The following is a 72,089-nucleotide window of genomic DNA, read 5'->3' as shown; positions in this document are numbered from 1 at the left end:
TGTCACAAAATGCAGTTCTCAGCTCAGAAAGCTTGTTTCTGACATTCTAACAGCTCAATTGGAGCATTTCAGTAATGAACAGAGTTCTTTGTCAAAACTGACATTCTCATCATCCACTGATTCATTCTCATCATCGACTGATTCACTTTGTCACAAAATGCATTTCTCAGCTCAGAAAGCTTGTTTCTGACATTCTAACAGCTCAATTGGAGCATTTCAGTAATGAACAGTGTTCTTTGTCAAAACTGACATTCTCATCATCCACTGATGAACTATGTCACAAAATGCAGTTCTCAGCTCAGAAAGCTTGTTTCTGACATTCTAACAGCTCAATTGGAGCATTTTAGTAATGATCAGTGTTCTTTGTCAAAACCGACATTCTCATCATCCACTGATGCTTTTTCTCACAAAATGCAGTTTTGAGCTCAGAAAGCTTGTTTCTGACATTCTAACAGCTCAATTAGAGCATTTTAGTAATGAACAGTGTTCTTTGTCAAAACTGACATTCTCATCATCCACTGATGAACTATGTCACAAAATGCAGTTCTCAGCTCAGAAAGCTTGTTTCTGACATTCTAACAGCTCAATTAGAGCATTTCAGTAATGAACAGTGTTCTTTGTAAAAAACCGACATTCTCATCATCCACTGATGCTTTTTGTCACAAAATGCAGTTTTGAGCTCAGAAAGCTTGTTTCTGACATTCTAACAGCTCAATTGGAGCATTTTAGTAATGATCAGTGTTCTTTGTCAAAACTGACATTCTCATCATGCACTGATGAACTATGTCACAAAATGCAGTTCTCAGCTCAGAAAGCTTGTTTCTGACATTCTAACAGATCAATTAGAGAATTTTAGTAATGAACAGTGTTCTTTGTCAAAACTGACATTCTCATCATCCACTGATGAACTTTGTCACAAAATGCAGTTCTCAGCTCAGAAAGCTTGTTTCTGACATTCTAACAGCTCAATTAGAGCATTTTAGTAATGAACAGTGTTCTTTGTCAAAACTGACATTCTCATCATCCACTGATGCACTTTGTCACAAAATGCATTTCTCAGCTCAGAAAGCTTGTTTCTGACATTCTAACAGCTCAATTGGAGCATTTCAGTAATGAACAGTGTTCTTTGTCAAAACTGACATTCTCATCATCCACTGATTCACTATGTCACAAAATGCAGTTCTCAGCTCAGAAAGCTTGTTTCTGACATTCTAACAGCTCAATTAGAGCATTTTAGTAATGATCAGTGTTCTTTGTCAAAACTGACATTCTCATCATCCACTGATGCACTTTGTCACAAAATGCAGTTTTATGCTCAGAATGCTTGTTTCTGACATTCTAACAGCTCAATTGGAGCATTTCAGTAATGAACAGAGTTCTTTGTCAAAACTGACATTCTCATCATCCACTGATTCACTTTGTCACAAAATGCATTTCTCAGCTCAGAAAGCTTGTTTCTGACATTCTAACAGCTCAATTGGAGCATTTCAGTAATGAACAGTGTTCTTTGTCAAAACTGACATTCTCATCATCCACTGATGAACTATGTCACAAAATGCAGTTCTCAGCTCAGAAAGCTTGTTTCTGACATTCTAACAGCTCAATTGGAGCATTTTAGTAATGATCAGTGTTCTTTGTCAAAACCGACATTCTCATCATCCACTGATGCTTTTTGTCACAAAATGCAGTTTTGAGCTCAGAAAGCTTGTTTCTGACATTCTAACAGCTCAATTAGAGCATTTTAGTAATGCACAGTGTTCTTTGTCAAAACTGACATTCTCATCATCCACTGATGAACTATGTCACAAAATGCAGTTCTCAGCTCAGAAAGCTTGTTTCTGACATTCTAACAGCTCAATTAGAGCATTTTAGTAATGATCAGTGTTCTTTGTCAAAACTGATATTCTCATCATCCACTGATGCTTTTTGTCACAAAATGCAGTTCTCAGCTCAGAAAGCTTGTTTCTGACATTCTAACAGCTCAATTGGAGCATTTCAGTAATGAACAGAGTTCTTTGTCAAAACTGACATTCTCATCATCCACTGATTCACTTTGTCACAAAATGCATTTCTCAGCTCAGAAAGCTTGTTTCTGACATTCTAACAGCTCAATTGGAGCATTTCAGTAATGAACAGTGTTCTTTGTCAAAACTGACATTCTCATCATCCACTGATGAACTATGTCACAAAATGCAGTTCTCAGCTCAGAAAGCTTGTTTCTGACATTCTAACAGCTCAATTGGAGCATTTTAGTAATGATCAGTGTTCTTTGTCAAAACCGACATTCTCATCATCCACTGATGCTTTTTGTCACAAAATGCAGTTCTCAGCTCAGAAAGCTTGTTTCTGACATTCTAACAGCTCAATTAGAGCATTTTAGTAATGAACAGTGTTCTTTGTCAAAACTGACATTCTCATCACCCACTGATGAACTATGTCACAAAATGCAGTTCTCAGCTCAGAACGCTTGTTTCTGACATTCTAACAGCTCAATTGGAGCATTTTAGTAATGAACAGTGTTCTTTGTCAAAACTGACATTCTCATCATCCACTGATTCACTTTGTCACAAAATGCATTTCTCAGCTCAGAAAGCTTGTTTCTGACATTCTAACAGCTCAATTGGAGCATTTCAGTAATGAACAGTGTTCTTTGTCAAAACTGACATTCTCATCATCCACTGATGAACTATGTCACAAAATGCAGTTCTCAGCTCAGAAAGCTTGTTTCTGACATTCTAACAGCTCAATTAGAGCATTTTAGTAATGATCAGTGTTCTTTGTCAAAACTGACATTCTCATCATCCACTGATGCTTTTTGTCACAAAATGCAGTTTTCAGCTCAGAAAGCGTGTTTCTGACATTCTAACAGCTCAATTAGAGCATTTTAGTAATGAACAGTGTTCTTTGTCAAAACTGACATTCTTATCATCCACTGATTCACTTTGTCACAAAATGCCGTTTTCAGCTCAGAAAGCTTGTTTCTGACATTCTAACAGCTCAATTAGAGCATTTTAGTAATGAACAGTGTTCTTTGTCAAAACTGACATTCTCATCACCCACTGATGAACTATGTCACAAAATGCAGTTCTCAGCTCAGAACGCTTGTTTCTGACATTCTAACAGCTCAATTGGATCATTTTAGTAATGATCAGTGTTCTTTGTCAAAACTGACATTCTCATCATCCACTGATGAACTATGTCACAAAATGCATTTCTCAGCTCAGAAAGCTTGTTTCTGACATTCTAACAGCTCAATTGGAGCATTTTAGTAATGATCAGTGTTCTTTGTCAAAACCGACATTCTCATCATCCACTGATGCTTTTTGTCACAAAATGCAGTTTTCAGCTCAGAAAGCTTGTTTCTGACATTCTAACAGCTCAATTAGAGCATTTTAGTAATGATCAGTGTTCTTTGTCAAAACTGACATTCTCATCATCCACTGATTCACTTTGTCACAAAATGGAGTTTTCAGCTCAGAAAGCTTGTTTCTGACATTCTAACAGCTCAATTAGAGCATTTTAGTAATGAACAGTGTTCTTTGTCAAAACTGACATTCTCATCATCCACTGATGCACTTTGTCAAAAAAATGCAGTTTTCAGCTCAGAAAGCTTGTTTCTGACATTCTAACAGCTCAATTGGAGCATTTTAGTAATGATCAGTGTTCTTTGTCAAAACTGACATTCTCATCACCCACTGATGAACTATGTCACAAAATGCAGTTCTCAGCTCAGAACACTTGTTTCTGACATTCTAACAGCTCAATTGGAGCATTTTAGTGATGATCAGTGTTCTTTGTCAAAACTGACATGCTCATCATCCACTGATTCACATTGTCACAAAATGCATTTCTCAGCTCAGAAAGCTTGTTTCTGACATTCTAACAGCTCAATTGGAGCATTTCAGTAATGAACAGTGTTCTTTGTCAAAACTGACATTCTCATCATCCACTGATGAACTATATCACAAAATGCAGTTCTCAGCTCAGAAAGCTTGTTTCTGACATTCTAACAGCTCAATTGGAGCATTTTAGTAATGATCAGTGTTCTTTGTCAAAACTGACATTTTCATCATCCACTGATTCACTTTGTCACAAAATGCAGTTTTCAGCTCAGAAAGCTTGTTTCTGACATTCTAACAGCTCAATTAGAGCATTTTAGTAATGAACAGTGTTCTTTGTCAAAACTGACATTCTCATCACCCACTGATGAACTTTGTCACAAAATGCAGTTTTATGCTCAGAAAGCTTGTTTCTGACATTCTAACAGCTCAATTAGAGCATTTTAGTAATGAACAGTGTTCTTTGTCAAAACTGACATTCTCATCATCCACTGATTCACTTTGTCACAAAATGCATTTCTCAGCTCAGAAAGCTTGTTTCTGACATTCTAACAGCTCAATTGGAGCATTTCAGTAATGATCAGTGTTCTTTGTCAAAACTGACATTCTCATCATCCACTGATGAACTATGTCACAAAATGCAGTTCTCAGCTCAGAAAGCTTGTTTCTAATATTCTAACAGCTCTATTGGAGCATTTTAGTAATGATCAGTGTTCTTTGTCAAAACTGACATTCTCATCATCCACTGATGCTTTTTGTCACAAAATGCAGTTTTCAGCTCAGAAAGTTTGTTTCTGACATTCTAACAGCTCAATTAGAGAATTTTAGTAATGAACAGTGTTCTTTGTCAAAACTGACATTCTCATCATCCACTGATGCACTTTGTCACAAAATGCATTTCTCAGCTCAGAAAGCTTGTTTCTGACATTCTAACAGCTCAATTGGAGCATTTCAGTAATGGTCAGTGTTCTTTGTCAAAACTGACATTCTCATCATCCACTGATGAACTTTGTCACAAAATGCAGTTTTATGCTCAGAAAGCTTGTTTCTGACATTCTAACAGCTCAATTAGAGCATTTTAGTAATGATCAGTGTTTTTTGTCAAAAGTAACATTCTCATCATCCACTGATTCACTTTGTCACAAAATGCATTTCTCAGCTCAGAAAGCTTGTTTCTGACATTCTAACAGCTCAATTGGAGCATTTCAGTAATGAACAGTGTTCTTTGTCAAAACTGACATTCTCATAATCTACTGATGAACTATGTCACAAAATGCAGTTCTCAGCTCAGAAAGCTTGTTTCTGACATTCTAACAGCTCAATTGGAGCATTTCAGTAATGAACAGAGTTCTTTGTCAAAACTGACATTCTCATCATCCACTGATTCATTCTCATCATCGACTGATTCACTTTGTCACAAAATGCATTTCTCAGCTCAGAAAGCTTGTTTCTGACATTCTAACAGCTCAATTGGAGCATTTCAGTAATGAACAGTGTTCTTTGTCAAAACTGACATTCTCATCATCCACTGATGAACTATGTCACAAAATGCAGTTCTCAGCTCAGAAAGCTTGTTTCTGACATTCTAACAGCTCAATTGGAGCATTTTAGTAATGATCAGTGTTCTTTGTCAAAACCGACATTCTCATCATCCACTGATGCTTTTTGTCACAAAATGCAGTTTTGAGCTCAGAAAGCTTGTTTCTGACATTCTAACAGCTCAATTAGAGCATTTTAGTAATGAACAGTGTTCTTTGTCAAAACTGACATTCTCATCATCCACTGATGAACTATGTCACAAAATGCAGTTCTCAGCTCAGAAAGCTTGTTTCTGACATTCTAACAGCTCAATTAGAGCATTTCAGTAATGAACAGTGTTCTTTGTAAAAAACCGACATTCTCATCATCCACTGATGCTTTTTGTCACAAAATGCAGTTTTGAGCTCAGAAAGCTTGTTTCTGACATTCTAACAGCTCAATTGGAGCATTTTAGTAATGATCAGTGTTCTTTGTCAAAACTGACATTCTCATCATGCACTGATGAACTATGTCACAAAATGCAGTTCTCAGCTCAGAAAGCTTGTTTCTGACATTCTAACAGATCAATTAGAGAATTTTAGTAATGAACAGTGTTCTTTGTCAAAACTGACATTCTCATCATCCACTGATGAACTTTGTCACAAAATGCAGTTCTCAGCTCAGAAAGCTTGTTTCTGACATTCTAACAGCTCAATTAGAGCATTTTAGTAATGAACAGTGTTCTTTGTCAAAACTGACATTCTCATCATCCACTGATGCACTTTGTCACAAAATGCATTTCTCAGCTCAGAAAGCTTGTTTCTGACATTCTAACAGCTCAATTGGAGCATTTCAGTAATGAACAGTGTTCTTTGTCAAAACTGACATTCTCATCATCCACTGATGAACTATGTCACAAAATGCAGTTCTCAGCTCAGAAAGCTTGTTTCTGACATTCTAACAGCTCAATTGGAGCATTTTAGTAATGATCAGTGTTCTTTGTCAAAACCGACATTCTCATCATCCACTGATGCTTTTTGTCACAAAATGCAGTTTTGAGCTCAGAAAGCTTGTTTCTGACATTCTAACAGCTCAATTAGAGCATTTTAGTAATGCACAGTGTTCTTTGTCAAAACTGACATTCTCATCATCCACTGATGAACTATGTCACAAAATGCAGTTCTCAGCTCAGAAAGCTTGTTTCTGACATTCTAACAGCTCAATTAGAGCATTTTAGTAATGATCAGTGTTCTTTGTCAAAACTGATATTCTCATCATCCACTGATGCTTTTTGTCACAAAATGCAGTTCTCAGCTCAGAAAGCTTGTTTCTGACATTCTAACAGCTCAATTGGAGCATTTCAGTAATGAACAGAGTTCTTTGTCAAAACTGACATTCTCATCATCCACTGATTCACTTTGTCACAAAATGCATTTCTCAGCTCAGAAAGCTTGTTTCTGACATTCTAACAGCTCAATTGGAGCATTTCAGTAATGAACAGTGTTCTTTGTCAAAACTGACATTCTCATCATCCACTGATGAACTATGTCACAAAATGCAGTTCTCAGCTCAGAAAGCTTGTTTCTGACATTCTAACAGCTCAATTGGAGCATTTTAGTAATGATCAGTGTTCTTTGTCAAAACCGACATTCTCATCATCCACTGATGCTTTTTGTCACAAAATGCAGTTTTGAGCTCAGAAAGCTTGTTTCTGACATTCTAACAGCTCAATTAGAGCATTTTAGTAATGCACAGTGTTCTTTGTCAAAACTGACATTCTCATCATCCACTGATGAACTATGTCACAAAATGCAGTTCTCAGCTCAGAAAGCTTGTTTCTGACATTCTAACAGCTCAATTTGAGCATTTTAGTAATGATCAGTGTTCTTTGTCAAAACTGACATTCTCATCATCCACTGATGCTTTTTGTCACAAAATGCAGTTTTCAGCTCAGAAAGCTTGTTTCTGACATTCTAACAGCTCAATTGGAGCATTTCAGTAATGAACAGTGTTCTTTGTCAAAACTGACATTCTCATCATCCACTGATGAACTATGTCACAAAATGCAGTTCTCAGCTCAGAAAGCTTGTTTCTGACATTCTAACAGCTCAATTAGAGCATTTTAGTAATGAACAGTGTTCTTTGTCAAAACTGACATTCTCATCACCCACTGATGAACTATGTCACAAAATGCAGTTCTCAGCTCAGAACGCTTGTTGCTGACATTCTAACAGCTCAATTGGAGCATTTTAGTAATGATCAGTGTTCTTTGTCAAAACTGACATTCTCATCATCCACTGATTGACTTTGTCACAAAATGCCGTTTTATGCTCAGAAAGCTTGTTTCTGACATTCTAACAGCTCAATTGGAGCATTTCAGTAATGAACAGTGTTCTTTGTCAAAACTGACATTCTCATCATCCACTGATGAACTATGTCACAAAATGCAGTTCTCAGCTCAGAAAGCTTGTTTCTGACATTCTAACAGCTCAATTAGAGCATTTTAGTAATGAACAGTGTTCTTTGTCAAAACTGACATTCTCATCACCCACTGATGAACTATGTCACAAAATGCAGTTCTCAGCTCAGAACGCTTGTTTCTGACATTCTAACAGCTCAATTGGAGCATTTTAGTAATGATCAGTGTTCTTTGTCAAAACTGACATTCTCATCATCCACTGATTCACTTTGTCACAAAATGCATTTCTCAGCTCAGAAAGCTTGTTTCTGACATTTAACAGCTCAATTGGAGCATTTCAGTAATGAACAGTGTTCTTTGTCAAAAAAGACATTCTCATCATCCACTGATGAACTATGTCACAAAATGCATTTCTCAGCTCAGAAAGCTTGTTTCTGACATTCTAACAGCTCAATTGGAGCATTTTAGTAATGATCAGTGTTCTTTGTCAAAACCGACATTCTCATCATCCACTGATGCTTTTTGTCACAAAATGCAGTTCTCAGCTCAGAAAGCTTGTTTCTGACATTCTAAAAGCTCAATTAGAGCATTTTAGTAATGATCAGTTTTCTTTGTCAAAAGTGACATTCTCATCATCCACTGATTCACTTTGTCACAAAATGCAGTTCTCAGCTCAGAAAGCTTGTTTCTGACATTCTAACAGCTCAATTGGAGCATTTCAGTAATGAACAGTGTTCTTTGTCAAAAGTGACATTCTCATCATCCACTGATGCACTTTGTCACAAAATGCAGTTTTATGCTCAGAAAGCTTGTTTCTGACATTCTAACAGCTCAATTAGAGCATTTTAGTAATGATCAGTGTTCTTTGTCAAAAGTGACATTCTCATCATCCACTGATTCACTTTGTCACAAAATGCAGTTCTCAGCTCAGAAAGCTTGTTTCTGACATTCTAACAGCTCAATTAGAGCATTTTAGTAATGATCAGTGTTCTTTGTCAAAAGTGACATTCTCATCATCCACTGATTCACTTTGTTACAAAATGCAGTTCTCAGCTCAGAAAGCTTGTTTCTGACATTCTAACAGCTCAATTGGAGCATTTTAGTAATGAACAGTGTTCTTTGTCAAAACTGACATTCTCATCATCCACTGATGCACTTTGTCACAAAATGCATTTCTCAGCTCAGAAAGCTTGTTTCTGACATTCTAACAGCTCAATTGGAGCATTTCAGTAATGAACAGTGTTCTTTGTCAAAACTGACATTCTCATCATCCACTGATTCACTATGTCACAAAAAGTATTTCTCAGCTCAGAAAGCTTGTTTCTGACATTCTAACAGCTCAATTGGAGCATTTTAGTAATGATCAGTGTTCTTTGTCAAAACCGACATTCTCATCATCCACTGATGCTTTTTGTCACAAAATGCAGTTCTCAGCTCAGAAAGCTCGTTTCTGACATTCTAAAAGCTCAATTAGAGCATTTTAGTAATGATCAGTGTTCTTTAACAAAAGTGACATTCTCATCATCCACTGATTCACTTTGTCACAAAATGCAGTTCTCAGCTCAGAAAGCTTGTTTCTGACATTCTAACAGCTCAATTGGAGCATTTCAGTAATGAACAGTGTTCTTTGTCAAAAGTGACATTCTCATCATCCACTGATGCACTTTGTCACAAAATGCAGTTTTATGCTCAGAAAGCTTGTTTCTGACATTCTAACAGCTCAATTAGAGCATTTTAGTAATGATCAGTGTTCTTTGTCAAAAGTGACATTCTCATCATCCACTGATTCACTTTGTCACAAAATGCAGTTCTCAGCTCAGAAAGCTTGTTTCTGACATTCTAACAGCTCAATTAGAGCATTTTAGTAATGATCAGTGTTCTTTGTCAAAAGTGACATTCTCATCATCCACTGATTCACTTTGTCACAAAATGCAGTTCTCAGCTCAGAAAGCTTGTTTCTGACATTCTAACAGCTCAATTAGAGCATTTTAGTAATGATCAGTGTTCTTTGTCAAAACTGACATTCTCATCATCCACTGATTCACTTTGTCACAAAATGCAGTTTTCAGCTCAGAAAGCTTGTTTCTGACATTCTAACAGCTCAATTAGAGCATTTTAGTAATGAACAGTGTTCTTTGTCAAAACTGACATTCTCATCATTCACTGATGAACTATGTCACAAAATGCAGTTCTCAGCTCAGAAAGCTTGTTTCTGACATTCTAACAGCTCAATTAGAGCATTTTAGTAATGATCAGTGTTCTTTGTCAAAACTGACATTCTCATCATCCACTGATTCACTTTGTCACAAAATGCAGTTTTCAGCTCAGAAAGCTTGTTTCTGACATTCTAACAGCTCAATTAGAGCATTTTAGTAATGAACAGTGTTCTTTGTCAAAACTGACATTCTCATCACCCACTGATGAACTTTGTCACAAAATGCAGTTTTATGCTCAGAAAGCTTGTTTCTGACATTCTAACAGCTCAATTAGAGCATTTTAGTAATGAACAGTGTTCTTTGTCAAAACTGACATTCTCATCATTCACTGATGAACTATGTCACAAAATGCAGTTCTCAGCTCAGAAAGCTTGTTTCTGACATTCTAACAGCTCAATTAGAGCATTTTAGTAATGATCAGTGTTCTTTGTCAAAACTGACATTCTCATCATCCACTGATTCACTTTGTCACAAAATGCAGTTTTCAGCTCAGAAAGCTTGTTTCTGACATTCTAACAGCTCAATTAGAGCATTTTAGTAATGAACAGTGTTCTTTGTCAAAACTGACATTCTCATCACCCACTGATGAACTTTGTCACAAAATGCAGTTTTATGCTCAGAAAGCTTGTTTCTGACATTCTAACAGCTCAATTAGAGCATTTTAGTAATGAACAGTGTTCTTTGTCAAAACTGACATTCTCATCATCCACTGATGCACTTTGTCACAAAATGCAGTTTTATGCTCAGAAAGCTTGTTTCTGACATTCTAACAGCTCAATTAGAGCATTTTAGTAATGATCAGTGTTCTTTGTCAAAAGTGACATTCTCATCATCCACTGATTCACTTTGTCACAAAATGCATTTCTCAGCTCAGAAAGCTTGTTTCTGACATTCTAACAGCTCAATTGGAGCATTTCAGTAATGATCAGTGTTCTTTGTCAAAACTGACATTCTCATCATCCACTGATGAACTATGTCACAAAATGCAGTTCTCAGCTCAGAAAGCTTGTTTCTAACATTCTAACAGCTCTATTGGAGCATTTTAGTAATGATCAGTGTTCTTTGTCAAAACTGACATTCTCATCATCCACTGATGCTTTTTGTCACAAAATGCAGTTTTCAGCTCAGAAAGTTTGTTTCTGACATTCTAACAGCTCAATTAGAGAATTTTAGTAATGAACAGTGTTCTTTGTCAAAACTGACATTCTCATCATCCACTGATGCACTTTGTCACAAAATGCATTTCTCAGCTCAGAAAGCTTGTTTCTGACATTCTAACAGCTCAATTGGAGCATTTCAGTAATGGTCAGTGTTCTTTGTCAAAACTGACATTCTCATCATCCACTGATGAACTTTGTCACAAAATGCAGTTTTATGCTCAGAAAGCTTGTTTCTGACATTCTAACAGCTCAATTAGAGCATTTTAGTAATGATCAGTGTTTTTTGTCAAAAGTGACATTCTCATCATCCACTGATTCACTTTGTCACAAAATGCATTTCTCAGCTCAGAAAGCTTGTTTCTGACATTCTAACAGCTCAATTGGAGCATTTCAGTAATGAACAGTGTTCTTTGTCAAAACTGACATTCTCATAATCTACTGATGAACTATGTCACAAAATGCAGTTCTCAGCTCAGAAAGCTTGTTTCTGACATTCTAACAGCTCAATTGGAGCATTTCAGTAATGAACAGAGTTCTTTGTCAAAACTGACATTCTCATCATCCACTGATTCACTTTGTCACAAAATGCATTTCTCAGCTCAGAAAGCTTGTTTCTGACATTTTAACAGCTCAATTGGAGCATTTCAGTAATGAACAGTGTTCTTTGTCAAAACTGACATTCTCATCATCCACTGATGAACTATGTCACAAAATGCAGTTCTCAGCTCAGAAAGCTTGTTTCTGACATTCTAACAGCTCAATTGGAGCATTTTAGTAATGATCAGTGTTCTTTGTCAAAACCGACATTCTCATCATCCACTGATGCTTTTTGTCACAAAATGCAGTTTTGAGCTCAGAAAGCTTGTTTCTGACATTCTAACAGCTCAATTAGAGCATTTTAGTAATGAACAGTGTTCTTTGTCAAAACTGACATTCTCATCATCCACTGATGAACTATGTCACAAAATGCAGTTCTCAGCTCAGAAAGCTTGTTTCTGACATTCTAACAGCTCAATTAGAGCATTTCAGTAATGAACAGTGTTCTTTGTCAAAACCGACATTCTCATCATCCACTGATGCTTTTTGTCACAAAATGCAGTTTTGAGCTCAGAAAGCTTGTTTCTGACATTCTAACAGCTCAATTAGAGCATTTTAGTAATGATCAGTGTTCTTTGTCAAAACTGACATTCTCATCATCCACTGATTCACTTTGTCACAAAATGCAGTTTTCAGCTCAGAAAGCTTGTTTCTGACATTCTAACAGCTCAATTAGAGCATTTTAGTAATGAACAGTGTTCTTTGTCAAAACTGACATTCTCATCACCCACTGATGAACTATGTCACAAAATGCAGTTCTCAGCTCAGAACGCTTGTTTCTGACATTTTAACAGCTCAATTGGAGCATTTTAGTAATGAACAGTGTTCTTTGTCAAAACTGACATTCTCATCATCCACTGATTCACTTTGTCACAAAATGCATTTCTCAGCTCAGAAAGCTTGTTTCTGACATTCTAACAGCTCAATTGGAGCATTTCAGTAATGAACAGTGTTCTTTGTCAAAACTGACATTCTCATCATCCACTGATGAACTATGTCACAAAATGCAGTTCTCAGCTCAGAAAGCTTGTTTCTGACATTCTAACAGCTCAATTAGAGCATTTTAGTAATGATCAGTGTTCTTTGTCAAAACTGACATTCTCATCATCCACTGATGCTTTTTGTCACAAATTGCAGTTTTCAGCTCAGAAAGCGTGTTTCTGACATTCTAACAGCTCAATTAGAACATTTTAGTAATGAACAGTGTTCTTTGTCAAAACTGACATTCTCATCACCCACTGATTCACTTTGTCACAAAATGCCGTTTTCAGCTCAGAAAGCTTGTTTCTGACATTCTAACAGCTCAATTAGAGCATTTTAGTAATGAACAGTGTTCTTTGTCAAAACTGACATTCTCATCATCCACTGATGAACTATGTCACAAAATGCAGTTCTCAGCTCAGAACGCTTGTTTCTGACATTCTAACAGCTCAATTGGAGCATTTTAGTAATGATCAGTGTTCTTTGTCAAAACTGACATTCTCATCATCCACTGATTCACTTTGTCACAAAATGCAGTTCTCAGCTCAGAAAGCTTGTTTCTGACATTCTAACAGCTCAATTGGAGCATATTAGTAATGATCAGTGTTCTTTGTCAAAACCGACATTCTCATCATCCACTGATGCTTTTTGTCACAAAATGCAGTTTTCAGCTCAGAAAGCTTGTTTCTGACATTCTAACAGCTCAATTAGAGCATTTTAGTAATGATCAGTGTTCTTTGTCAAAACTGACATTCTCATCATCCACTGATTCACTTTGTCACAAAAAGGAGTTTTCAGCTCAGAAAGCTTGTTTCTGACATTCTAACAGCTCAATTAGAGCATTTTAGTAATGATCAGTGTTCTTTGTCAAAACTGACATTCTCATCATCCACTGATGAACTATGTCACAAAATGCATTTCTCATTTCAGAAAGCTTGTTTCTGACATTCTAACAGCTCAATTGGAGCATATTAGTAATGATCAGTGTTCTTTGTCAAAACCGACATTCTCATCATCCACTGATGCTTTTTGTCACAAAATGCAGTTTTCAGCTCAGAAAGCTTGTTTCTGACATTCTAACAGCTCAATTAGAGCATTTTAGTAATGATCAGTGTTCTTTGTCAAAACTGACATTCTCATCATCCACTGATTCACTTTGTCACAAAATGGAGTTTTCAGCTCAGAAAGCTTGTTTCTGACATTCTAACAGCTCAATTGGAGCATTTCAGTAATGAACAGTGTTCTTTGTCAAAACTGACATTCTCATCATCCACTGATGAACTATGTCACAAAATGCAGTTCTCAGCTCAGAAAGCTTGTTTCTGACATTCTAACAGCTCAATTAGAGCATTTTAGTAATGAACAGTGTTCTTTGTCAAAACTGACATTCTCATCACCCACTGATGAACTATGTCACAAAATGCAGTTCTCAGCTCAGAACGCTTGTTTCTGACATTCTAACAGCTCAATTGGAGCATTTTAGTAATGATCAGTGTTCTTTGTCAAAACTGACATTCTCATCATCCACTGATTCACTTTGTCACAAAATGCATTTCTCAGCTCAGAAAGCTTGTTTCTGACATTTAACAGCTCAATTGGAGCATTTCAGTAATGAACAGTGTTCTTTGTCAAAAAAGACATTCTCATCATCCACTGATGAACTATGTCACAAAATGCATTTCTCAGCTCAGAAAGCTTGTTTCTGACATTCTAACAGCTCAATTGGAGCATTTTAGTAATGATCAGTGTTCTTTGTCAAAACCGACATTCTCATCATCCACTGATGCTTTTTGTCACAAAATGCAGTTCTCAGCTCAGAAAGCTTGTTTCTGACATTCTAAAAGCTCAATTAGAGCATTTTAGTAATGATCAGTTTTCTTTGTCAAAAGTGACATTCTCATCATCCACTGATTCACTTTGTCACAAAATGCAGTTCTCAGCTCAGAAAGCTTGTTTCTGACATTCTAACAGCTCAATTGGAGCATTTCAGTAATGAACAGTGTTCTTTGTCAAAAGTGACATTCTCATCATCCACTGATGCACTTTGTCACAAAATGCAGTTTTATGCTCAGAAAGCTTGTTTCTGACATTCTAACAGCTCAATTAGAGCATTTTAGTAATGATCAGTGTTCTTTGTCAAAAGTGACATTCTCATCATCCACTGATTCACTTTGTCACAAAATGCAGTTCTCAGCTCAGAAAGCTTGTTTCTGACATTCTAACAGCTCAATTAGAGCATTTTAGTAATGATCAGTGTTCTTTGTCAAAAGTGACATTCTCATCATCCACTGATTCACTTTGTCACAAAATGCAGTTCTCAGCTCAGAAAGCTTGTTTCTGACATTCTAACAGCTCAATTGGAGCATTTTAGTAATGAACAGTGTTCTTTGTCAAAACTGACATTCTCATCATCCACTGATGCACTTTGTCACAAAATGCATTTCTCAGCTCAGAAAGCTTGTTTCTGACATTCTAACAGCTCAATTGGAGCATTTCAGTAATGAACAGTGTTCTTTGTCAAAACTGACATTCTCATCATCCACTGATTCACTATGTCACAAAAAGTATTTCTCAGCTCAGAAAGCTTGTTTCTGACATTCTAACAGCTCAATTGGAGCATTTTAGTAATGATCAGTGTTCTTTGTCAAAACCGACATTCTCATCATCCACTGATGCTTTTTGTCACAAAATGCAGTTCTCAGCTCAGAAAGCTTGTTTCTGACATTCTAAAAGCTCAATTAGAGCATTTTAGTAATGATCAGTGTTCTTTGTCAAAAGTGACATTCTCATCATCCACTGATTCACTTTGTCACAAAATGCAGTTCTCAGCTCAGAAAGCTTGTTTCTGACATTCTAACAGCTCAATTAGAGCATTTTAGTAATGATCAGTGTTCTTTGTCAAAACTGACATTCTCATCATCCACTGATTCACTTTGTCACAAAATGCAGTTTTCAGCTCAGAAAGCTTGTTTCTGACATTCTAACAGCTCAATTAGAGCATTTTAGTAATGAACAGTGTTCTTTGTCAAAACTGACATTCTCATCACCCACTGATGAACTTTGTCACAAAATGCAGTTTTATGCTCAGAAAGCTTGTTTCTGACATTCTAACAGCTCAATTAGAGCATTTTAGTAATGAACAGTGTTCTTTGTCAAAACTGACATTCTCATCATTCACTGATGAACTATGTCACAAAATGCAGTTCTCAGCTCAGAAAGCTTGTTTCTGACATTCTAACAGCTCAATTAGAGCATTTTAGTAATGATCAGTGTTCTTTGTCAAAACTGACATTCTCATCATCCACTGATTCACTTTGTCACAAAATGCAGTTTTCAGCTCAGAAAGCTTGTTTCTGACATTCTAACAGCTCAATTAGAGCATTTTAGTAATGAACAGTGTTCTTTGTCAAAACTGACATTCTCATAACCCACTGATGAACTTTGTCACAAAATGCAGTTTTATGCTCAGAAAGCTTGTTTCTGACATTCTAACAGCTCAATTAGAGCATTTTAGTAATGAACAGTGTTCTTTGTCAAAACTGACATTCTCATCATCCACTGATGCACTTTGTCACAAAATGCAGTTTTATGCTCAGAAAGCTTGTTTCTGACATTCTAACAGCTCAATTAGAGCATTTTAGTAATGATCAGTGTTCTTTGTCAAAAGTGACATTCTCATCATCCACTGATTCACTTTGTCACAAAATGCATTTCTCAGCTCAGAAAGCTTGTTTCTGACATTCTAACAGCTCAATTGGAGCATTTCAGTAATGATCAGTGTTCTTTGTCAAAACTGACATTCTCATCATCCACTGATGAACTATGTCACAAAATGCAGTTCTCAGCTCAGAAAGCTTGTTTCTAACATTCTAACAGCTCTATTGGAGCATTTTAGTAATGATCAGTGTTCTTTGTCAAAACTGACATTCTCATCATCCACTGATGCTTTTTGTCACAAAATGCAGTTTTCAGCTCAGAAAGTTTGTTTCTGACATTCTAACAGCTCAATTAGAGAATTTTAGTAATGAACAGTGTTCTTTGTCAAAACTGACATTCTCATCATCCACTGATGCACTTTGTCACAAAATGCATTTCTCAGCTCAGAAAGCTTGTTTCTGACATTCTAACAGCTCAATTGGAGCATTTCAGTAATGGTCAGTGTTCTTTGTCAAAACTGACATTCTCATCATCCACTGATGAACTTTGTCACAAAATGCAGTTTTATGCTCAGAAAGCTTGTTTCTGACATTCTAACAGCTCAATTAGAGCATTTTAGTAATGATCAGTGTTTTTTGTCAAAAGTGACATTCTCATCATCCACTGATTCACTTTGTCACAAAATGCATTTCTCAGCTCAGAAAGCTTGTTTCTGACATTCTAACAGCTCAATTGGAGCATTTCAGTAATGAACAGTGTTCTTTGTCAAAACTGACATTCTCATAATCTACTGATGAACTATGTCACAAAATGCAGTTCTCAGCTCAGAAAGCTTGTTTCTGACATTCTAACAGCTCAATTGGAGCATTTCAGTAATGAACAGAGTTCTTTGTCAAAACTGACATTCTCATCATCCACTGATTCACTTTGTCACAAAATGCATTTCTCAGCTCAGAAAGCTTGTTTCTGACATTTTAACAGCTCAATTGGAGCATTTCAGTAATGAACAGTGTTCTTTGTCAAAACTGACATTCTCATCATCCACTGATGAACTATGTCACAAAATGCAGTTCTCAGCTCAGAAAGCTTGTTTCTGACATTCTAACAGCTCAATTGGAGCATTTTAGTAATGATCAGTGTTCTTTGTCAAAACCGACATTCTCATCATCCACTGATGCTTTTTGTCACAAAATGCAGTTTTGAGCTCAGAAAGCTTGTTTCTGACATTCTAACAGCTCAATTAGAGCATTTTAGTAATGAACAGTGTTCTTTGTCAAAACTGACATTCTCATCATCCACTGATGAACTATGTCACAAAATGCAGTTCTCAGCTCAGAAAGCTTGTTTCTGACATTCTAACAGCTCAATTAGAGCATTTCAGTAATGAACAGTGTTCTTTGTCAAAACCGACATTCTCATCATCCACTGATGCTTTTTGTCACAAAATGCAGTTTTGAGCTCAGAAAGCTTGTTTCTGACATTCTAACAGCTCAATTAGAGCATTTTAGTAATGATCAGTGTTCTTTGTCAAAAGTGACATTCTCATCATCCACTGATTCACTTTGTCACAAAATGCAGTTCTCAGCTCAGAAAGCTTGTTTCTGACATTCTAACAGCTCAATTAGAGCATTTTAGTAATGATCAGTGTTCTTTGTCAAAACTGACATTCTCATCATCCACTGATTCACTTTGTCACAAAATGCAGTTTTCAGCTCAGAAAGCTTGTTTCTGACATTCTAACAGCTCAATTAGAGCATTTTAGTAATGAACAGTGTTCTTTGTCAAAACTGACATTCTCATCATTCACTGATGAACTATGTCACAAAATGCAGTTCTCAGCTCAGAAAGCTTGTTTCTGACATTCTAACAGCTCAATTAGAGCATTTTAGTAATGATCAGTGTTCTTTGTCAAAACTGACATTCTCATCATCCACTGATTCACTTTGTCACAAAATGCAGTTTTCAGCTCAGAAAGCTTGTTTCTGACATTCTAACAGCTCAATTAGAGCATTTTAGTAATGAACAGTGTTCTTTGTCAAAACTGACATTCTCATCACCCACTGATGAACTTTGTCACAAAATGCAGTTTTATGCTCAGAAAGCTTGTTTCTGACATTCTAACAGCTCAATTAGAGCATTTTAGTAATGAACAGTGTTCTTTGTCAAAACTGACATTCTCATCATTCACTGATGAACTATGTCACAAAATGCAGTTCTCAGCTCAGAAAGCTTGTTTCTGACATTCTAACAGCTCAATTAGAGCATTTTAGTAATGATCAGTGTTCTTTGTCAAAACTGACATTCTCATCATCCACTGATTCACTTTGTCACAAAATGCAGTTTTCAGCTCAGAAAGCTTGTTTCTGACATTCTAACAGCTCAATTAGAGCATTTTAGTAATGAACAGTGTTCTTTGTCAAAACTGACATTCTCATCACCCACTGATGAACTTTGTCACAAAATGCAGTTTTATGCTCAGAAAGCTTGTTTCTGACATTCTAACAGCTCAATTAGAGCATTTTAGTAATGAACAGTGTTCTTTGTCAAAACTGACATTCTCATCATCCACTGATGCACTTTGTCACAAAATGCAGTTTTATGCTCAGAAAGCTTGTTTCTGACATTCTAACAGCTCAATTAGAGCATTTTAGTAATGATCAGTGTTCTTTGTCAAAAGTGACATTCTCATCATCCACTGATTCACTTTGTCACAAAATGCATTTCTCAGCTCAGAAAGCTTGTTTCTGACATTCTAACAGCTCAATTGGAGCATTTCAGTAATGATCAGTGTTCTTTGTCAAAACTGACATTCTCATCATCCACTGATGAACTATGTCACAAAATGCAGTTCTCAGCTCAGAAAGCTTGTTTCTAACATTCTAACAGCTCTATTGGAGCATTTTAGTAATGATCAGTGTTCTTTGTCAAAACTGACATTCTCATCATCCACTGATGCTTTTTGTCACAAAATGCAGTTTTCAGCTCAGAAAGTTTGTTTCTGACATTCTAACAGCTCAATTAGAGAATTTTAGTAATGAACAGTGTTCTTTGTCAAAACTGACATTCTCATCATCCACTGATGCACTTTGTCACAAAATGCATTTCTCAGCTCAGAAAGCTTGTTTCTGACATTCTAACAGCTCAATTGGAGCATTTCAGTAATGGTCAGTGTTCTTTGTCAAAACTGACATTCTCATCATCCACTGATGAACTTTGTCACCAAATGCAGTTTTATGCTCAGAAAGCTTGTTTCTGACATTCTAACAGCTCAATTAGAGCATTTTAGTAATGATCAGTGTTTTTTGTCAAAAGTGACATTCTCATCATCCACTGATTCACTTTGACAGAAAATGCATTTCTCAGCTCAGAAAGCTTGTTTCTGACATTCTAACAGCTCAATTGGAGCATTTCAGTAATGAACAGTGTTCTTTGTCAAAACTGACATTCTCATAATCTACTGATGAACTATGTCACAAAATGCAGTTCTCAGCTCAGAAAGCTTGTTTCTGACATTCTAACAGCTCAATTGGAGCATTTCAGTAATGAACAGAGTTCTTTGTCAAAACTGACATTCTCATCATCCACTGATTCACTTTGTCACAAAATGCATTTCTCAGCTCAGAAAGCTTGTTTCTGACATTTTAACAGCTCAATTGGAGCATTTCAGTAATGAACAGTGTTCTTTGTCAAAACTGACATTCTCATCATCCACTGATGAACTATGTCACAAAATGCAGTTCTCAGCTCAGAAAGCTTGTTTCTGACATTCTAACAGCTCAATTGGAGCATTTTAGTAATGATCAGTGTTCTTTGTCAAAACCGACATTCTCATCATCCACTGATGCTTTTTGTCACAAAATGCAGTTTTGAGCTCAGAAAGCTTGTTTCTGACATTCTAACAGCTCAATTAGAGCATTTTAGTAATGAACAGTGTTCTTTGTCAAAACTGACATTCTCATCATCCACTGATGAACTATGTCACAAAATGCAGTTCTCAGCTCAGAAAGCTTGTTTCTGACATTCTAACAGCTCAATTAGAGCATTTCAGTAATGAACAGTGTTCTTTGTCAAAACCGACATTCTCATCATCCACTGATGCTTTTTGTCACAAAATGCAGTTTTGAGCTCAGAAAGCTTGTTTCTGACATTCTAACAGCTCAATTAGAGCATTTTAGTAATGATCAGTGTTCTTTGTCAAAACTGACATTCTCATCATCCACTGATTCACTTTGTCACAAAATGCAGTTTTCAGCTCAGAAAGCTTGTTTCTGACATTCTAACAGCTCAATTAGAGCATTTTAGTAATGAACAGTGTTCTTTGTCAAAACTGACATTCTCATCACCCACTGATGAACTATGTCACAAAATGCAGTTCTCAGCTCAGAACGCTTGTTTCTGACATTTTAACAGCTCAATTGGAGCATTTTAGTAATGAACAGTGTTCTTTGTCAAAACTGACATTCTCATCATCCACTGATTCACTTTGTCACAAAATGCATTTCTCAGCTCAGAAAGCTTGTTTCTGACATTCTAACAGCTCAATTGGAGCATTTCAGTAATGAACAGTGTTCTTTGTCAAAACTGACATTCTCATCATCCACTGATGAACTATGTCACAAAATGCAGTTCTCAGCTCAGAAAGCTTGTTTCTGACATTCTAACAGCTCAATTAGAGCATTTTAGTAATGATCAGTGTTCTTTGTCAAAACTGACATTCTCATCATCCACTGATGCTTTTTGTCACAAAATGCAGTTTTCAGCTCAGAAAGCGTGTTTCTGACATTCTAACAGCTCAATTAGAACATTTTAGTAATGAACAGTGTTCTTTGTCAAAACTGACATTCTCATCACCCACTGATTCACTTTGTCACAAAATGCCGTTTTCAGCTCAGAAAGCTTGTTTCTGACATTCTAACAGCTCAATTAGAGCATTTTAGTAATGAACAGTGTTCTTTGTCAAAACTGACATTCTCATCATCCACTGATGAACTATGTCACAAAATGCAGTTCTCAGCTCAGAACGCTTGTTTCTGACATTCTAACAGCTCAATTGGAGCATTTTAGTAATGATCAGTGTTCTTTGTCAAAACTGACATTCTCATCATCCACTGATTCACTTTGTCACAAAATGCATTTCTCAGCTCAGAAAGCTTGTTTCTGACATTTAACAGCTCAATTGGAGCATTTCAGTAATGAACAGTGTTCTTTGTCAAAAAAGACATTCTCATCATCCACTGATGAACTATGTCACAAAATGCATTTCTCAGCTCAGAAAGCTTGTTTCTGACATTCTAACAGCTCAATTGGAGCATTTTAGTAATGATCAGTGTTCTTTGTCAAAAGTGACATTCTCATCATCCACTGATTCACTTTGTCACAAAATGCAGTTCTCAGCTCAGAAAGCTTGTTTCTGACATTCTAACAGCTCAATTGGAGCATTTCAGTAATGAACAGTGTTCTTTGTCAAAACTGACATTCTCATCATCCACTGATGCACTTTGTCACAAAATGCAGTTTTATGCTCAGAAAGCTTGTTTCTGACATTCTAACAGCTCAATTAGAGCATTTTAGTAATGATCAGTGTTCTTTGTCAAAAGTGACATTCTCATCATCCACTGATTCACTTTGTCACAAAATGCAGTTCTCAGCTCAGAAAGCTTGTTTCTGACATTCTAACAGCTCAATTGGAGCATATTAGTAATGATCAGTGTTCTTTGTCAAAACCGACATTCTCATCATCCACTGATGCTTTTTGTCACAAAATGCAGTTTTCAGCTCAGAAAGCTTGTTTCTGACATTCTAACAGCTCAATTAGAGCATTTTAGTAATGATCAGTGTTCTTTGTCAAAACTGACATTCTCATCATCCACTGATTCACTTTGTCACAAAAAGGAGTTTTCAGCTCAGAAAGCTTGTTTCTGACATTCTAACAGCTCAATTAGAGCATTTTAGTAATGATCAGTGTTCTTTGTCAAAACTGACATTCTCATCATCCACTGATGAACTATGTCACAAAATGCATTTCTCATTTCAGAAAGCTTGTTTCTGACATTCTAACAGCTCAATTGGAGCATATTAGTAATGATCAGTGTTCTTTGTCAAAACCGACATTCTCATCATCCACTGATGCTTTTTGTCACAAAATGCAGTTTTCAGCTCAGAAAGCTTGTTTCTGACATTCTAACAGCTCAATTAGAGCATTTTAGTAATGATCAGTGTTCTTTGTCAAAACTGACATTCTCATCATCCACTGATTCACTTTGTCACAAAATGGAGTTTTCAGCTCAGAAAGCTTGTTTCTGACATTCTAACAGCTCAATTGGAGCATTTCAGTAATGAACAGTGTTCTTTGTCAAAACTGACATTCTCATCATCCACTGATGAACTATGTCACAAAATGCAGTTCTCAGCTCAGAAAGCTTGTTTCTGACATTCTAACAGCTCAATTAGAGCATTTTAGTAATGAACAGTGTTCTTTGTCAAAACTGACATTCTCATCACCCACTGATGAACTATGTCACAAAATGCAGTTCTCAGCTCAGAACGCTTGTTTCTGACATTCTAACAGCTCAATTGGAGCATTTTAGTAATGATCAGTGTTCTTTGTCAAAACTGACATTCTCATCATCCACTGATTCACTTTGTCACAAAATGCATTTCTCAGCTCAGAAAGCTTGTTTCTGACATTTAACAGCTCAATTGGAGCATTTCAGTAATGAACAGTGTTCTTTGTCAAAAAAGACATTCTCATCATCCACTGATGAACTATGTCACAAAATGCATTTCTCAGCTCAGAAAGCTTGTTTCTGACATTCTAACAGCTCAATTGGAGCATTTTAGTAATGATCAGTGTTCTTTGTCAAAACCGACATTCTCATCATCCACTGATGCTTTTTGTCACAAAATGCAGTTCTCAGCTCAGAAAGCTTGTTTCTGACATTCTAAAAGCTCAATTAGAGCATTTTAGTAATGATCAGTTTTCTTTGTCAAAAGTGACATTCTCATCATCCACTGATTCACTTTGTCACAAAATGCAGTTCTCAGCTCAGAAAGCTTGTTTCTGACATTCTAACAGCTCAATTGGAGCATTTCAGTAATGAACAGTGTTCTTTGTCAAAACTGACATTCTCATCATCCACTGATGAACTATGTCACAAAATGCAGTTCTCAGCTCAGAAAGCTTGTTTCTGACATTCTAACAGCTCAATTAGAGCATTTTAGTAATGAACAGTGTTCTTTGTCAAAACTGACATTCTCATCACCCACTGATGAACTATGTCACAAAATGCAGTTCTCAGCTCAGAACGCTTGTTTCTGACATTCTAACAGCTCAATTGGAGCATTTTAGTAATGATCAGTGTTCTTTGTCAAAACTGACATTCTCATCATCCACTGATTCACTTTGTCACAAAATGCATTTCTCAGCTCAGAAAGCTTCTTTCTGACATTTAACAGCTCAATTGGAGCATTTCAGTAATGAACAGTGTTCTTTGTCAAAAAAGACATTCTCATCATCCACTGATGAACTATGTCACAAAATGCATTTCTCAGCTCAGAAAGCTTGTTTCTGACATTCTAACAGCTCAATTGGAGCATTTTAGTAATGATCAGTGTTCTTTGTCAAAACCGACATTCTCATCATCCACTGATGCTTTTTGTCACAAAATGCAGTTCTCAGCTCAGAAAGCTTGTTTCTGACATTCTAAAAGCTCAATTAGAGCATTTTAGTAATGATCAGTTTTCTTTGTCAAAAGTGACATTCTCATCATCCACTGATTCACTTTGTCACAAAATGCAGTTCTCAGCTCAGAAAGCTTGTTTCTGACATTCTAACAGCTCAATTGGAGCATTTCAGTAATGAACAGTGTTCTTTGTCAAAAGTGACATTCTCATCATCCACTGATGCACTTTGTCACAAAATGCAGTTTTATGCTCAGAAAGCTTGTTTCTGACATTCTAACAGCTCAATTAGAGCATTTTAGTAATGATCAGTGTTCTTTGTCAAAAGTGACATTCTCATCATCCACTGATTCACTTTGTCACAAAATGCAGTTCTCAGCTCAGAAAGCTTGTTTCTGACATTCTAACAGCTCAATTAGAGCATTTTAGTAATGATCAGTGTTCTTTGTCAAAAGTGACATTCTCATCATCCACTGATTCACTTTGTCACAAAATGCAGTTCTCAGCTCAGAAAGCTTGTTTCTGACATTCTAACAGCTCAATTGGAGCATTTTAGTAATGATCAGTGTTCTTTGTCAAAACCGACATTCTCATCATCCACTGATGCTTTTTGTCACAAAATGCAGTTCTCAGCTCAGAAAGCTTGTTTCTGACATTCTAAAAGCTCAATTAGAGCATTTTAGTAATGATCAGTGTTCTTTGTCAAAAGTGACATTCTCATCATCCACTGATTCACTTTGTCACAAAATGCAGTTCTCAGCTCAGAAAGCTTGTTTCTGACATTCTAACAGCTCAATTAGAGCATTTTAGTAATGATCAGTGTTCTTTGTCAAAACTGACATTCTCATCATCCACTGATTCACTTTGTCACAAAATGCAGTTTTCAGCTCAGAAAGCTTGTTTCTGACATTCTAACAGCTCAATTAGAGCATTTTAGTAATGAACAGTGTTCTTTGTCAAAACTGACATTCTCATCATTCACTGATGAACTATGTCACAAAATGCAGTTCTCAGCTCAGAAAGCTTGTTTCTGACATTCTAACAGCTCAATTAGAGCATTTTAGTAATGATCAGTGTTCTTTGTCAAAACTGACATTCTCATCATCCACTGATTCACTTTGTCACAAAATGCAGTTTTCAGCTCAGAAAGCTTGTTTCTGACATTCTAACAGCTCAATTAGAGCATTTTAGTAATGAACAGTGTTCTTTGTCAAAACTGACATTCTCATCACCCACTGATGAACTTTGTCACAAAATGCAGTTTTATGCTCAGAAAGCTTGTTTCTGACATTCTAACAGCTCAATTAGAGCATTTTAGTAATGAACAGTGTTCTTTGTCAAAACTGACATTCTCATCATTCACTGATGAACTATGTCACAAAATGCAGTTCTCAGCTCAGAAAGCTTGTTTCTGACATTCTAACAGCTCAATTAGAGCATTTTAGTAATGATCAGTGTTCTTTGTCAAAACTGACATTCTCATCATCCACTGATTCACTTTGTCACAAAATGCAGTTTTCAGCTCAGAAAGCTTGTTTCTGACATTCTAACAGCTCAATTAGAGCATTTTAGTAATGAACAGTGTTCTTTGTCAAAACTGACATTCTCATCACCCACTGATGAACTTTGTCACAAAATGCAGTTTTATGCTCAGAAAGCTTGTTTCTGACATTCTAACAGCTCAATTAGAGCATTTTAGTAATGAACAGTGTTCTTTGTCAAAACTGACATTCTCATCATCCACTGATGCACTTTGTCACAAAATGCAGTTTTATGCTCAGAAAGCTTGTTTCTGACATTCTAACAGCTCAATTAGAGCATTTTAGTAATGATCAGTGTTCTTTGTCAAAAGTGACATTCTCATCATCCACTGATTCACTTTGTCACAAAATGCATTTCTCAGCTCAGAAAGCTTGTTTCTGACATTCTAACAGCTCAATTGGAGCATTTCAGTAATGATCAGTGTTCTTTGTCAAAACTGACATTCTCATCATCCACTGATGAACTATGTCACAAAATGCAGTTCTCAGCTCAGAAAGCTTGTTTCTAACATTCTAACAGCTCTATTGGAGCATTTTAGTAATGATCAGTGTTCTTTGTCAAAACTGACATTCTCATCATCCACTGATGCTTTTTGTCACAAAATGCAGTTTTCAGCTCAGAAAGTTTGTTTCTGACATTCTAACAGCTCAATTAGAGAATTTTAGTAATGAACAGTGTTCTTTGTCAAAACTGACATTCTCATCATCCACTGATGCACTTTGTCACAAAATGCATTTCTCAGCTCAGAAAGCTTGTTTCTGACATTCTAACAGCTCAATTGGAGCATTTCAGTAATGGTCAGTGTTCTTTGTCAAAACTGACATTCTCATCATCCACTGATGAACTTTGTCACAAAATGCAGTTTTATGCTCAGAAAGCTTGTTTCTGACATTCTAACAGCTCAATTAGAGCATTTTAGTAATGATCAGTGTTTTTTGTCAAAAGTGACATTCTCATCATCCACTGATTCACTTTGTCACAAAATGCATTTCTCAGCTCAGAAAGCTTGTTTCTGACATTCTAACAGCTCAATTGGAGCATTTCAGTAATGAACAGTGTTCTTTGTCAAAACTGACATTCTCATAATCTACTGATGAACTATGTCACAAAATGCAGTTCTCAGCTCAGAAAGCTTGTTTCTGACATTCTAACAGCTCAATTGGAGCATTTCAGTAATGAACAGAGTTCTTTGTCAAAACTGACATTCTCATCATCCACTGATTCACTTTGTCACAAAATGCATTTCTCAGCTCAGAAAGCTTGTTTCTGACATTTTAACAGCTCAATTGGAGCATTTCAGTAATGAACAGTGTTCTTTGTCAAAACTGACATTCTCATCATCCACTGATGAACTATGTCACAAAATGCAGTTCTCAGCTCAGAAAGCTTGTTTCTGACATTCTAACAGCTCAATTGGAGCATTTTAGTAATGATCAGTGTTCTTTGTCAAAACCGACATTCTCATCATCCACTGATGCTTTTTGTCACAAAATGCAGTTTTGAGCTCAGAAAGCTTGTTTCTGACATTCTAACAGCTCAATTAGAGCATTTTAGTAATGAACAGTGTTCTTTGTCAAAACTGACATTCTCATCATCCACTGATGAACTATGTCACAAAATGCAGTTCTCAGCTCAGAAAGCTTGTTTCTGACATTCTAACAGCTCAATTAGAGCATTTCAGTAATGAACAGTGTTCTTTGTCAAAACCGACATTCTCATCATCCACTGATGCTTTTTGTCACAAAATGCAGTTTTGAGCTCAGAAAGCTTGTTTCTGACATTCTAACAGCTCAATTAGAGCATTTTAGTAATGATCAGTGTTCTTTGTCAAAAGTGACATTCTCATCATCCACTGATTCACTTTGTCACAAAATGCAGTTCTCAGCTCAGAAAGCTTGTTTCTGACATTCTAACAGCTCAATTAGAGCATTTTAGTAATGATCAGTGTTCTTTGTCAAAACTGACATTCTCATCATCCACTGATTCACTTTGTCACAAAATGCAGTTTTCAGCTCAGAAAGCTTGTTTCTGACATTCTAACAGCTCAATTAGAGCATTTTAGTAATGAACAGTGTTCTTTGTCAAAACTGACATTCTCATCATTCACTGATGAACTATGTCACAAAATGCAGTTCTCAGCTCAGAAAGCTTGTTTCTGACATTCTAACAGCTCAATTAGAGCATTTTAGTAATGATCAGTGTTCTTTGTCAAAACTGACATTCTCATCATCCACTGATTCACTTTGTCACAAAATGCAGTTTTCAGCTCAGAAAGCTTGTTTCTGACATTCTAACAGCTCAATTAGAGCATTTTAGTAATGAACAGTGTTCTTTGTCGAAACTGACATTCTCATCACCCACTGATGAACTTTGTCACAAAATGCAGTTTTATGCTCAGAAAGCTTGTTTCTGACATTCTAACAGCTCAATTAGAGCATTTTAGTAATGAACAGTGTTCTTTGTCAAAACTGACATTCTCATCATTCACTGATGAACTATGTCACAAAATGCAGTTCTCAGCTCAGAAAGCTTGTTTCTGACATTCTAACAGCTCAATTAGAGCATTTTAGTAATGATCAGTGTTCTTTGTCAAAACTGACATTCTCATCATCCACTGATTCACTTTGTCACAAAATGCAGTTTTCAGCTCAGAAAGCTTGTTTCTGACATTCTAACAGCTCAATTAGAGCATTTTAGTAATGAACAGTGTTCTTTGTCAAAACTGACATTCTCATCACCCACTGATGAACTTTGTCACAAAATGCAGTTTTATGCTCAGAAAGCTTGTTTCTGACATTCTAACAGCTCAATTAGAGCATTTTAGTAATGAACAGTGTTCTTTGTCAAAACTGACATTCTCATCATCCACTGATGCACTTTGTCACAAAATGCAGTTTTATGCTCAGAAAGCTTGTTTCTGACATTCTAACAGCTCAATTAGAGCATTTTAGTAATGATCAGTGTTCTTTGTCAAAAGTGACATTCTCATCATCCACTGATTCACTTTGTCACAAAATGCATTTCTCAGCTCAGAAAGCTTGTTTCTGACATTCTAACAGCTCAATTGGAGCATTTCAGTAATGATCAGTGTTCTTTGTCAAAACTGACATTCTCATCATCCACTGATGAACTATGTCACAAAATGCAGTTCTCAGCTCAGAAAGCTTGTTTCTAACATTCTAACAGCTCTATTGGAGCATTTTAGTAATGATCAGTGTTCTTTGTCAAAACTGACATTCTCATCATCCACTGATGCTTTTTGTCACAAAATGCAGTTTTCAGCTCAGAAAGTTTGTTTCTGACATTCTAACAGCTCAATTAGAGAATTTTAGTAATGAACAGTGTTCTTTGTCAAAACTGACATTCTCATCATCCACTGATGCACTTTGTCACAAAATGCATTTCTCAGCTCAGAAAGCTTGTTTCTGACATTCTAACAGCTCAATTGGAGCATTTCAGTAATGGTCAGTGTTCTTTGTCAAAACTGACATTCTCATCATCCACTGATGAACTTTGTCACAAAATGCAGTTTTATGCTCAGAAAGCTTGTTTCTGACATTCTAACAGCTCAATTAGAGCATTTTAGTAATGATCAGTGTTTTTTGTCAAAAGTGACATTCTCATCATCCACTGATTCACTTTGTCACAAAATGCATTTCTCAGCTCAGAAAGCTTGTTTCTGACATTCTAACAGCTCAATTGGAGCATTTCAGTAATGAACAGTGTTCTTTGTCAAAACTGACATTCTCATAATCTACTGATGAACTATGTCACAAAATGCAGTTCTCAGCTCAGAAAGCTTGTTTCTGACATTCTAACAGCTCAATTGGAGCATTTCAGTAATGAACAGAGTTCTTTGTCAAAACTGACATTCTCATCATCCACTGATTCACTTTGTCACAAAATGCATTTCTCAGCTCAGAAAGCTTGTTTCTGACATTTTAACAGCTCAATTGGAGCATTTCAGTAATGAACAGTGTTCTTTGTCAAAACTGACATTCTCATCATCCACTGATGAACTATGTCACAAAATGCAGTTCTCAGCTCAGAAAGCTTGTTTCTGACATTCTAACAGCTCAATTGGAGCATTTTAGTAATGATCAGTGTTCTTTGTCAAAACCGACATTCTCATCATCCACTGATGCTTTTTGTCACAAAATGCAGTTTTGAGCTCAGAAAGCTTGTTTCTGACATTCTAACAGCTCAATTAGAGCATTTTAGTAATGAACAGTGTTCTTTGTCAAAACTGACATTCTCATCATCCACTGATGAACTATGTCACAAAATGCAGTTCTCAGCTCAGAAAGCTTGTTTCTGACATTCTAACAGCTCAATTAGAGCATTTCAGTAATGAACAGTGTTCTTTGTCAAAACCGACATTCTCATCATCCACTGATGCTTTTTGTCACAAAATGCAGTTTTGAGCTCAGAAAGCTTGTTTCTGACATTCTAACAGCTCAATTAGAGCATTTTAGTAATGATCAGTGTTCTTTGTCAAAACTGACATTCTCATCATCCACTGATTCACTTTGTCACAAAATGCAGTTTTCAGCTCAGAAAGCTTGTTTCTGACATTCTAACAGCTCAATTAGAGCATTTTAGTAATGAACAGTGTTCTTTGTCAAAACTGACATTCTCATCACCCACTGATGAACTATGTCACAAAATGCAGTTCTCAGCTCAGAACGCTTGTTTCTGACATTCTAACAGCTCAATTGGAGCATTTTAGTAATGATCAGTGTTCTTTGTCAAAAGTGACATTCTCATCATCCACTGATTCACTTTGTCACAAAATGCAGTTCTCAGCTCAGAAAGCTTGTTTCTGACATTCTAACAGCTCAAATGGAGCATTTCAGTAATGAACAGTGTTCTTTGTCAAAACTGACATTCTCATCATCCACTGATGCACTTTGTCACAAAATGCAGTTTTATGCTCAGAAAGCTTGTTTCTGACATTCTAACAGCTCAATTAGAGCATTTTAGTAATGATCAGTGTTCTTTGTCAAAAGTGACATTCTCATCATCCACTGATTCACTTTGTCACAAAATGCAGTTCTCAGCTCAGAAAGCTTGTTTCTGACATTCTAACAGCTCAATTGGAGCATATTAGTAATGATCAGTGTTCTTTGTCAAAACCGACATTCTCATCATCCACTGATGCTTTTTGTCACAAAATGCAGTTTTCAGCTCAGAAAGCTTGTTTCTGACATTCTAACAGCTCAATTAGAGCATTTTAGTAATGATCAGTGTTCTTTGTCAAAACTGACATTCTCATCATCCACTGATTCACTTTGTCACAAAAAGGAGTTTTCAGCTCAGAAAGCTTGTTTCTGACATTCTAACAGCTCAATTAGAGCATTTTAGTAATGATCAGTGTTCTTTGTCAAAACTGACATTCTCATCATCCACTGATGAACTATGTCACAAAATGCATTTCTCATTTCAGAAAGCTTGTTTCTGACATTCTAACAGCTCAATTGGAGCATATTAGTAATGATCAGTGTTCTTTGTCAAAACCGACATTCTCATCATCCACTGATGCTTTTTGTCACAAAATGCAGTTTTCAGCTCAGAAAGCTTGTTTCTGACATTCTAACAGCTCAATTAGAGCATTTTAGTAATGATCAGTGTTCTTTGTCAAAACTGACATTCTCATCATCCACTGATTCACTTTGTCACAAAATGGAGTTTTCAGCTCAGAAAGCTTGTTTCTGACATTCTAACAGCTCAATTGGAGCATTTCAGTAATGAACAGTGTTCTTTGTCAAAACTGACATTCTCATCATCCACTGATGAACTATGTCACAAAATGCAGTTCTCAGCTCAGAAAGCTTGTTTCTGACATTCTAACAGCTCAATTAGAGCATTTTAGTAATGAACAGTGTTCTTTGTCAAAACTGACATTCTCATCACCCACTGATGAACTATGTCACAAAATGCAGTTCTCAGCTCAGAACGCTTGTTTCTGACATTCTAACAGCTCAATTGGAGCATTTTAGTAATGATCAGTGTTCTTTGTCAAAACTGACATTCTCATCATCCACTGATTCACTTTGTCACAAAATGCATTTCTCAGCTCAGAAAGCTTGTTTCTGACATTTAACAGCTCAATTGGAGCATTTCAGTAATGAACAGTGTTCTTTGTCAAAAAAGACATTCTCATCATCCACTGATGAACTATGTCACAAAATGCATTTCTCAGCTCAGAAAGCTTGTTTCTGACATTCTAACAGCTCAATTGGAGCATTTTAGTAATGATCAGTGTTCTTTGTCAAAACCGACATTCTCATCATCCACTGATGCTTTTTGTCACAAAATGCAGTTCTCAGCTCAGAAAGCTTGTTTCTGACATTCTAAAAGCTCAATTAGAGCATTTTAGTAATGATCAGTTTTCTTTGTCAAAAGTGACATTCTCATCATCCACTGATTCACTTTGTCACAAAATGCAGTTCTCAGCTCAGAAAGCTTGTTTCTGACATTCTAACAGCTCAATTGGAGCATTTCAGTAATGAACAGTGTTCTTTGTCAAAAGTGACATTCTCATCATCCACTGATGCACTTTGTCACAAAATGCAGTTTTATGCTCAGAAAGCTTGTTTCTGACATTCTAACAGCTCAATTAGAGCATTTTAGTAATGATCAGTGTTCTTTGTCAAAAGTGACATTCTCATCATCCACTGATTCACTTTGTCACAAAATGCAGTTCTCAGCTCAGAAAGCTTGTTTCTGACATTCTAACAGCTCAATTAGAGCATTTTAGTAATGATCAGTGTTCTTTGTCAAAAGTGACATTCTCATCATCCACTGATTCACTTTGTCACAAAATGCAGTTCTCAGCTCAGAAAGCTTGTTTCTGACATTCTAACAGCTCAATTGGAGCATTTTAGTAATGAACAGTGTTCTTTGTCAAAACTGACATTCTCATCATCCACTGATGCACTTTGTCACAAAATGCATTTCTCAGCTCAGAAAGCTTGTTTCTGACATTCTAACAGCTCAATTGGAGCATTTCAGTAATGAACAGTGTTCTTTGTCAAAACTGACATTCTCATCATCCACTGATTCACTATGTCACAAAAAGTATTTCTCAGCTCAGAAAGCTTGTTTCTGACATTCTAACAGCTCAATTGGAGCATTTTAGTAATGATCAGTGTTCTTTGTCAAAACCGACATTCTCATCATCCACTGATGCTTTTTGTCACAAAATGCAGTTCTCAGCTCAGAAAGCTTGTTTCTGACATTCTAAAAGCTCAATTAGAGCATTTTAGTAATGATCAGTGTTCTTTGTCAAAAGTGACATTCTCATCATCCACTGATTCACTTTGTCACAAAATGCAGTTCTCAGCTCAGAAAGCTTGTTTCTGACATTCTAACAGCTCAATTAGAGCATTTTAGTAATGATCAGTGTTCTTTGTCAAAACTGACATTCTCATCATCCACTGATTCACTTTGTCACAAAATGCAGTTTTCAGCTCAGAAAGCTTGTTTCTGACATTCTAACAGCTCAATTAGAGCATTTTAGTAATGAACAGTGTTCTTTGTCAAAACTGACATTCTCATCACCCACTGATGAACTTTGTCACAAAATGCAGTTTTATGCTCAGAAAGCTTGTTTCTGACATTCTAACAGCTCAATTAGAGCATTTTAGTAATGAACAGTGTTCTTTGTCAAAACTGACATTCTCATCATTCACTGATGAACTATGTCACAAAATGCAGTTCTCAGCTCAGAAAGCTTGTTTCTGACATTCTAACAGCTCAATTAGAGCATTTTAGTAATGATCAGTGTTCTTTGTCAAAACTGACATTCTCATCATCCACTGATTCACTTTGTCACAAAATGCAGTTTTCAGCTCAGAAAGCTTGTTTCTGACATTCTAACAGCTCAATTAGAGCATTTTAGTAATGAACAGTGTTCTTTGTCAAAACTGACATTCTCATCACCCACTGATGAACTTTGTCACAAAATGCAGTTTTATGCTCAGAAAGCTTGTTTCTGACATTCTAACAGCTCAATTAGAGCATTTTAGTAATGAACAGTGTTCTTTGTCAAAACTGACATTCTCATCATCCACTGATGCACTTTGTCACAAAATGCAGTTTTATGCTCAGAAAGCTTGTTTCTGACATTCTAACAGCTCAATTAGAGCATTTTAGTAATGATCAGTGTTCTTTGTCAAAAGTGACATTCTCATCATCCACTGATTCACTTTGTCACAAAATGCATTTCTCAGCTCAGAAAGCTTGTTTCTGACATTCTAACAGCTCAATTGGAGCATTTCAGTAATGATCAGTGTTCTTTGTCAAAACTGACATTCTCATCATCCACTGATGAACTATGTCACAAAATGCAGTTCTCAGCTCAGAAAGCTTGTTTCTAACATTCTAACAGCTCTATTGGAGCATTTTAGTAATGATCAGTGTTCTTTGTCAAAACTGACATTCTCATCATCCACTGATGCTTTTTGTCACAAAATGCAGTTTTCAGCTCAGAAAGTTTGTTTCTGACATTCTAACAGCTCAATTAGAGAATTTTAGTAATGAACAGTGTTCTTTGTCAAAACTGACATTCTCATCATCCACTGATGCACTTTGTCACAAAATGCATTTCTCAGCTCAGAAAGCTTGTTTCTGACATTCTAACAGCTCAATTGGAGCATTTCAGTAATGGTCAGTGTTCTTTGTCAAAACTGACATTCTCATCATCCACTGATGAACTTTGTCACAAAATGCAGTTTTATGCTCAGAAAGCTTGTTTCTGACATTCTAACAGCTCAATTAGAGCATTTTAGTAATGATCAGTGTTTTTTGTCAAAAGTGACATTCTCATCATCCACTGATTCACTTTGTCACAAAATGCATTTCTCAGCTCAGAAAGCTTGTTTCTGACATTCTAACAGCTCAATTGGAGCATTTCAGTAATGAACAGTGTTCTTTGTCAAAACTGACATTCTCATAATCTACTGATGAACTATGTCACAAAATGCAGTTCTCAGCTCAGAAAGCTTGTTTCTGACATTCTAACAGCTCAATTGGAGCATTTCAGTAATGAACAGAGTTCTTTGTCAAAACTGACATTCTCATCATCCACTGATTCACTTTGTCACAAAATGCATTTCTCAGCTCAGAAAGCTTGTTTCTGACATTTTAACAGCTCAATTGGAGCATTTCAGTAATGAACAGTGTTCTTTGTCAAAACTGACATTCTCATCATCCACTGATGAACTATGTCACAAAATGCAGTTCTCAGCTCAGAAAGCTTGTTTCTGACATTCTAACAGCTCAATTGGAGCATTTTAGTAATGATCAGTGTTCTTTGTCAAAACCGACATTCTCATCATCCACTGATGCTTTTTGTCACAAAATGCAGTTTTGAGCTCAGAAAGCTTGTTTCTGACATTCTAACAGCTCAATTAGAGCATTTTAGTAATGAACAGTGTTCTTTGTCAAAACTGACATTCTCATCATCCACTGATGAACTATGTCACAAAATGCAGTTCTCAGCTCAGAAAGCTTGTTTCTGACATTCTAACAGCTCAATTAGAGCATTTCAGTAATGAACAGTGTTCTTTGTCAAAACCGACATTCTCATCATCCACTGATGCTTTTTGTCACAAAATGCAGTTTTGAGCTCAGAAAGCTTGTTTCTGACATTCTAACAGCTCAATTAGAGCATTTTAGTAATGATCAGTGTTCTTTGTCAAAAGTGACATTCTCATCATCCACTGATTCACTTTGTCACAAAATGCAGTTCTCAGCTCAGAAAGCTTGTTTCTGACATTCTAACAGCTCAATTAGAGCATTTTAGTAATGATCAGTGTTCTTTGTCAAAACTGACATTCTCATCATCCACTGATTCACTTTGTCACAAAATGCAGTTTTCAGCTCAGAAAGCTTGTTTCTGACATTCTAACAGCTCAATTAGAGCATTTTAGTAATGAACAGTGTTCTTTGTCAAAACTGACATTCTCATCATTCACTGATGAACTATGTCACAAAATGCAGTTCTCAGCTCAGAAAGCTTGTTTCTGACATTCTAACAGCTCAATTAGAGCATTTTAGTAATGATCAGTGTTCTTTGTCAAAACTGACATTCTCATCATCCACTGATTCACTTTGTCACAAAATGCAGTTTTCAGCTCAGAAAGCTTGTTTCTGACATTCTAACAGCTCAATTAGAGCATTTTAGTAATGAACAGTGTTCTTTGTCGAAACTGACATTCTCATCACCCACTGATGAACTTTGTCACAAAATGCAGTTTTATGCTCAGAAAGCTTGTTTCTGACATTCTAACAGCTCAATTAGAGCATTTTAGTAATGAACAGTGTTCTTTGTCAAAACTGACATTCTCATCATTCACTGATGAACTATGTCACAAAATGCAGTTCTCAGCTCAGAAAGCTTGTTTCTGACATTCTAACAGCTCAATTAGAGCATTTTAGTAATGATCAGTGTTCTTTGTCAAAACTGACATTCTCATCATCCACTGATTCACTTTGTCACAAAATGCAGTTTTCAGCTCAGAAAGCTTGTTTCTGACATTCTAACAGCTCAATTAGAGCATTTTAGTAATGAACAGTGTTCTTTGTCAAAACTGACATTCTCATCACCCACTGATGAACTTTGTCACAAAATGCAGTTTTATGCTCAGAAAGCTTGTTTCTGACATTCTAACAGCTCAATTAGAGCATTTTAGTAATGAACAGTGTTCTTTGTCAAAACTGACATTCTCATCATCCACTGATGCACTTTGTCACAAAATGCAGTTTTATGCTCAGAAAGCTTGTTTCTGACATTCTAACAGCTCAATTAGAGCATTTTAGTAATGATCAGTGTTCTTTGTCAAAAGTGACATTCTCATCATCCACTGATTCACTTTGTCACAAAATGCATTTCTCAGCTCAGAAAGCTTGTTTCTGACATTCTAACAGCTCAATTGGAGCATTTCAGTAATGATCAGTGTTCTTTGTCAAAACTGACATTCTCATCATCCACTGATGAACTATGTCACAAAATGCAGTTCTCAGCTCAGAAAGCTTGTTTCTAACATTCTAACAGCTCTATTGGAGCATTTTAGTAATGATCAGTGTTCTTTGTCAAAACTGACATTCTCATCATCCACTGATGCTTTTTGTCACAAAATGCAGTTTTCAGCTCAGAAAGTTTGTTTCTGACATTCTAACAGCTCAATTAGAGAATTTTAGTAATGAACAGTGTTCTTTGTCAAAACTGACATTCTCATCATCCACTGATGCACTTTGTCACAAAATGCATTTCTCAGCTCAGAAAGCTTGTTTCTGACATTCTAACAGCTCAATTGGAGCATTTCAGTAATGGTCAGTGTTCTTTGTCAAAACTGACATTCTCATCACCCACTGATGAACTTTGTCACAAAATGCAGTTTTATGCTCAGAAAGCTTGTTTCTGACATTCTAACAGCTCAATTAGAGCATTTTAGTAATGAACAGTGTTCTTTGTCAAAACTGACATTCTCATCATCCACTGATGAACTATGTCACAAAATGCAGTTCTCAGCTCAGAAAGCTTGTTTCTGACATTCTAACAGCTCAATTAGAGCATTTCAGTAATGAACAGTGTTCTTTGTCAAAACCGACATTCTCATCATCCACTGATGCTTTTTGTCACAAAATGCAGTTTTGAGCTCAGAAAGCTTGTTTCTGACATTCTAACAGCTCAATTAGAGCATTTTAGTAATGATCAGTGTTCTTTGTCAAAAGTGACATTCTCATCATCCACTGATTCACTTTGTCACAAAATGCAGTTCTCAGCTCAGAAAGCTTGTTTCTGACATTCTAACAGCTCAATTAGAGCATTTTAGTAATGATCAGTGTTCTTTGTCAAAACTGACATTCTCATCATCCACTGATTCACTTTGTCACAAAATGCAGTTTTCAGCTCAGAAAGCTTGTTTCTGACATTCTAACAGCTCAATTAGAGCATTTTAGTAATGAACAGTGTTCTTTGTCAAAACTGACATTCTCATCATTCACTGATGAACTATGTCACAAAATGCAGTTCTCAGCTCAGAAAGCTTGTTTCTGACATTCTAACAGCTCAATTAGAGCATTTTAGTAATGATCAGTGTTCTTTGTCAAAACTGACATTCTCATCATCCACTGATTCACTTTGTCACAAAATGCAGTTTTCAGCTCAGAAAGCTTGTTTCTGACATTCTAACAGCTCAATTAGAGCATTTTAGTAATGAACAGTGTTCTTTGTCGAAACTGACATTCTCATCACCCACTGATGAACTTTGTCACAAAATGCAGTTTTATGCTCAGAAAGCTTGTTTCTGACATTCTAACAGCTCAATTAGAGCATTTTAGTAATGAACAGTGTTCTTTGTCAAAACTGACATTCTCATCATTCACTGATGAACTATGTCACAAAATGCAGTTCTCAGCTCAGAAAGCTTGTTTCTGACATTCTAACAGCTCAATTAGAGCATTTTAGTAATGATCAGTGTTCTTTGTCAAAACTGACATTCTCATCATCCACTGATTCACTTTGTCACAAAATGCAGTTTTCAGCTCAGAAAGCTTGTTTCTGACATTCTAACAGCTCAATTAGAGCATTTTAGTAATGAACAGTGTTCTTTGTCAAAACTGACATTCTCATCACCCACTGATGAACTTTGTCACAAAATGCAGTTTTATGCTCAGAAAGCTTGTTTCTGACATTCTAACAGCTCAATTAGAGCATTTTAGTAATGAACAGTGTTCTTTGTCAAAACTGACATTCTCATCATCCACTGATGCACTTTGTCACAAAATGCAGTTTTATGCTCAGAAAGCTTGTTTCTGACATTCTAACAGCTCAATTAGAGCATTTTAGTAATGATCAGTGTTCTTTGTCAAAAGTGACATTCTCATCATCCACTGATTCACTTTGTCACAAAATGCATTTCTCAGCTCAGAAAGCTTGTTTCTGACATTCTAACAGCTCAATTGGAGCATTTCAGTAATGATCAGTGTTCTTTGTCAAAACTGACATTCTCATCATCCACTGATGAACTATGTCACAAAATGCAGTTCTCAGCTCAGAAAGCTTGTTTCTAACATTCTAACAGCTCTATTGGAGCATTTTAGTAATGATCAGTGTTCTTTGTCAAAACTGACATTCTCATCATCCACTGATGCTTTTTGTCACAAAATGCAGTTTTCAGCTCAGAAAGTTTGTTTCTGACATTCTAACAGCTCAATTAGAGAATTTTAGTAATGAACAGTGTTCTTTGTCAAAACTGACATTCTCATCATCCACTGATGCACTTTGTCACAAAATGCATTTCTCAGCTCAGAAAGCTTGTTTCTGACATTCTAACAGCTCAATTGGAGCATTTCAGTAATGGTCAGTGTTCTTTGTCAAAACTGACATTCTCATCATCCACTGATGAACTTTGTCACAAAATGCAGTTTTATGCTCAGAAAGCTTGTTTCTGACATTCTAACAGCTCAATTAGAGCATTTTAGTAATGATCAGTGTTTTTTGTCAAAAGTGACATTCTCATCATCCACTGATTCACTTTGTCACAAAATGCATTTCTCAGCTCAGAAAGCTTGTTTCTGACATTCTAACAGCTCAATTGGAGCATTTCAGTAATGAACAGTGTTCTTTGTCAAAACTGACATTCTCATAATCTACTGATGAACTATGTCACAAAATGCAGTTCTCAGCTCAGAAAGCTTGTTTCTGACATTCTAACAGCTCAATTGGAGCATTTCAGTAATGAACAGAGTTCTTTGTCAAAACTGACATTCTCATCATCCACTGATTCACTTTGTCACAAAATGCATTTCTCAGCTCAGAAAGCTTGTTTCTGACATTTTAACAGCTCAATTGGAGCATTTCAGTAATGAACAGTGTTCTTTGTCAAAACTGACATTCTCATCATCCACTGATGAACTATGTCACAAAATGCAGTTCTCAGCTCAGAAAGCTTGTTTCTGACATTCTAACAGCTCAATTGGAGCATTTTAGTAATGATCAGTGTTCTTTGTCAAAACCGACATTCTCATCATCCACTGATGCTTTTTGTCACAAAATGCAGTTTTGAGCTCAGAAAGCTTGTTTCTGACATTCTAACAGCTCAATTAGAGCATTTTAGTAATGAACAGTGTTCTTTGTCAAAACTGACATTCTCATCATCCACTGATGAACTATGTCACAAAATGCAGTTCTCAGCTCAGAAAGCTTGTTTCTGACATTCTAACAGCTCAATTAGAGCATTTCAGTAATGAACAGTGTTCTTTGTCAAAACCGACATTCTCATCATCCACTGATGCTTTTTGTCACAAAATGCAGTTTTGAGCTCAGAAAGCTTGTTTCTGACATTCTAACAGCTCAATTAGAGCATTTTAGTAATGATCAGTGTTCTTTGTCAAAACTGACATTCTCATCATCCACTGATTCACTTTGTCACAAAATGCAGTTTTCAGCTCAGAAAGCTTGTTTCTGACATTCTAACAGCTCAATTAGAGCATTTTAGTAATGAACAGTGTTCTTTGTCAAAACTGACATTCTCATCACCCACTGATGAACTATGTCACAAAATGCAGTTCTCAGCTCAGAACGCTTGTTTCTGACATTTTAACAGCTCAATTGGAGCATTTTAGTAATGAACAGTGTTCTTTGTCAAAACTGACATTCTCATCATCCACTGATTCACTTTGTCACAAAATGCATTTCTCAGCTCAGAAAGCTTGTTTCTGACATTCTAACAGCTCAATTGGAGCATTTCAGTAATGAACAGTGTTCTTTGTCAAAACTGACATTCTCATCATCCACTGATGAACTATGTCACAAAATGCAGTTCTCAGCTCAGAAAGCTTGTTTCTGACATTCTAACAGCTCAATTAGAGCATTTTAGTAATGATCAGTGTTCTTTGTCAAAACTGACATTCTCATCATCCACTGATGCTTTTTGTCACAAAATGCAGTTTTCAGCTCAGAAAGCGTGTTTCTGACATTCTAACAGCTCAATTAGAACATTTTAGTAATGAACAGTGTTCTTTGTCAAAACTGACATTCTCATCACCCACTGATTCACTTTGTCACAAAATGCCGTTTTCAGCTCAGAAAGCTTGTTTCTGACATTCTAACAGCTCAATTAGAGCATTTTAGTAATGAACAGTGTTCTTTGTCAAAACTGACATTCTCATCATCCACTGATGAACTATGTCACAAAATGCAGTTCTCAGCTCAGAACGCTTGTTTCTGACATTCTAACAGCTCAATTGGAGCATTTTAGTAATGATCAGTGTTCTTTGTCAAAACTGACATTCTCATCATCCACTGATTCACTTTGTCACAAAATGCATTTCTCAGCTCAGAAAGCTTGTTTCTGACATTTAACAGCTCAATTGGAGCATTTCAGTAATGAACAGTGTTCTTTGTCAAAAAAGACATTCTCATCATCCACTGATGAACTATGTCACAAAATGCATTTCTCAGCTCAGAAAGCTTGTTTCTGACATTCTAACAGCTCAATTGGAGCATTTTAGTAATGATCAGTGTTCTTTGTCAAAAGTGACATTCTCATCATCCACTGATTCACTTTGTCACAAAATGCAGTTCTCAGCTCAGAAAGCTTGTTTCTGACATTCTAACAGCTCAATTGGAGCATTTCAGTAATGATCAGTGTTCTTTGTCAAAAGTGACATTCTCATCATCCACTGATTCACTTTGTCACAAAATGCAGTTCTCAGCTCAGAAAGCTTGTTTCTGACATTCTAACAGCTCAATTGGAGCATATTAGTAATGATCAGTGTTCTTTGTCAAAACCGACATTCTCATCATCCACTGATGCTTTTTGTCACAAAATGCAGTTTTCAGCTCAGAAAGCTTGTTTCTGACATTCTAACAGCTCAATTAGAGCATTTTAGTAATGATCAGTGTTCTTTGTCAAAACTGACATTCTCATCATCCACTGATTCACTTTGTCACAAAAAGGAGTTTTCAGCTCAGAAAGCTTGTTTCTGACATTCTAACAGCTCAATTAGAGCATTTTAGTAATGATCAGTGTTCTTTGTCAAAACTGACATTCTCATCATCCACTGATGAACTATGTCACAAAATGCATTTCTCATTTCAGAAAGCTTGTTTCTGACATTCTAACAGCTCAATTGGAGCATATTAGTAATGATCAGTGTTCTTTGTCAAAACCGACATTCTCATCATCCACTGATGCTTTTTGTCACAAAATGCAGTTTTCAGCTCAGAAAGCTTGTTTCTGACATTCTAACAGCTCAATTAGAGCATTTTAGTAATGATCAGTGTTCTTTGTCAAAACTGACATTCTCATCATCCACTGATTCACTTTGTCACAAAATGGAGTTTTCAGCTCAGAAAGCTTGTTTCTGACATTCTAACAGCTCAATTGGAGCATTTCAGTAATGAACAGTGTTCTTTGTCAAAACTGACATTCTCATCATCCACTGATGAACTATGTCACAAAATGCAGTTCTCAGCTCAGAAAGCTTGTTTCTGACATTCTAACAGCTCAATTAGAGCATTTTAGTAATGAACAGTGTTCTTTGTCAAAACTGACATTCTCATCACCCACTGATGAACTATGTCACAAAATGCAGTTCTCAGCTCAGAACGCTTGTTTCTGACATTCTAACAGCTCAATTGGAGCATTTTAGTAATGATCAGTGTTCTTTGTCAAAACTGACATTCTCATCATCCACTGATTCACTTTGTCACAAAATGCATTTCTCAGCTCAGAAAGCTTGTTTCTGACATTTAACAGCTCAATTGGAGCATTTCAGTAATGAACAGTGTTCTTTGTCAAAAAAGACATTCTCATCATCCACTGATGAACTATGTCACAAAATGCATTTCTCAGCTCAGAAAGCTTGTTTCTGACATTCTAACAGCTCAATTGGAGCATTTTAGTAATGATCAGTGTTCTTTGTCAAAACCGACATTCTCATCATCCACTGATGCTTTTTGTCACAAAATGCAGTTCTCAGCTCAGAAAGCTTGTTTCTGACATTCTAAAAGCTCAATTAGAGCATTTTAGTAATGATCAGTTTTCTTTGTCAAAAGTGACATTCTCATCATCCACTGATTCACTTTGTCACAAAATGCAGTTCTCAGCTCAGAAAGCTTGTTTCTGACATTCTAACAGCTCAATTGGAGCATTTCAGTAATGAACAGTGTTCTTTGTCAAAAGTGACATTCTCATCATCCACTGATGCACTTTGTCACAAAATGCAGTTTTATGCTCAGAAAGCTTGTTTCTGACATTCTAACAGCTCAATTAGAGCATTTTAGTAATGATCAGTGTTCTTTGTCAAAAGTGACATTCTCATCATCCACTGATTCACTTTGTCACAAAATGCAGTTCTCAGCTCAGAAAGCTTGTTTCTGACATTCTAACAGCTCAATTAGAGCATTTTAGTAATGATCAGTGTTCTTTGTCAAAAGTGACATTCTCATCATCCACTGATTCACTTTGTCACAAAATGCAGTTCTCAGCTCAGAAAGCTTGTTTCTGACATTCTAACAGCTCAATTGGAGCATTTTAGTAATGAACAGTGTTCTTTGTCAAAACTGACATTCTCATCATCCACTGATGCACTTTGTCACAAAATGCATTTCTCAGCTCAGAAAGCTTGTTTCTGACATTCTAACAGCTCAATTGGAGCATTTCAGTAATGAACAGTGTTCTTTGTCAAAACTGACATTCTCATCATCCACTGATTCACTATGTCACAAAAAGTATTTCTCAGCTCAGAAAGCTTGTTTCTGACATTCTAACAGCTCAATTGGAGCATTTTAGTAATGATCAGTGTTCTTTGTCAAAACCGACATTCTCATCATCCACTGATGCTTTTTGTCACAAAATGCAGTTCTCAGCTCAGAAAGCTTGTTTCTGACATTCTAAAAGCTCAATTAGAGCATTTTAGTAATGATCAGTGTTCTTTGTCAAAAGTGACATTCTCATCATCCACTGATTCACTTTGTCACAAAATGCAGTTCTCAGCTCAGAAAGCTTGTTTCTGACATTCTAACAGCTCAATTAGAGCATTTTAGTAATGATCAGTGTTCTTTGTCAAAACTGACATTCTCATCATCCACTGATTCACTTTGTCACAAAATGCAGTTTTCAGCTCAGAAAGCTTGTTTCTGACATTCTAACAGCTCAATTAGAGCATTTTAGTAATGAACAGTGTTCTTTGTCAAAACTGACATTCTCATCATTCACTGATGAACTATGTCACAAAATGCAGTTCTCAGCTCAGAAAGCTTGTTTCTGACATTCTAACAGCTCAATTAGAGCATTTTAGTAATGATCAGTGTTCTTTGTCAAAACTGACATTCTCATCATCCACTGATTCACTTTGTCACAAAATGCAGTTTTCAGCTCAGAAAGCTTGTTTCTGACATTCTAACAGCTCAATTAGAGCATTTTAGTAATGAACAGTGTTCTTTGTCAAAACTGACATTCTCATCACCCACTGATGAACTTTGTCACAAAATGCAGTTTTATGCTCAGAAAGCTTGTTTCTGACATTCTAACAGCTCAATTAGAGCATTTTAGTAATGAACAGTGTTCTTTGTCAAAACTGACATTCTCATCATTCACTGATGAACTATGTCACAAAATGCAGTTCTCAGCTCAGAAAGCTTGTTTCTGACATTCTAACAGCTCAATTAGAGCATTTTAGTAATGATCAGTGTTCTTTGTCAAAACTGACATTCTCATCATCCACTGATTCACTTTGTCACAAAATGCAGTTTTCAGCTCAGAAAGCTTGTTTCTGACATTCTAACAGCTCAATTAGAGCATTTTAGTAATGAACAGTGTTCTTTGTCAAAACTGACATTCTCATCACCCACTGATGAACTTTGTCACAAAATGCAGTTTTATGCTCAGAAAGCTTGTTTCTGACATTCTAACAGCTCAATTAGAGCATTTTAGTAATGAACAGTGTTCTTTGTCAAAACTGACATTCTCATCATCCACTGATGCACTTTGTCACAAAATGCAGTTTTATGCTCAGAAAGCTTGTTTCTGACATTCTAACAGCTCAATTAGAGCATTTTAGTAATGATCAGTGTTCTTTGTCAAAAGTGACATTCTCATCATCCACTGATTCACTTTGTCACAAAATGCATTTCTCAGCTCAGAAAGCTTGTTTCTGACATTCTAACAGCTCAATTGGAGCATTTCAGTAATGATCAGTGTTCTTTGTCAAAACTGACATTCTCATCATCCACTGATGAACTATGTCACAAAATGCAGTTCTCAGCTCAGAAAGCTTGTTTCTAACATTCTAACAGCTCTATTGGAGCATTTTAGTAATGATCAGTGTTCTTTGTCAAAACTGACATTCTCATCATCCACTGATGCTTTTTGTCACAAAATGCAGTTTTCAGCTCAGAAAGTTTGTTTCTGACATTCTAACAGCTCAATTAGAGAATTTTAGTAATGAACAGTGTTCTTTGTCAAAACTGACATTCTCATCATCCACTGATGCACTTTGTCACAAAATGCATTTCTCAGCTCAGAAAGCTTGTTTCTGACATTCTAACAGCTCAATTGGAGCATTTCAGTAATGGTCAGTGTTCTTTGTCAAAACTGACATTCTCATCATCCACTGATGAACTTTGTCACAAAATGCAGTTTTATGCTCAGAAAGCTTGTTTCTGACATTCTAACAGCTCAATTAGAGCATTTTAGTAATGATCAGTGTTTTTTGTCAAAAGTGACATTCTCATCATCCACTGATTCACTTTGTCACAAAATGCATTTCTCAGCTCAGAAAGCTTGTTTCTGACATTCTAACAGCTCAATTGGAGCATTTCAGTAATGGTCAGTGTTCTTTGTCAAAACTGACATTCTCATCATCCACTGATGAACTTTGTCACAAAATGCAGTTTTATGCTCAGAAAGCTTGTTTCTGACATTCTAACAGCTCAATTAGAGCATTTTAGTAATGATCAGTGTTCTTTGTCAAAACTGACATTCTCATCATCCACTGATGAACTATGTCACAAAATGCATTTCTCATTTCAGAAAGCTTGTTTCTGACATTCTAACAGCTCAATTGGAGCATATTAGTAATGATCAGTGTTCTTTGTCAAAACCGACATTCTCATCATCCACTGATGCTTTTTGTCACAAAATGCAGTTTTCAGCTCAGAAAGCTTGTTTCTGACATTCTAACAGCTCAATTAGAGCATTTTAGTAATGATCAGTGTTCTTTGTCAAAACTGACATTCTCATCATCCACTGATTCACTTTGTCACAAAATGGAGTTTTCAGCTCAGAAAGCTTGTTTCTGACATTCTAACAGCTCAATTGGAGCATTTCAGTAATGAACAGTGTTCTTTGTCAAAACTGACATTCTCATCATCCACTGATGAACTATGTCACAAAATGCAGTTCTCAGCTCAGAAAGCTTGTTTCTGACATTCTAACAGCTCAATTAGAGCATTTTAGTAATGAACAGTGTTCTTTGTCAAAACTGACATTCTCATCACCCACTGATGAACTATGTCACAAAATGCAGTTCTCAGCTCAGAACGCTTGTTTCTGACATTCTAACAGCTCAATTGGAGCATTTTAGTAATGATCAGTGTTCTTTGTCAAAACTGACATTCTCATCATCCACTGATTCACTTTGTCACAAAATGCATTTCTCAGCTCAGAAAGCTTGTTTCTGACATTTAACAGCTCAATTGGAGCATTTCAGTAATGAACAGTGTTCTTTGTCAAAAAAGACATTCTCATCATCCACTGATGAACTATGTCACAAAATGCATTTCTCAGCTCAGAAAGCTTGTTTCTGACATTCTAACAGCTCAATTGGAGCATTTTAGTAATGATCAGTGTTCTTTGTCAAAACCGACATTCTCATCATCCACTGATGCTTTTTGTCACAAAATGCAGTTCTCAGCTCAGAAAGCTTGTTTCTGACATTCTAAAAGCTCAATTAGAGCATTTTAGTAATGATCAGTTTTCTTTGTCAAAAGTGACATTCTCATCATCCACTGATTCACTTTGTCACAAAATGCAGTTCTCAGCTCAGAAAGCTTGTTTCTGACATTCTAACAGCTCAATTGGAGCATTTCAGTAATGAACAGTGTTCTTTGTCAAAAGTGTCATTCTCATCATCCACTGATGCACTTTGTCACAAAATGCAGTTTTATGCTCAGAAAGCTTGTTTCTGACATTCTAACAGCTCAATTAGAGCATTTTAGTAATGATCAGTGTTCTTTGTCAAAAGTGACATTCTCATCATCCACTGATTCACTTTGTCACAAAATGCAGTTCTCAGCTCAGAAAGCTTGTTTCTGACATTCTAACAGCTCAATTAGAGCATTTTAGTAATGATCAGTGTTCTTTGTCAAAAGTGACATTCTCATCATCCACTGATTCACTTTGTCACAAAATGCAGTTCTCAGCTCAGAAAGCTTGTTTCTGACATTCTAACAGCTCAATTGGAGCATTTTAGTAATGAACAGTGTTCTTTGTCAAAACTGACATTCTCATCATCCACTGATGCACTTTGTCACAAAATGCATTTCTCAGCTCAGAAAGCTTGTTTCTGACATTCTAACAGCTCAATTGGAGCATTTTAGTAATGATCAGTGTTCTTTGTCAAAAGTGACATTCTCATCATCCACTGATTCACTTTGTCACAAAATGCAGTTCTCAGCTCAGAAAGCTTGTTTCTGACATTCTAACAGCTCAATTGGAGCATTTTAGTAATGAACAGTGTTCTTTGTCAAAACCGACATTCTCATCATCCACTGATGCTTTTTGTCACAAAATGCAGTTCTCAGCTCAGAAAGCTTGTTTCTGACATTCTAAAAGCTCAATTAGAGCATTTTAGTAATGATCAGTGTTCTTTGTCAAAAGTGACATTCTCATCATCCACTGATTCACTTTGTCACAAAATGCAGTTCTCAGCTCAGAAAGCTTGTTTCTGACATTCTAACAGCTCAATTAGAGCATTTTAGTAATGAACAGTGTTCTTTGTCAAAACTGACATTCTCATCATCCACTGATGAACTATGTCACAAAATGCAGTTTTCAGCTCAGAAAGCTTGTTTCTGACATTCTAACAGCTCAATTAGAGCATTTTAGTAATGAACAGTGTTCTTTGTCAAAACCGACATTCTCATCATCCACTGATGCTTTTTGTCACAAAATGCAGTTCTCAGCTCAGAAAGCTTGTTTCTGACATTCTAACAGCTCAATTAGAGCATTTTAGTAATGATCAGTGTTCTTTGTCAAGACTGACATTCTCATCATCCACTGATTCACTTTGTCACAAAATGCAGTTTTCAGCTCAGAAAGCTTGTTTCTGACATTCTAACAGCTCAATTAGAGCATTTTAGTAATGAACAGTGTTCTTTGTCAAAACTGACATTCTCATCACCCACTGATGAACTTTGTCACAAAATGCAGTTTTATGCTCAGAAAGCTTGTTTCTGACATTCTAACAGCTCAATTAGAGCATTTTAGTAATGAACAGTGTTCTTTGTCAAAACTGACATTCTCATCATTCACTGATGAACTATGTCACAAAATGCAGTTCTCAGCTCAGAAAGCTTGTTTCTGACATTCTAACAGCTCAATTAGAGCATTTTAGTAATGATCAGTGTTCTTTGTCAAAACTGACATTCTCATCATCCACTGATTCACTTTGTCACAAAATGCAGTTTTCAGCTCAGAAAGCTTGTTTCTGACATTCTAACAGCTCAATTAGAGCATTTTAGTAATGAACAGTGTTCTTTGTCAAAACTGACATTCTCATCACCCACTGATGAATTTTGTCACAAAATGCAGTTTTATGCTCAGAAAGCTTGTTTCTGACATTCTAACAGCTCAATTAGAGCATTTTAGTAATGAACAGTGTTCTTTGTCAAAACTGACATTCTCATCATCCACTGATGCACTTTGTCACAAAATGCAGTTTTATGCTCAGAAAGCTTGTTTCTGACATTCTAACAGCTCAATTAGAGCATTTTAGTAATGATCAGTGTTCTTTGTCAAAAGTGACATTCTCATCATCCACTGATTCACTTTGTCACAAAATGCATTTCTCAGCTCAGAAAGCTTGTTTCTGACATTCTAACAGCTCAATTGGAGCATTTCAGTAATGATCAGTGTTCTTTGTCAAAACTGACATTCTCATCATCCACTGATGAACTATGTCACAAAATGCAGTTCTCAGCTCAGAAAGCTTGTTTCTAACATTCTAACAGCTCTATTGGAGCATTTTAGTAATGATCAGTGTTCTTTGTCAAAACTGACATTCTCATCATCCACTGATGCTTTTTGTCACAAAATGCAGTTTTCAGCTCAGAAAGTTTGTTTCTGACATTCTAACAGCTCAATTAGAGAATTTTAGTAATGAACAGTGTTCTTTGTCAAAACTGACATTCTCATCATCCACTGATGCACTTTGTCACAAAATGCATTTCTCAGCTCAGAAAGCTTGTTTCTGACATTCTAACAGCTCAATTGGAGCATTTCAGTAATGGTCAGTGTTCTTTGTCAAAACTGACATTCTCATCATCCACTGATGAACTTTGTCACAAAATGCAGTTTTATGCTCAGAAAGCTTGTTTCTGACATTCTAACAGCTCAATTAGAGCATTTTAGTAATGATCAGTGTTTTTTGTCAAAAGTGACATTCTCATCATCCACTGATTCACTTTGTCACAAAATGCATTTCTCAGCTCAGAAAGCTTGTTTCTGACATTCTAACAGCTCAATTGGAGCATTTCAGTAATGAACAGTGTTCTTTGTCAAAACTGACATTCTCATAATCTACTGATGAACTATGTCACAAAATGCAGTTCTCAGCTCAGAAAGCTTGTTTCTGACATTCTAACAGCTCAATTGGAGCATTTCAGTAATGAACAGAGTTCTTTGTCAAAACTGACATTCTCATCATCCACTGATTCACTTTGTCACAAAATGCATTTCTCAGCTCAGAAAGCTTGTTTCTGACATTTTAACAGCTCAATTGGAGCATTTCAGTAATGAACAGTGTTCTTTGTCAAAACTGACATTCTCATCATCCACTGATGAACTATGTCACAAAATGCAGTTCTCAGCTCAGAAAGCTTGTTTCTGACATTCTAACAGCTCAATTGGAGCATTTTAGTAATGATCAGTGTTCTTTGTCAAAACCGACATTCTCATCATCCACTGATGCTTTTTGTCACAAAATGCAGTTTTGAGCTCAGAAAGCTTGTTTCTGACATTCTAACAGCTCAATTAGAGCATTTTAGTAATGAACAGTGTTCTTTGTCAAAACTGACATTCTCATCATCCACTGATGAACTATGTCACAAAATGCAGTTCTCAGCTCAGAAAGCTTGTTTCTGACATTCTAACAGCTCAATTAGAGCATTTCAGTAATGAACAGTGTTCTTTGTCAAAACCGACATTCTCATCATCCACTGATGCTTTTTGTCACAAAATGCAGTTTTGAGCTCAGAAAGCTTGTTTCTGACATTCTAACAGCTCAATTAGAGCATTTTAGTAATGATCAGTGTTCTTTGTCAAGACTGACATTCTCATCATCCACTGATTCACTTTGTCACAAAATGCAGTTTTCAGCTCAGAAAGCTTGTTTCTGACATTCTAACAGCTCAATTAGAGCATTTTAGTAATGATCAGTGTTCTTTGTCAAAACTGACATTCTCATCATCCACTGATTCACTTTGTCACAAAATGCAGTTTTCAGCTCAGAAAGCTTGTTTCTGACATTCTAACAGCTCAATTAGAGCATTTTAGTAATGAACAGTGTTCTTTGTCAAAACTGACATTCTCATCACCCACTGATGAATTTTGTCACAAAATGCAGTTTTATGCTCAGAAAGCTTGTTTCTGACATTCTAACAGCTCAATTAGAGCATTTTAGTAATGAACAGTGTTCTTTGTCAAAACTGACATTCTCATCATCCACTGATGCACTTTGTCACAAAATGCAGTTTTATGCTCAGAAAGCTTGTTTCTGACATTCTAACAGCTCAATTAGAGCATTTTAGTAATGATCAGTGTTCTTTGTCAAAAGTGACATTCTCATCATCCACTGATTCACTTTGTCACAAAATGCATTTCTCAGCTCAGAAAGCTTGTTTCTGACATTCTAACAGCTCAATTGGAGCATTTCAGTAATGATCAGTGTTCTTTGTCAAAACTGACATTCTCATCATCCACTGATGAACTATGTCACAAAATGCAGTTCTCAGCTCAGAAAGCTTGTTTCTAACATTCTAACAGCTCTATTGGAGCATTTTAGTAATGATCAGTGTTCTTTGTCAAAACTGACATTCTCATCATCCACTGATGCTTTTTGTCACAAAATGCAGTTTTCAGCTCAGAAAGTTTGTTTCTGACATTCTAACAGCTCAATTAGAGAATTTTAGTAATGAACAGTGTTCTTTGTCAAAACTGACATTCTCATCATCCACTGATGCACTTTGTCACAAAATGCATTTCTCAGCTCAGAAAGCTTGTTTCTGACATTCTAACAGCTCAATTGGAGCATTTCAGTAATGGTCAGTGTTCTTTGTCAAAACTGACATTCTCATCATCCACTGATGAACTTTGTCACAAAATGCAGTTTTATGCTCAGAAAGCTTGTTTCTGACATTCTAACAGCTCAATTAGAGCATTTTAGTAATGATCAGTGTTTTTTGTCAAAAGTGACATTCTCATCATCCACTGATTCACTTTGTCACAAAATGCATTTCTCAGCTCAGAAAGCTTGTTTCTGACATTCTAACAGCTCAATTGGAGCATTTCAGTAATGAACAGTGTTCTTTGTCAAAACTGACATTCTCATAATCTACTGATGAACTATGTCACAAAATGCAGTTCTCAGCTCAGAAAGCTTGTTTCTGACATTCTAACAGCTCAATTGGAGCATTTCAGTAATGAACAGAGTTCTTTGTCAAAACTGACATTCTCATCATCCACTGATTCACTTTGTCACAAAATGCATTTCTCAGCTCAGAAAGCTTGTTTCTGACATTTTAACAGCTCAATTGGAGCATTTCAGTAATGAACAGTGTTCTTTGTCAAAACTGACATTCTCATCATCCACTGATGAACTATGTCACAAAATGCAGTTCTCAGCTCAGAAAGCTTGTTTCTGACATTCTAACAGCTCAATTGGAGCATTTTAGTAATGATCAGTGTTCTTTGTCAAAACCGACATTCTCATCATCCACTGATGCTTTTTGTCACAAAATGCAGTTTTGAGCTCAGAAAGCTTGTTTCTGACATTCTAACAGCTCAATTAGAGCATTTTAGTAATGAACAGTGTTCTTTGTCAAAACTGACATTCTCATCATCCACTGATGAACTATGTCACAAAATGCAGTTCTCAGCTCAGAAAGCTTGTTTCTGACATTCTAACAGCTCAATTAGAGCATTTCAGTAATGAACAGTGTTCTTTGTCAAAACCGACATTCTCATCATCCACTGATGCTTTTTGTCACAAAATGCAGTTTTGAGCTCAGAAAGCTTGTTTCTGACATTCTAACAGCTCAATTAGAGCATTTTAGTAATGATCAGTGTTCTTTGTCAAAACTGACATTCTCATCATCCACTGATTCACTTTGTCACAAAATGCAGTTTTCAGCTCAGAAAGCTTGTTTCTGACATTCTAACAGCTCAATTAGAGCATTTTAGTAATGAACAGTGTTCTTTGTCAAAACTGACATTCTCATCACCCACTGATGAACTATGTCACAAAATGCAGTTCTCAGCTCAGAACGCTTGTTTCTGACATTTTAACAGCTCAATTGGAGCATTTTAGTAATGAACAGTGTTCTTTGTCAAAACTGACATTCTCATCATCCACTGATTCACTTTGTCACAAAATGCATTTCTCAGCTCAGAAAGCTTGTTTCTGACATTCTAACAGCTCAATTGGAGCATTTCAGTAATGAACAGTGTTCTTTGTCAAAACTGACATTCTCATCATCCACTGATGAACTATGTCACAAAATGCAGTTCTCAGCTCAGAAAGCTTGTTTCTGACATTCTAACAGCTCAATTAGAGCATTTTAGTAATTATCAGTGTTCTTTGTCAAAACTGACATTCTCATCATCCACTGATGCTTTTTGTCACAAAATGCAGTTTTCAGCTCAGAAAGCGTGTTTCTGACATTCTAACAGCTCAATTAGAACATTTTAGTAATGAACAGTGTTCTTTGTCAAAACTGACATTCTCATCACCCACTGATTCACTTTGTCACAAAATGCCGTTTTCAGCTCAGAAAGCTTGTTTCTGACATTCTAACAGCTCAATTAGAGCATTTTAGTAATGAACAGTGTTCTTTGTCAAAACTGACATTCTCATCATCCACTGATGAACTATGTCACAAAATGCAGTTCTCAGCTCAGAACGCTTGTTTCTGACATTTAACAGCTCAATTGGAGCATTTCAGTAATGAACAGTGTTCTTTGTCAAAAAAGACATTCTCATCATCCACTGATGAACTATGTCACAAAATGCATTTCTCAGCTCAGAAAGCTTGTTTCTGACATTCTAACAGCTCAATTGGAGCATTTTAGTAATGATCAGTGTTCTTTGTCAAAAGTGACATTCTCATCATCCACTGATTCACTTTGTCACAAAATGCAGTTCTCAGCTCAGAAAGCTTGTTTCTGACATTCTAACAGCTCAATTGGAGCATTTCAGTAATGAACAGTGTTCTTTGTCAAAACTGACATTCTCATCATCCACTGATGCACTTTGTCACAAAATGCAGTTTTATGCTCAGAAAGCTTGTTTCTGACATTCTAACAGCTCAATTAGAGCATTTTAGTAATGATCAGTGTTCTTTGTCAAAAGTGACATTCTCATCATCCACTGATTCACTTTGTCACAAAATGCAGTTCTCAGCTCAGAAAGCTTGTTTCTGACATTCTAACAGCTCAATTGGAGCATATTAGTAATGATCAGTGTTCTTTGTCAAAACCGAAATTCTCATCATCCACTGATGCTTTTTGTCACAAAATGCAGTTTTCAGCTCAGAAAGCTTGTTTCTGACATTCTAACAGCTCAATTAGAGCATTTTAGTAATGATCAGTGTTCTTTGTCAAAACTGACATTCTCATCATCCACTGATTCACTTTGTCACAAAATGGAGTTTTCAGCTCAGAAAGCTTGTTTCTGACATTCTAACAGCTCAATTAGAGCATTTTAGTAATGATCAGTGTTCTTTGTCAAAACTGACATTCTCATCATCCACTGATGAACTATGTCACAAAATGCATTTCTCATTTCAGAAAGCTTGTTTCTGACATTCTAACAGCTCAATTGGAGCATATTAGTAATGATCAGTGTTCTTTGTCAAAACCGACATTCTCATCATCCACTGATGCTTTTTGTCACAAAATGCAGTTTTCAGCTCAGAAAGCTTGTTTCTGACATTCTAACAGCTCAATTAGAGCATTTTAGTAATGATCAGTGTTCTTTGTCAAAACTGACATTCTCATCATCCACTGATTCACTTTGTCACAAAATGGAGTTTTCAGCTCAGAAAGCTTGTTTCTGACATTCTAACAGCTCAATTAGAGCATTTTAGTAATGAACAGTGTTCTTTGTCAAAACCGACATTCTCATCATCCACTGATGCTTTTTGTCACAAAATGCAGTTTTCAGCTCAGAAAGCTTGTTTCTGACATTCTAACAGCTCAATTAGAGCATTTTAGTAATGAACAGTGTTCTTTGTCAAAACTGACATTCTCATCACCCACTGATGAACTATGTCACAAAATGCAGTTCTCAGCTCAGAACGCTTGTTTCTGACATTCTAACAGCTCAATTGGAGCATTTTAGTAATGATCAGTGTTCTTTGTCAAAACTGAAATTCTCGTCATCCACTGATGCTTTTTGTCACAAAATGCAGTTTTCAGCTCAGAAAGCTTGTTTCTGACATTCTAACAGCTCAATTAGAGAATTTTAGTAATGAACAGTGTTCTTTGTCAAAACTGACATTCTCATCACCCACTGATTCACTTTGTCACAAAATGCCGTTTTCAGCTCAGAAAGCTTGTTTCTGACATTCTAACAGCTCAATTAGAGCATTTTAGTAATGAACAGTGTTCTTTGTCAAAACTGACATTCTCATCATCCACTGATGAACTATGTCACAAAATGCAGTTCTCAGCTCAGAAAGCTTGTTTCTGACATTCTAACAGCTCAATTAGAGCATTTCAGTAATGAACAGTGTTCTTTGTCAAAACTGACATTCTCATCATCCACTGATATACTTTGTCACAAAATGCAGTTTTATGCTCAGAAAGTTTGTTTCTGACATTCTAACAGCTCAATTGGAGCATTTCAGTAATGAACAGTGAACTTTGTCAAAACTGACATTCTCATCATCCACTGATGAACTATGTCACAAAATGCAGTTCTCAGCTCAGAAAGCTTGTTTCTGACATTCTAACAGCTCAATTAGAGCATTTTAGTAATGAACAGTGTTCTTTGTCAAAACTGACATTCTCATCACCCACTGATGAACTATGTCACAAAATGCAGTTCTCAGCTCAGAACGCTTGTTTCTGACATTCTAACAGCTCAATTGGAGCATTTTAGTAATGATCAGTGTTCTTTGTCAAAAAAGACATTCTCATCATCCACTGATGAACTATGTCACAAAATGCATTTCTCAGCTCAGAAAGCTTGTTTCTGACATTCTAACAGCTCAATTGGAGCATTTTAGTAATGATCAGTGTTCTTTGTCAAAACCGACATTCTCATCATCCACTGATGCTTTTTGTCACAAAATGCAGTTCTCAGCTCAGAAAGCTTGTTTCTGACATTCTAAAAGCTCAATTAGAGCATTTTAGTAATGATCAGTGTTCTTTGTCAAAACTGACATTCTCATCATCCACTGATGCACTTTGTCACAAAATGCAGTTTTATGCTCAGAAAGCTTGTTTCTGACATTCTAACAGCTCAATTAGAGCATTTTAGTAATGATCAGTGTTCTTTGTCAAAAGTGACATTCTCATCATCCACTGATTCACTTTGTCACAAAATGCAGTTCTCAGCTCAGAAAGCTTGTTTCTGACATTCTAACAGCTCAATTAGAGCATTTTAGTAATGATCAGTGTTCTTTGTCAAAAGTGACATTCTCATCATCCACTGATTCACTTTGTCACAAAATGCAGTTCTCAGCTCAGAGAGCTTGTTTCTGACATTCTAACAGCTCAATTGGAGCATTTTAGTAATGATCAGTGTTCTTTGTCAAAACTGACATTCTCATCATGCACTGATGAACTATGTCACAAAATGCAGTTCTCAGCTCAGAAAGCTTGTTTCTGACATTCTAACAGCTCAATTAGAGCATTTTAGTAATGAACACTGTTCTTTGTCAAAACTGACATTCTCATCATCCACTGATGAACTATGTCACAAAATGCAGTTCTCAGCTCAGAAAGCTTGTTTCTGACATTCTAACAGCTCAATTGGAGCATTTTAGTAATGATCAGTGTTCTTTGTCAAAACCGACATTCTCATCATCCACTGATGCTTTTTGTCACAAAATGCAGTTTTGAGCTCAGAAAGCTTGTTTCTGACATTCTAACAGCTCAATTAGAGCATTTTAGTAATGAACAGTGTTCTTTGTCAAAACTGACATTCTCATCATCCACTGATGAACTATGTCACAAAATGCAGTTCTCAGCTCAGAAAGCTTGTTTCTGACATTCTAACAGCTCAATTAGAGCATTTCAGTAATGAACAGTGTTCTTTGTAAAAAACCGACATTCTCATCATCCACTGATGCTTTTTGTCACAAAATGCAGTTTTGAGCTCAGAAAGCTTGTTTCTGACATTCTAACAGCTCAATTAGAGCATTTTAGTAATGAACAGTGTTCTTTGTCAAAACTGACATTCTCATCATCCACTGATGAACTATGTCACAAAATGCAGTTCTCAGCTCAGAAAGCTTGTTTCTGACATTCTAACAGCTCAATTGGAGCATTTTAGTAATGATCAGTGTTCTTTGTCAAAACCGACATTCTCATCATCCACTGATGCTTTTTGTCACAAAATGCAGTTTTGAGCTCAGAAAGCTTGTTTCTGACATTCTAACAGCTCAATTAGAGCATTTTAGTAATGAACAGTGTTCTTTGTCAAAACTGACATTCTCATCATCCACTGATGAACTATGTCACAAAATGCAGTTCTCAGCTCAGAAAGCTTGTTTCTGACATTCTAACAGCTCAATTGGAGCATTTCAGTAATGAACAGTGTTCTTTGTCAAAACTGACATTCTCATCATCCACTGATGAACTATGTCACAAAATGCAGTTCTCAGCTCAGAAAGCTTGTTTCTGACATTCTAACAGCTCAATTGGAGCATTTTAGTAATGATCAGTGTTCTTTGTCAAAACCGACATTCTCATCATCCACTGATGCTTTTTGTCACAAAATGCAGTTTTGAGCTCAGAAAGCTTGTTTCTGACATTCTAACAGCTCAATTAGAGCATTTTAGTAATGAACAGTGTTCTTTGTCAAAACTGACATTCTCATCATCCACTGATGAACTATGTCACAAAATGCATTTCTCAGCTCAGAAAGCTTGTTTCTGACATTCTAACAGCTCAATTGGAGCATTTTAGTAATGATCAGTGTTCTTTGTCAAAACCGACATTCTCATCATCCACTGATGCTTTTTGTCACAAAATGCAGTTTTGAGCTCAGAAAGCTTGTTTCTGACATTCTAACAGCTCAATTAGAGCATTTTAGTAATGAACAGTGTTCTTTGTCAAAACTGACATTCTCATCACCCACTGATGAACTATGTCACAAAATGCAGTTCTCAGCTCAGAACGCTTGTTTCTGACATTCTAACAGCTCAATTAGAGCATTTTAGTAATGAACAGTGTTCTTTGTCAAAACTGACATTCTCATCACCCACTGATGAACTATGTCACAAAATGCAGTTCTCAGCTCAGAACGCTTGTTTCTGACATTCTAACAGCTCAATTGGAGCATTTTAGTAATGAACAGTGTTCTTTGTCAAAACTGACATTCTCATCATCCACTGATTCACTTTGTCACAAAATGCATTTCTCAGCTCAGAAAGCTTGTTTCTGACATTCTAACAGCTCAATTGGAGCATTTCAGTAATGAACAGTGTTCTTTGTCAAAACTGACATTCTCATCATCCACTGATGAACTATGTCACAAAATGCAGTTCTCAGCTCAGAAAGCTTGTTTCTGACATTCTAACAGCTCAATTAGAGCATTTTAGTAATGATCAGTGTTCTTTGTCAAAACTGACATTCTCATCATCCACTGATGCTTTTTGTCACAAAATGCAGTTTTCAGCTCAGAAAGCGTGTTTCTGACATTCTAACAGCTCAATTAGAGCATTTTAGTAATGAACAGTGTTCTTTGTCAAAACTGACATTCTTATCATCCACTGATTCACTTTGTCACAAAATGCCGTTTTCAGCTCAGAAAGCTTGTTTCTGACATTCTAACAGCTCAATTAGAGCATTTTAGTAATGAACAGTGTTCTTTGTCAAAACTGACATTCTCATCACCCACTGATGAACTATGTCACAAAATGCAGTTCTCAGCTCAGAACGCTTGTTTCTGACATTCTAACAGCTCAATTGGATCATTTTAGTAATGATCAGTGTTCTTTGTCAAAACTGACATTCTCATCATCCACTGATTCACTTTGTCACAAAATGCATTTCTCAGCTCAGAAAGCTTGTTTCTGACATTTAACAGCTCAATTGGAGCATTTCAGTAATGAACAGTGTTCTTTGTCAAAAAAGACATTCTCATCATCCACTGATGAACTATGTCACAAAATGCATTTCTCAGCTCAGAAAGCTTGTTTCTGACATTCTAACAGCTCAATTGGAGCATTTTAGTAATGATCAGTGTTCTTTGTCAAAACCGACATTCTCATCATCCACTGATGCTTTTTGTCACAAAATGCAGTTTTCAGCTCAGAAAGCTTGTTTCTGACATTCTAACAGCTCAATTAGAGCATTTTAGTAATGATCAGTGTTCTTTGTCAAAACTGACATTCTCATCATCCACTGATTCACTTTGTCACAAAATGGAGTTTTCAGCTCAGAAAGCTTGTTTCTGACATTCTAACAGCTCAATTAGAGCATTTTAGTAATGAACAGTGTTCTTTGTCAAAACTGACATTCTCATCATCCACTGATGCACTTTGTCAAAAAAATGCAGTTTTCAGCTCAGAAAGCTTGTTTCTGACATTCTAACAGCTCAATTGGAGCATTTTAGTAATGATCAGTGTTCTTTGTCAAAACTGACATTCTCATCACCCACTGATGAACTATGTCACAAAATGCAGTTCTCAGCTCAGAACACTTGTTTCTGACATTCTAACAGCTCAATTGGAGCATTTTAGTGATGATCAGTGTTCTTTGTCAAAACTGACATGCTCATCATCCACTGATTCACATTGTCACAAAATGCATTTCTCAGCTCAGAAAGCTTGTTTCTGACATTCTAACAGCTCAATTGGAGCATTTCAGTAATGAACAGTGTTCTTTGTCAAAACTGACATTCTCATCATCCACTGATGAACTATATCACAAAATGCAGTTCTCAGCTCAGAAAGCTTGTTTCTGACATTCTAACAGCTCAATTGGAGCATTTTAGTAATGATCAGTGTTCTTTGTCAAAACTGACATTTTCATCATCCACTGATTCACTTTGTCACAAAATGCAGTTTTCAGCTCAGAAAGCTTGTTTCTGACATTCTAACAGCTCAATTAGAGCATTTTAGTAATGAACAGTGTTCTTTGTCAAAACTGACATTCTCATCACCCACTGATGAACTTTGTCACAAAATGCAGTTTTATGCTCAGAAAGCTTGTTTCTGACATTCTAACAGCTCAATTAGAGCATTTTAGTAATGAACAGTGTTCTTTGTCAAAACTGACATTCTCATCATCCACTGATTCACTTTGTCACAAAATGCATTTCTCAGCTCAGAAAGCTTGTTTCTGACATTCTAACAGCTCAATTGGAGCATTTCAGTAATGATCAGTGTTCTTTGTCAAAACTGACATTCTCATCATCCACTGATGAACTATGTCACAAAATGCAGTTCTCAGCTCAGAAAGCTTGTTTCTAATATTCTAACAGCTCTATTGGAGCATTTTAGTAATGATCAGTGTTCTTTGTCAAAACTGACATTCTCATCATCCACTGATGCTTTTTGTCACAAAATGCAGTTTTCAGCTCAGAAAGTTTGTTTCTGACATTCTAACAGCTCAATTAGAGAATTTTAGTAATGAACAGTGTTCTTTGTCAAAACTGACATTCTCATCATCCACTGATGCACTTTGTCACAAAATGCATTTCTCAGCTCAGAAAGCTTGTTTCTGACATTCTAACAGCTCAATTGGAGCATTTCAGTAATGGTCAGTGTTCTTTGTCAAAACTGACATTCTCATCATCCACTGATGAACTTTGTCACAAAATGCAGTTTTATGCTCAGAAAGCTTGTTTCTGACATTCTAACAGCTCAATTAGAGCATTTTAGTAATGATCAGTGTTTTTTGTCAAAAGTAACATTCTCATCATCCACTGATTCACTTTGTCACAAAATGCATTTCTCAGCTCAGAAAGCTTGTTTCTGACATTCTAACAGCTCAATTGGAGCATTTCAGTAATGAACAGTGTTCTTTGTCAAAACTGACATTCTCATAATCTACTGATGAACTATGTCACAAAATGCAGTTCTCAGCTCAGAAAGCTTGTTTCTGACATTCTAACAGCTCAATTGGAGCATTTCAGTAATGAACAGAGTTCTTTGTCAAAACTGACATTCTCATCATCCACTGATTCATTCTCATCATCCACTGATTCACTTTGTCACAAAATGCATTTCTCAGCTCAGAAAGCTTGTTTCTGACATTCTAACAGCTCAATTGGAGCATTTCAGTAATGAACAGTGTTCTTTGTCAAAACTGACATTCTCATCATCCACTGATGAACTATGTCACAAAATGCAGTTCTCAGCTCAGAAAGCTTGTTTCTGACATTCTAACAGCTCAATTGGAGCATTTTAGTAATGATCAGTGTTCTTTGTCAAAACCGACATTCTCATCATCCACTGATGCTTTTTGTCACAAAATGCAGTTTTGAGCTCAGAAAGCTTGTTTCTGACATTCTAACAGCTCAATTAGAGCATTTTAGTAATGAACAGTGTTCTTTGTCAAAACTGACATTCTCATCATCCACTGATGAACTATGTCACAAAATGCAGTTCTCAGCTCAGAAAGCTTGTTTCTGACATTCTAACAGCTCAATTAGAGCATTTCAGTAATGAACAGTGTTCTTTGTAAAAAACCGACATTCTCATCATCCACTGATGCTTTTTGTCACAAAATGCAGTTTTGAGCTCAGAAAGCTTGTTTCTGACATTCTAACAGCTCAATTGGAGCATTTTAGTAATGATCAGTGTTCTTTGTCAAAACTGACATTCTCATCATGCACTGATGAACTATGTCACAAAATGCAGTTCTCAGCTCAGAAAGCTTGTTTCTGACATTCTAACAGATCAATTAGAGAATTTTAGTAATGAACAGTGTTCTTTGTCAAAACTGACATTCTCATCATCCACTGATGAACTTTGTCACAAAATGCAGTTCTCAGCTCAGAAAGCTTGTTTCTGACATTCTAACAGCTCAATTAGAGCATTTTAGTAATGAACAGTGTTCTTTGTCAAAACTGACATTCTCATCATCCACTGATGCACTTTGTCACAAAATGCATTTCTCAGCTCAGAAAGCTTGTTTCTGACATTCTAACAGCTCAATTGGAGCATTTCAGTAATGAACAGTGTTCTTTGTCAAAACTGACATTCTCATCATCCACTGATTCACTATGTCACAAAATGCAGTTCTCAGCTCAGAAAGCTTGTTTCTGACATTCTAACAGCTCAATTAGAGCATTTTAGTAATGATAAGTGTTCTTTGTCAAAACTGACATTCTCATCATCCACTGATTCACTTTGTCACAAAATGCAGTTTTCAGCTCAGAAAGCTTGTTTCTGACATTCTAACAGCTCAATTAGAGCATTTTAGTAATGAACAGTGTTCTTTGTCAAAACTGACATTCTCATCATCCACTGATGAACTATGTCACAAAATGCAGTTCTCAGCTCAGAAAGCTTGTTTCTGACATTCTAACAGCTCAATTGGAGCATTTTAGTAATGATCAGTGTTCTTTGTCAAAACCGACATTCTCATCATCCACTGATGCTTTTTGTCACAAAATGCAGTTTTGAGCTCAGAAAGCTTGTTTCTGACATTCTAACAGCTCAATTAGAGCATTTTAGTAATGAACAGTGTTCTTTGTCAAAACTGACATTCTCATCATCCACTGATGAACTATGTCACAAAATGCAGTTCTCAGCTCAGAAAGCTTGTTTCTGACATTCTAACAGCTCAATTAGAGCATTTCAGTAATGAACAGTGTTCTTTGTAAAAAACCGACATTCTCATCATCCACTGATGCTTTTTGTCACAAAATGCAGTTTTGAGCTCAGAAAGCTTGTTTCTGACATTCTAACAGCTCAATTAGAGCATTTTAGTAATGAACAGTGTTCTTTGTCAAAACTGACATTCTCATCATCCACTGATGAACTATGTCACAAAATGCAGTTCTCAGCTCAGAAAGCTTGTTTCTGACATTCTAACAGCTCAATTGGAGCATTTTAGTAATGATCAGTGTTCTTTGTCAAAACCGACATTCTCATCATCCACTGATGCTTTTTGTCACAAAATGCAGTTTTTTGCTCAGAAAGCTTGTTTCTGACATTCTAACAGCTCAATTAGAGCATTTTAGTAATGAACAGTGTTCTTTGTCAAAACTGACATTCTCATCATCCACTGATGAACTATGTCACAAAATGCAGTTCTCAGCTCAGAAAGCTTGTTTCTGACATTCTAACAGCTCAATTGGAGCATTTCAGTAATGAACAGTGTTCTTTGTCAAAACTGACATTCTCATCATCCACTGATGAACTATGTCACAAAATGCAGTTCTCAGCTCAGAAAGCTTGTTTCTGACATTCTAACAGCTCAATTGGAGCATTTTAGTAATGATCAGTGTTCTTTGTCAAAACCGACATTCTCATCATCCACTGATGCTTTTTGTCACAAAATGCAGTTTTGAGCTCAGAAAGCTTGTTTCTGACATTCTAACAGCTCAATTAGAGCATTTTAGTAATGAACAGTGTTCTTTGTCAAAACTGACATTCTCATCATCCACTGATGAACTATGTCACAAAATGCAGTTCTCAGCTCAGAAAGCTTGTTTCTGACATTCTAACAGCTCAATTGGAGCATTTTAGTAATGATCAGTGTTCTTTGTCAAAACCGACATTCTCATCATCCACTGATGCTTTTTGTCACAAAATGCAGTTTTGAGCTCAGAAAGCTTGTTTCTGACATTCTAACAGCTCAATTAGAGCATTTTAGTAATGAACAGTTTTCTTTGTCAAAAGTGACATTCTCATCATCCACTGATTCACTTTGTCACAAAATGCAGTTCTCAGCTCAGAAAGCTTGTTTCTGACATTCTAACAGCTCAATTAGAGCATTTTAGTAATGAACAGTGTTCTTTGTCAAAACTGACATTCTCATCACCCACTGATGAACTATGTCACAAAATGCATTTCTCAGCTCAGAAAGCTTGTTTCTGACATTCTAACAGCTCAATTAGAGCATTTTAGTAATGAACAGTGTTCTTTGTCAAAACTGACATTCTCATCATCCACTGATGCACTTTGTCACAAAATGCAGTTTTATGCTCAGAAAGCTTGTTTCTGACATTCTAACAGCTCAATTAGAGCATTTTAGTAATGATCAGTGTTCTTTGTCAAAAGTGACATTCTCATCATCCACTGATTCACTTTGTCACAAAATGCAGTTCTCAGCTCAGAAAGCTTGTTTCTGACATTCTAACAGCTCAATTAGAGCATTTTAGTAATGATCAGTGTTCTTTGTCAAAACTGACATTCTCATCACCCACTGATGAACTATGTCACAAAATGCAGTTCTCAGCTCAGAACGCTTGTTTCTGACATTCTAACAGCTCAATTGGAGCATTTTAGTAATGAACAGTGTTCTTTGTCAAAACTGACATTCTCATCATCCACTGATTCACTTTGTCACAAAATGCATTTCTCAGCTCAGAAAGCTTGTTTCTGACATTCTAACAGCTCAATTGGAGCATTTCAGTAATGAACAGTGTTCTTTGTCAAAACTGACATTCTCATCATCCACTGATGAACTATGTCACAAAATGCAGTTCTCAGCTCAGAAAGCTTGTTTCTGACATTCTAACAGCTCAATTAGAGCATTTTAGTAATGATCAGTGTTCTTTGTCAAAACTGACATTCTCATCATCCACTGATGCTTTTTGTCACAAAATGCAGTTTTCAGCTCAGAAAGCGTGTTTCTGACATTCTAACAGCTCAATTAGAGCATTTTAGTAATGAACAGTGTTCTTTGTCAAAACTGACATTCTTATCATCCACTGATTCACTTTGTCACAAAATGCCGTTTTCAGCTCAGAAAGCTTGTTTCTGACATTCTAACAGCTCAATTAGAGCATTTTAGTAATGAACAGTGTTCTTTGTCAAAACTGACATTCTCATCACCCACTGATGAACTATGTCACAAAATGCAGTTCTCAGCTCAGAACGCTTGTTTCTGACATTCTAACAGCTCAATTGGATCATTTTAGTAATGATCAGTGTTCTTTGTCAAAACTGACATTCTCATCATCCACTGATTCACTTTGTCACAAAATGCATTTCTCAGCTCAGAAAGCTTGTTTCTGACATTTAACAGCTCAATTGGAGCATTTCAGTAATGAACAGTGTTCTTTGTCAAAAAAGACATTCTCATCATCCACTGATGAACTATGTCACAAAATGCATTTCTCAGCTCAGAAAGCTTGTTTCTGACATTCTAACAGCTCAATTGGAGCATTTTAGTAATGATCAGTGTTCTTTGTCAAAACCGACATTCTCATCATCCACTGATGCTTTTTGTCACAAAATGCAGTTTTCAGCTCAGAAAGCTTGTTTCTGACATTCTAACAGCTCAATTAGAGCATTTTAGTAATGATCAGTGTTCTTTGTCAAAACTGACATTCTCATCATCCACTGATTCACTTTGTCACAAAATGGAGTTTTCAGCTCAGAAAGCTTGTTTCTGACATTCTAACAGCTCAATTAGAGCATTTTAGTAATGAACAGTGTTCTTTGTCAAAACTGACATTCTCATCATCCACTGATGCACTTTGTCAAAAAAATGCAGTTTTCAGCTCAGAAAGCTTGTTTCTGACATTCTAACAGCTCAATTGGAGCATTTTAGTAATGATCAGTGTTCTTTGTCAAAACTGACATTCTCATCACCCACTGATGAACTATGTCACAAAATGCAGTTCTCAGCTCAGAACACTTGTTTCTGACATTCTAACAGCTCAATTGGAGCATTTTAGTGATGATCAGTGTTCTTTGTCAAAACTGACATGCTCATCATCCACTGATTCACATTGTCACAAAATGCATTTCTCAGCTCAGAAAGCTTGTTTCTGACATTCTAACAGCTCAATTGGAGCATTTCAGTAATGAACAGTGTTCTTTGTCAAAACTGACATTCTCATCATCCACTGATGAACTATATCACAAAATGCAGTTCTCAGCTCAGAAAGCTTGTTTCTGACATTCTAACAGCTCAATTGGAGCATTTTAGTAATGATCAGTGTTCTTTGTCAAAACTGACATTTTCATCATCCACTGATTCACTTTGTCACAAAATGCAGTTTTCAGCTCAGAAAGCTTGTTTCTGACATTCTAACAGCTCAATTAGAGCATTTTAGTAATGAACAGTGTTCTTTGTCAAAACTGACATTCTCATCACCCACTGATGAACTTTGTCACAAAATGCAGTTTTATGCTCAGAAAGCTTGTTTCTGACATTCTAACAGCTCAATTAGAGCATTTTAGTAATGAACAGTGTTCTTTGTCAAAACTGACATTCTCATCATCCACTGATTCACTTTGTCACAAAATGCATTTCTCAGCTCAGAAAGCTTGTTTCTGACATTCTAACAGCTCAATTGGAGCATTTCAGTAATGATCAGTGTTCTTTGTCAAAACTGACATTCTCATCATCCACTGATGAACTATGTCACAAAATGCAGTTCTCAGCTCAGAAAGCTTGTTTCTAATATTCTAACAGCTCTATTGGAGCATTTTAGTAATGATCAGTGTTCTTTGTCAAAACTGACATTCTCATCATCCACTGATGCTTTTTGTCACAAAATGCAGTTTTCAGCTCAGAAAGTTTGTTTCTGACATTCTAACAGCTCAATTAGAGAATTTTAGTAATGAACAGTGTTCTTTGTCAAAACTGACATTCTCATCATCCACTGATGCACTTTGTCACAAAATGCATTTCTCAGCTCAGAAAGCTTGTTTCTGACATTCTAACAGCTCAATTGGAGCATTTCAGTAATGGTCAGTGTTCTTTGTCAAAACTGACATTCTCATCATCCACTGATGAACTTTGTCACAAAATGCAGTTTTATGCTCAGAAAGCTTGTTTCTGACATTCTAACAGCTCAATTAGAGCATTTTAGTAATGATCAGTGTTTTTTGTCAAAAGTAACATTCTCATCATCCACTGATTCACTTTGTCACAAAATGCATTTCTCAGCTCAGAAAGCTTGTTTCTGACATTCTAACAGCTCAATTGGAGCATTTCAGTAATGAACAGTGTTCTTTGTCAAAACTGACATTCTCATAATCTACTGATGAACTATGTCACAAAATGCAGTTCTCAGCTCAGAAAGCTTGTTTCTGACATTCTAACAGCTCAATTGGAGCATTTCAGTAATGAACAGAGTTCTTTGTCAAAACTGACATTCTCATCATCCACTGATTCATTCTCATCATCCACTGATTCACTTTGTCACAAAATGCATTTCTCAGCTCAGAAAGCTTGTTTCTGACATTCTAACAGCTCAATTGGAGCATTTCAGTAATGAACAGTGTTCTTTGTCAAAACTGACATTCTCATCATCCACTGATGAACTATGTCACAAAATGCAGTTCTCAGCTCAGAAAGCTTGTTTCTGACATTCTAACAGCTCAATTGGAGCATTTTAGTAATGATCAGTGTTCTTTGTCAAAACCGACATTCTCATCATCCACTGATGCTTTTTGTCACAAAATGCAGTTTTGAGCTCAGAAAGCTTGTTTCTGACATTCTAACAGCTCAATTAGAGCATTTTAGTAATGAACAGTGTTCTTTGTCAAAACTGACATTCTCATCATCCACTGATGAACTATGTCACAAAATGCAGTTCTCAGCTCAGAAAGCTTGTTTCTGACATTCTAACAGCTCAATTAGAGCATTTCAGTAATGAACAGTGTTCTTTGTAAAAAACCGACATTCTCATCATCCACTGATGCTTTTTGTCACAAAATGCAGTTTTGAGCTCAGAAAGCTTGTTTCTGACATTCTAACAGCTCAATTGGAGCATTTTAGTAATGATCAGTGTTCTTTGTCAAAACTGACATTCTCATCATGCACTGATGAACTATGTCACAAAATGCAGTTCTCAGCTCAGAAAGCTTGTTTCTGACATTCTAACTGATCAATTAGAGAATTTTAGTAATGAACAGTGTTCTTTGTCAAAACTGACATTCTCATCATCCACTGATGAACTTTGTCACAAAATGCAGTTCTCAGCTCAGAAAGCTTGTTTCTGACATTCTAACAGCTCAATTAGAGCATTTTAGTAATGAACAGTGTTCTTTGTCAAAACTGACATTCTCATCATCCACTGATGCACTTTGTCACAAAATGCATTTCTCAGCTCAGAAAGCTTGTTTCTGACATTCTAACAGCTCAATTGGAGCATTTCAGTAATGAACAGTGTTCTTTGTCAAAACTGACATTCTCATCATCCACTGATTCACTATGTCACAAAATGCAGTTCTCAGCTCAGAAAGCTTGTTTCTGACATTCTAACAGCTCAATTAGAGCATTTTAGTAATGATCAGTGTTCTTTGTCAAAACTGACATTCTCATCATCCACTGATTCACTTTGTCACAAAATGCAGTTTTCAGCTCAGAAAGCTTGTTTCTGACATTCTAACAGCTCAATTAGAGCATTTTAGTAATGAACAGTGTTCTTTGTCAAAACTGACATTCTCATCATCCACTGATGAACTATGTCACAAAATGCAGTTCTCAGCTCAGAAAGCTTGTTTCTGACATTCTAACAGCTCAATTAGAGCATTTTAGTAATGAACAGTGTTCTTTGTCAAAACTGACATTCTCATCATCCACTGATGCACTTTGTCACAAAATGCAGTTTTATGCTCAGAATGCTTGTTTCTGACATTCTAACAGCTCAATTGGAGCATTTCAGTAATGAACAGAGTTCTTTGTCAAAACTGACATTCTCATCATCCACTGATTCACTTTGTCACAAAATGCATTTCTCAGCTCAGAAAGCTTGTTTCTGACATTCTAACAGCTCAATTGGAGCATTTCAGTAATGAACAGTGTTCTTTGTCAAAACTGACATTCTCATCATCCACTGATGAACTATGTCACAAAATGCAGTTCTCAGCTCAGAAAGCTTGTTTCTGACATTCTAACAGCTCAATTGGAGCATTTTAGTAATGATCAGTGTTCTTTGTCAAAACCGACATTCTCATCATCCACTGATGCTTTTTGTCACAAAATGCAGTTTTGAGCTCAGAAAGCTTGTTTCTGACATTCTAACAGCTCAATTAGAGCATTTTAGTAATGCACAGTGTTCTTTGTCAAAACTGACATTCTCATCATCCACTGATGAACTATGTCACAAAATGCAGTTCTCAGCTCAGAAAGCTTGTTTCTGACATTCTAACAGCTCAATTAGAGCATTTTAGTAATGATCAGTGTTCTTTGTCAAAACTGATATTCTCATCATCCACTGATGCTTTTTGTCACAAAATGCAGTTCTCAGCTCAGAAAGCTTGTTTCTGACATTCTAACAGCTCAATTGGAGCATTTCAGTAATGAACAGTGTTCTTTGTCAAAACTGACATTCTCATCATCCACTGATGAACTATGTCACAAAATGCAGTTCTCAGCTCAGAAAGCTTGTTTCTGACATTCTAACAGCTCAATTAGAGCATTTTAGTAATGATCAGTGTTCTTTGTCAAAACTGATATTCTCATCATCCACTGATGCTTTTTGTCACAAAATGCAGTTCTCAGCTCAGAAAGCTTGTTTCTGACATTCTAACAGCTCAATTGGAGCATTTCAGTAATGAACAGTGTTCTTTGTCAAAACTGACATTCTCATCATCCACTGATTCACTTTGTCACAAAATGCATTTCTCAGCTCAGAAAGCTTGTTTCTGACATTCTAACAGCTCAATTGGAGCATTTCAGTAATGAACAGTGTTCTTTGTCAAAACTGACATTCTCATCATCCACTGATGAACTATGTCACAAAATGCAGTTCTCAGCTCAGAAAGCTTGTTTCTGACATTCTAACAGCTCAATTGGAGCATTTTAGTAATGATCAGTGTTCTTTGTCAAAACCGACATTCTCATCATCCACTGATGCTTTTTGTCACAAAATGCAGTTTTGAGCTCAGAAAGCTTGTTTCTGACATTCTAACAGCTCAATTAGAGCATTTTAGTAATGCACAGTGTTCTTTGTCAAAACTGACATTCTCATCATCCACTGATGAACTATGTCACAAAATGCAGTTCTCAGCTCAGAAAGCTTGTTTCTGACATTCTAACAGCTCAATTTGAGCATTTTAGTAATGATCAGTGTTCTTTGTCAAAACTGACATTCTCATCATCCACTGATGCTTTTTGTCACAAAATGCAGTTTTCAGCTCAGAAAGCTTGTTTCTGACATTCTAACAGCTCAATTGGAGCATTTCAGTAATGAACAGTGTTCTTTGTCAAAACTGACATTCTCATCATCCACTGATGAACTATGTCACAAAATGCAGTTCTCAGCTCAGAAAGCTTGTTTCTGACATTCTAACAGCTCAATTAGAGCATTTTAGTAATGAACAGTGTTCTTTGTCAAAACTGACATTCTCATCACCCACTGATGAACTATGTCACAAAATGCAGTTCTCAGCTCAGAACGCTTGTTGCTGACATTCTAACAGCTCAATTGGAGCATTTTAGTAATGATCAGTGTTCTTTGTCAAAACTGACATTCTCATCATCCACTGATTGACTTTGTCACAAAATGCCGTTTTATGCTCAGAAAGCTTGTTTCTGACATTCTAACAGCTCAATTGGAGCATTTCAGTAATGAACAGTGTTCTTTGTCAAAACTGACATTCTCATCATCCACTGATGAACTATGTCACAAAATGCAGTTCTCAGCTCAGAAAGCTTGTTTCTGACATTCTAACAGCTCAATTAGAGCATTTTATTAATGAACAGTGTTCTTTGTCAAAACTGACATTCTCATCACCCACTGATGAACTATGTCACAAAATGCAGTTCTCAGCTCAGAACGCTTGTTTCTGACATTCTAACAGCTCAATTGGAGCATTTTAGTAATGATCAGTGTTCTTTGTCAAAACTGACATTCTCATCATCCACTGATTCACTTTGTCACAAAATGCATTTCTCAGCTCAGAAAGCTTGTTTCTGACATTTAACAGCTCAATTGGAGCATTTCAGTAATGAACAGTGTTCTTTGTCAAAAAAGACATTCTCATCATCCACTGATGAACTATGTCACAAAATGCATTTCTCAGCTCAGAAAGCTTGTTTCTGACATTCTAACAGCTCAATTGGAGCATTTTAGTAATGATCAGTGTTCTTTGTCAAAACCGACATTCTCATCATCCACTGATGCTTTTTGTCACAAAATGCAGTTCTCAGCTCAGAAAGCTTGTTTCTGACATTCTAAAAGCTCAATTAGAGCATTTTAGTAATGATCAGTTTTCTTTGTCAAAAGTGACATTCTCATCATCCACTGATTCACTTTGTCACAAAATGCAGTTCTCAGCTCAGAAAGCTTGTTTCTGACATTCTAACAGCTCAATTGGAGCATTTCAGTAATGAACAGTGTTCTTTGTCAAAAGTGACATTCTCATCATCCACTGATGCACTTTGTCACAAAATGCAGTTTTATGCTCAGAAAGCTTGTTTCTGACATTCTAACAGCTCAATTAGAGCATTTTAGTAATGATCAGTGTTCTTTGTCAAAAGTGACATTCTCATCATCCACTGATTCACTTTGTCACAAAATGCAGTTCTCAGCTCAGAAAGCTTGTTTCTGACATTCTAACAGCTCAATTAGAGCATTTTAGTAATGATCAGTGTTCTTTGTCAAAAGTGACATTCTCATCATCCACTGATTCACTTTGTTACAAAATGCAGTTCTCAGCTCAGAAAGCTTGTTTCTGACATTCTAACAGCTCAATTGGAGCATTTTAGTAATGAACAGTGTTCTTTGTCAAAACTGACATTCTCATCATCCACTGATGCACTTTGTCACAAAATGCATTTCTCAGCTCAGAAAGCTTGTTTCTGACATTCTAACAGCTCAATTGGAGCATTTCAGTAATGAACAGTGTTCTTTGTCAAAACTGACATTCTCATCATCCACTGATTCACTATGTCACAAAAAGTATTTCTCAGCTCAGAAAGCTTGTTTCTGACATTCTAACAGCTCAATTGGAGCATTTTAGTAATGATCAGTGTTCTTTGTCAAAACCGACATTCTCATCATCCACTGATGCTTTTTGTCACAAAATGCAGTTCTCAGCTCAGAAAGCTCGTTTCTGACATTCTAAAAGCTCAATTAGAGCATTTTAGTAATGATCAGTGTTCTTTAACAAAAGTGACATTCTCATCATCCACTGATTCACTTTGTCACAAAATGCAGTTCTCAGCTCAGAAAGCTTGTTTCTGACATTCTAACAGCTCAATTGGAGCATTTCAGTAATGAACAGTGTTCTTTGTCAAAAGTGACATTCTCATCATCCACTGATGCACTTTGTCACAAAATGCAGTTTTATGCTCAGAAAGCTTGTTTCTGACATTCTAACAGCTCAATTAGAGCATTTTAGTAATGATCAGTGTTCTTTGTCAAAAGTGACATTCTCATCATCCACTGATTCACTTTGTCACAAAATGCAGTTCTCAGCTCAGAAAGCTTGTTTCTGACATTCTAACAGCTCAATTAGAGCATTTTAGTAATGATCAGTGTTCTTTGTCAAAAGTGACATTCTCATCATCCACTGATTCACTTTGTCACAAAATGCAGTTCTCAGCTCAGAAAGCTTGTTTCTGACATTCTAACAGCTCAATTAGAGCATTTTAGTAATGATCAGTGTTCTTTGTCAAAACTGACATTCTCATCATCCACTGATTCACTT

This window comes from Barbatula barbatula (assembly GCF_947034865.1).
Source record: "Barbatula barbatula genome assembly, chromosome: 8".
In the NCBI taxonomy this organism is placed as follows: domain Eukaryota; kingdom Metazoa; phylum Chordata; class Actinopteri; order Cypriniformes; family Nemacheilidae; genus Barbatula; species Barbatula barbatula.
The sequence above is the reverse complement of the archived record's forward strand: the minus strand, read 5'-3'. Positions refer to the sequence as shown.